Here is a 72,089-nt window from a genome sequence, read left to right as displayed (position 1 = left end):
TTGACCTATGGCTGTGAGGATCTGACCCTTATACTTGCTAGTGAGAAATGTGCCATCAACACATATCACCGGTCGACAATGTCTGAAAGCTTCAATGCAGGCACCGAAAGAGAAGAACATCCGATGCAACACCCTAACCGTTGGGAACTCTGGCAGGTACAACTCTTGGATGTCAACATACGTGCCAGGATTCCGGTTCTGCAGTGTCTGCACGAGACAAACAACAGAGTCATATGCATCAAAATATGAACCAAATCTGGTCTCCAGTGCCTTCTGCTTAGCGCTCCAAGCCTTGCCATATGATATGTTGTACTTTAACCCGACGAAGACTTTTTTCTGGATAGCCTTCACTTCCATCGCCTTGCACTCCACAATCTCGCTGTAAAGCAAGCGAGCTATCACAGTGGAAGTAAGGTTGGGATGATCTTGAGGGATGCATGGAATAACACAATTATGACTAACTAAGTCACTTATGACCCAGCTTGTGTCGTACTTAGGGAGATATCCATGCACCCTTGCGGGACAACCCTGATTTCTACAAACCATTGTCAACTTATCCGGACAAGAAACTTGAGCTACAAATAACCTTTGAGTGGACATTGCCCAATTAAGGATGGCATCCTTCTGAGCTTGTTTGTTCGGGTAGAGGGCACCTGTCGCAATGTTGTTCTGGTGATACTGCCAGGCAGAATCACGACCGTCGTTCACCAACATTGCAGATGAGAAGTCCTGATTCCATGATGCAGGAATAGGCACTTCATGTGCGTGCTCTTCTCCATCTGATTCGGCGGATTCATCGGAAATATCACCCGCTATATCTTCTTCATGCATCTCGTTTTGCATGTGCCCATCTATCTCGTCGGCATCCGCCTCACCACTGAGATAATCATCTGCATCTTCCCCTTCGGCCTGACTACTCTGGCTTGCTTCGTACAAATCATCCCCAACATGGGACGCATGAATTGACTGTAAATCATGCATCCCTACACTGCTCTCACCATATTCAGAGCTACGTTCCACTTCAGGTTCAGTAACTGGCTTTAGCACGGGGAGAAGTAAGGCCACAGGATGACATCCCCTAGGCTCGCAAGATTGTAACGAGCGCACCCACTGGTCGTCTCGCTCTATATGCTTCAAATACCAGAAAATATTACGAGTGGACCGGGTCCATAATGCATGAACACCGACAGTGTGTGTTTCAGTATTGAACCCTAAACATCGCGCAAGCCATTCTGTCAACTGACTAACAGACCATGTTTTAGGGGAGGACACCTACACCTCTGTGTACTGAAATTCACTAAGATCAGCTCCCATCTTATTTGTTTGAATGGTACCACGACCATAGTGCAAACATAACGTCACTAAATCAGACATCTGTGCTGACCTAACATATTATTCAACAAGGAAAAAAATTAGAAGAACGACAAACCGAAATATATTTTCCAAATCTATCGGAGAACCTAAAAATATATAAACTACTTCATTTACTAAACTAAATTTATACTAATCTACCTGAGCACCTAAAACTAGTTAAACAACTAAATTTATACTAATCTACCGGAGCACCTAAAACTAGTTAAAGAACTAAATTTATACTAATCTACCGGAGCACCTACAACCAGTTAAACAACTAAATTTATACTAATCTACCGGAGCACCTAAAACTATTTAAACAACAAAAATATTTTACCCTTGAAGCGTGTGCAGAAATGATGAACGACGAACGACTCTTGACGAACACCGAGATTAATCCCACACCACCACCTCCAACTCCACCAAACAACCAACTTCACCCGTTAGCGAGCATCCTTGCAGCACCAGATGCTTCCGATGAGCGGCCTCGTAGCATCCGGGAGTCTCTGGTGCTCCTGCCGGCGAGCGTCCTTGCAGGACTAGATGCTTCCGGTGAGTGGCCTCGCAACGGCGTTGAACCCCTTTCAGTGAGCGCCTCGTGCCTTGCAAACAACGGTAACCGCCGCAAAGATGGGTTGCACATAACATCGACGGTGACGATGTAGAGCCTTGTAGTGTGGTGGTGGGAAGTGGATTTGGCCGCGCGGGACGACTGTGAAAAGGGAGATGGGGAAAAGAAAATTTGTTAGGGAAGAAAGAAAGCCTAGCGAACGAACCAAAAGGATAAGGATCAGGAGGCGCCGTGCGACGTGGGTGGTCCATGGGGACGCGTGGCAATCAGTTAAGGCGGCGGGCGAGCGGAGCTTCTACATCCACCTATTTTAAACCAATTCCCTATATATAGTAAAGAAAGATGGTTGCAGCCATTTCGCTCTATATTCGTTTCTTCATAGCAACTTGATTTCTGAAATAAAAAACTTATTTAATTACAGTTTTATCCCTTGGCAACCGCAATCAACTAGGGGTAAAACAAGGGTTGCCACGGGATATTCCGTAAAATTAGGTAGAGAAATTAATTAAGAAGAAAGAGCCTGGTCCCATCAAATTCTATCCGAACGTTTGGGGGGATAACCCGATCACTGTCTAGGAAATAAAGAGAACGAAAAAAGGTAAATTCTGGACAGAAAAACGGTCACTTCCTAGACAAGAGAGAGGGGGGAAAGAGGTAACCTGACCCGACCCTCAATAGAAAAAAGAACGGGAAAAAATGGGGAGCATGGTTGCGTCCACGGGAAATAGGGGTTCAAGGTGGATTCACCCGTGCACTGATCGGACGCGTCCGTGAACATTTTGGGAGCCAAATTTGCCCATTGTGTGGTCGTAGATGCCCTAAGCAAATGTATTATTTGGGCTTTTGATTATTTTATATTTTTGGTTTACTTCTTACAATTGTCGATGCAATTTTTTCGGCCCACTCCATTTTAGTAGTGAGTTGTTTTATGGTAGCCTCAAATGAATATAAACCCTTCATTTGCTCTATTTTGATGGATAGGATTATTTGATACTCCAGTATAGATGTCTTGAAGTACTACCACTAAAAGGTGCGGAGTATCACCACTTCGGAGGTAATTTGGTAATATAGGATTAGATCATTAATTCTATATTAATTAAGGGTTATGATCAACATGCAACCGCCAATTAAGCTGCGGGTGAAGCCAAGAATAACGTGATCCCCTCGGCGGCTAAGTTGTTGATTCCTCTCGAAGGATGCAACAACCGTCATTGTGCATGATCAGAGGAGGCGACGTGCACTTGATCGGATGATATTTTTAGTTTATGAAATTAGATCAAGGGAAAAATCTTAACATTATACCTGAATTAAGGAGACAAAAAGTCTAAAGTACCCTCTAAAGTCAACGATGAGATTTTGTTGGCACTCCCACGTCTATGTAAGGAGTACGAGGGTACAGTAAAAAACCTCGTAGTATTTTGTTTTACCCGTTGCAACGCACGGGCTCTTTTGCTAGTGACTTATTTAATGACTAAATAACCATAGCTCCGACTTAAATAAACTTTATACGAAACATGTTCTACCCATCGTGCTCTACATGATTATGGCATTTGCATGCATAATAGCTTGTATCTACATGCTCAAGTATGTGTTGCAAGTGCTTCATGAATACGTTTAAACTGTTATTTTGTTGAATATTGCATGGATGATTGCATCTAGTCCGTAGGTCTTTTGTATATGGTTCCTTCGTAAGAATTGCTCTAGGATATGCCTACTTTGATGATATGGCTCTCATTGCCATGTAGATTGTCATTAACATGTTCATTTGTTGCTCCCATTGTGCTATCATGATAAAAACTGTAATCTGTTTTCATAAAGTTCCATTTTGTGAAGCTCGAATTAAGCAAACCATGCCTCTTTTCATTATGCGGAGTGGAATGTTTTGTAGTAGGCTATGACTAGTTGTTGTTAGTATATTTCTCATGCCATGTATGTCATGCTTAGCTGTAGTTTTCATCATGTGAATATCCTAAGATTATGTTGTTGTTTGGTAGGCCAAATATTTCTAAGTATGAGAATCTGATATTTCAGCATGCCATGTTGTGCTAATGCTAGCTATGAGAGTGTGCATATTTACACCTTTTCTATTGATGAATGAAATGAAGTGCACCATGCCTACTACCTCACGGTAAATTTTCATGCCACTATATGACCTGTAGCATGTGTTTTTCTTGCTGTCAATATGCCTTCATGATAAAAACTGCACTGTAAAAACTGATATTTCACTAAGTCTCAAACTGTGTTCAACTTGCCATTTTGTGAGCTGTTTTCCTAGTGATCCATGCTTCTTTTAATTTGGCCGTTAGGAGATGATTGTTGTGCATCTTGTCAATTACTGCCTCATGTCTTGTTTGAGCATTTCAGATTTTTTGTAGCTTGTTGAGATTTCAGATTTTTTTGTAGCCTTTTGTTTTGATGTGTGCAAAATGCCATGTTGCTGTTTTTTGGCAGATTATGTCTATTTCTTGTATTGGTTGTATTTGTTGAACCGTTGCCCTGTTTTGAACATGCCATATATGAAACTTGCTTAGAATCTCATGTAGTTTCACAATACCTTGTTGCATCCATGATTTAACACCCTTGTGGCTATCATTTGCATACATTTTTGCATTCATGGCATATAATCTTATGATGGTTATATCTTTTAGACCGTAACTTCGTTTTATAAGATCAATATATGTAAATCAACTAGCATGACGTTTAGAATCACATGGTGCAATTTATTTCTTGTTTAATAAATATGAAATATGTTTCCTCCAGATCTGGACCAATTCCGAAATTAACATATGGGGTCGCCTTGGAAATACTATAAGTTCTTTCTGACCTCATTTAAAATGCCTAGATAGTGTAGTTTAATTATGCTTCACCTCGTGTCATGTTTAATAAAATTTAACGTTGTCGTGTACCTAAATGGAGTGAACTTTATAATTCAAATATACAGTTTCATCAATATTCAACTCATTGCATATTAAGCTTCACTAAATGTGTAGTGTTTGATTGTTGTGATTGTCATGCCCCGCATACTTAAACCAGACATGCATAATATTTGTTTGCGCATCATGCCATGTATAGGTCTTGGTGTTTATCGTGTGTTGATTGTTTGTTTCCGGATTGTTTCTTCTCGATAGAGTTCTGAAACCGCTTCGGAGTGTGAGTATTTGTTCGACTACATTGGTTCGTCTACTTCACGGATTCGCTCTTCTTCCAAGCAGGATCGCGGGCAAGATGATCACTTCCCTAGATACCACTATTATCATTGTTATGATAATTACCTCGTTTCTATCGCTATGTCATGCTGCCCACCACCTGTTATGTCAAGCCTCCCGACATTTCCATGAAAAGCCTCTAACCCTCCACATCCCAACAAACCATTGTTTGGCTATGTTACCACTTGCTCAGCCCTTCTTATAGTGTTGCTAGTTGCAGGTGCGAGTTGTTTCCATCTAAAAGAATGGGTTCCTTGTTATATCACCATATTATTGCTATTTAATTTAATGCACCTATATACTTGGTAAGAATGCACCTATATACTTGGTAAGAGGTGGAAGGCTTGGTCTTTTGGCTCGGTGTTTTTTTCATCTTTGCCACCCTAGTTACTTGTGTACCAATGTTATGTTCCATATTGAGAACTCCTAACATGCTTGGGGTTGTTATGGGGACCCCCTTGATTTTTATTTTGGGATAAAACTATTCTGGCAAGGCCCAACATTGGTACTACATTTGCCTAATAACCAATAAAAATCATAGGGACCCGCGAGCACGCGCGGATAATTAATCAACAACCCGGGCCAGTGCTCCTCCTTAGTCTCGATGATGCATTGGTTTCCCTCCAAGCTTTTAGCGTGATGTAGCACAGCGACGTCAAGTATTTACCTCAATTAAGAAACAAAGGTATCAATCCAGTAGGAAGATCCACAAGACTACTTAAGCAGCACGTGCACACAAATAGCAAATCCTCGCAACCCAACGCGTGGAGGGGTTGTCAATACCTCATGGGTAAAGTAAGGATAGATTGATAGATGCAAAAAAGGGTGATAGCAAATAGAACACATCAAGGTATTTTTGGTTTTTTTGATAATATAGATCGAAAAACAAAAGGGCAAATAAAGTAGAAAAGGAAATAGCAAAGTAGAGATTGCAAATAGATGATGTGAAGTAGACCCGGGGGCCGTAGGTTTCACTAGTGGCTTCTCTCGAGAAATAGCAAACGGTGGGTAGACAAATTACTGTTGGGAAATTGGTAGAAAAGAAAATAATTATGAGGATATTCAAGACAATGATCATGTATATAGGCATCACGTCCAAGATAAGTAGACTGACTTCTGTCTGCATCTACTTCTATTACTCCACACATCGGACGCTATCCAACATGCATCTAGTGTATTAAGTTCATGGAGAAACAAAGTAATGTCGACATGATGTAGACAAGATCTGTTCATGTAGGAATCGACCCCATCATTTTATCCTTGATAGCAATGATACATGCGTGTCATGTCTCTTTCCGTCACTGAGATTGAGCACCGCAAGATTGAACCCATTAGAAAGCACCTCTTCCCATTGCAAGATAAAAGATCAAGTTGGAGAGAAAAACCAAATATCATAGAAGAAACACGAGGCTATAATAATCAAGCATGAATATGTTTTCATAGATCTTGTCATAAACTCATAATTCATTGGATCCCAACAAACACACCGCAAAAGAAAGAGTTGCATCATATGGATCTCCAAGATACCATTGTATTGAGAAACAAAACGAGAGATAAAGTCATCTAGCTCCAGCCTACGGACCCGTAGGTCTGATATGAACTACTCACGCATTATCGAAGGAGCACCGATGAGGATGGTGAACCCCTCCATGATCGTGTTCCTCTCCGGAAGAGGCTCTAGATTGGAATTCAAGGCTCTCAAACTTGCTGCGGCTAAAATGATTTTTCATCGACTCCTCTAGGGTTTTCTGAATATCGGGATATTTATAGATCTCACAGGCGGTGGAGGAGGTGCCCGAGGGCCCCACTAGACACCAGGTCGCGCCACGGGCCTCTGGCGCTCCCTGATGTCTAATGCCCCCCTGGGCCTCGTCTACTGCTCATTCTTGGTTCCGAAGTTTCCTTCTCATCCAAAAAATCTCCGTCAAATTTCATGGCAATTGGACCTCATCTGATATGGATTTTCTGCGAAGGAAAAAATAGCATAAAGCAGCAACTCGCATTAGGCACTATGTCAATAGGTTAGTCCCAAAAAAGATATAAATTGCTATAAAATGATTATAGAACATCCAAGAATGATAATATAATAACATGGAACAATAAAAAATAATAGATACGTTGGAGACATCACCATCCCTAAGCTTAATTCCAGCTCGTCCTCGAGTAGGTAAATGATAAAAACAGAATTTTTGATGTGGAATGCTGCCTCACATGTTCATCATATTATTTTTCTTTTAGCATGGACATATGGACTTATAGATGATGCAAATCAATAGTCTATAATTTTACATGAAAATTTGAACACTCAAGCATATCAACAAGCAACCAAGTCTTTCAAAATATCAACGTTAAAGAACGTTATCCCTAGCCCATCATGCTCTATCATTGATCCATTCATGCAACACACACAAATATTAACTACATCCAATGCTCAAGTATGATAATGGTGTTCCCTAGTTGGTGCTTTATAAGAGAAGATGGAGACTCAAATTCAAAATAAAATTGCATAAAGTAAATAGATAGGCCCTTCGCATAGGGAAGCAGGGATTTGTAGAGGTGCCAGTGCTCAAAGTGAAAAACTTAGAGATAGTTTTCTTAGAGTGGCATGCTTTTCCTATCAATGAGAACGACTAAGAGTTTCCAGTATCCTCCATGCTAAACAAATTATAGGCACTTACCAAACTTGAAATAAAGTTTATTTCTTTTTCCACCATTCTTTCACATTCCACGACTAGCCGTATCCATGGGTGCCGTCCATACCAACACTTCCCAAGGAATTTATTATTTGACAACATTTTTTTTCTTTTTGGGACTAGGCATCCCTATTACCGCCATACTCTCGAGCAATGACAAGTGAATAAACACTCTTGAGAATAACCTATTTAACATGGAAGATACCGGCCACCCCTCGCTGCTTCACGAGCGGTACAGGCACACAAAATAGAGTTTTATTTTGAACATTAGAGTTGGCACTTGCAAATTTACTTGGAACTACGTTGAAATACCGCATATAGGTAGGTATGGTGGAATCATTTGGCACTACTTTGGGTTTAGGATTTGGATGCTCAAGCAGTATTCCCGCTTAGTACATGTGAAGGCTAGAAAATAAATTGAGAAGCGCCAAACCAAGGAACAAAAATCATCATAAGTGAACATTAAACATAACTAACACCGAATAATGCAACACAAGTAGGATGTAATTTCATAGCATAACTATTGACTTCATGTGCATGCATAGGGAATCACAAACCTTAACACCAATATTCTTACTAGAGCATAATTACTTATCAACATAACTCACATATTACTATCTTCATATCGCAAAACTATTGCAAAGAATCAAGCTTGATATCCAATGATCTTCATGAGAGTTTTTATTATATCATTCCCGAACATCATCACTTTGGGACTAATTTTCATTTAAAGAAAATTGCCAATGCAAATAACAAGCTCTTAAACAAATATAAGTGATGATCGAGAGCACAAGTTTCTTTAAAAAACTTCAACTCTCAAAATTACATAAGTGAAGCAAGAGAGAATTTATTCAAAATTTCAGCAACTCTGAAAACAATCTAAGTGAATCATGAGAGAAAAATTCTTCAAAATAACAACACCACCGTGCTCAAAAAGATATAAGTGACGCACTTGAGCAATTCCATGGCTCAAAAAATTTAAGTGAAGCATAAAGAGCGATTCTTACAAATCATAAAATAACTTAGCTCTCTCAAATGGGTGTTTCCAGCAAGGTTTATTATGGCAAACTAAATAGGAAAGAAAGCAAAGACACAAATGATACAATACGCTCCATGCAACACTCATGATATGTGACGAATAAAAATATAGCTCCAAGTAAAATTACCGATGGTTTTTAGAAGAAAGAGGGGATGCCTTCTGGGGCATCCCCAAGCTTAGTTGCTTGGTAGTCCTTAGATATTGCCTTGGGGTGCCATGGGGCATCCCCAAGATTAGGATTTTACCACTCCTTACTCCTCCATCTATCGTGATCTCACTCAAAACTTGAAAACTTCAATCACACAAAACTCAACAAAATTTTCGTGAGATCCATTAGTATAAGAAAACCAAACTTTACTATAGGTACTATTGAAAACCTATTCCAATTTTGTTTTTGCATTATACCTATTGTATTATAACTTTACCATGGCTTATGCCCCCCATATAAACCATAGAATCATTAATATAAGCACATAACACAAAAAACAGAATTTGTTAAAAACAGGACAATGTGTAAAGATTCGAAATTTACTTATACTTCTGTAACTCCAAAAATTCTGAAAAAATAGAAAAACGTACCGAATTTGTATATTAATCTTTTGTAAAACAATTCAGACAGTTTGGACATTTCTTTGTTTTTTAGGATGTTTTCTACTATAAGCAAAAGTTTCTATTTTTCAGTAGTAGTAAAGCAACTAACACCCCACATGATCCTGAAGGCTTTACTTGGCACAAACACTAAATAAAACACAAAAAATACAATCATAACAGTAGCATAATTGTGAAAGCACTCAATAGGAGAAAGCAAAAGTGAAAATAAATTGTATTCATTGGGTTGCCTCCCAACAAGCGTTATCGTTTTACGCCCCTAGCTAGGCATATAACATAGATTTAGGTATGGTCATCCTTGGTTTTTGCTATCTTGCTAAGGGCTTTCTCAAACCCAGGTGGCTCCTTATGTTTCCCAATATTCTTAGGAAAAGAGGCTATCTTAAGATCCAAAATATCCAAACGCTTATTACATAAGGTAATTAAAGTATTCATGCGATTAATGTTTCCACTAATATGTCTGAGGGGCTCATAATATTTTTGCAATTCAACAAAATTTTCATGTAGATCTCCCAATTTATCTAATATTTGAGCTCCTTCTTGTGTAAAATGGCAGAACCCCCAATATTCCCTCTATTATTTCATAAGAAGCATTAGCATCAATCTCAACAAAATTTCCTTTAGCGGCAATATCTAGAAGTGTTGTGTGATGCATGTTCAATCCTATATAAAAATTACAGAGCAAAATCTTTGCACCTCCTTTTAAATTGCAAACACGATAAGATTCCATCAACCTATACCAAGCATCTTTTAAATTTTCTCCTTGTTTCTGTTTGAAGCACAAGACTTCAAAATCTGGTGACAAAGGAGGAGTAGTAATGCAAGACATAATGATCATGCAAAGAAGAGATCCGGCAAGAAAACGGCAAAGGAAATATGGCAAATAAAAAGGAAGAAAATTGTGAAGTGGGGGAGAGGAAAATGAGAGGCGAAGGGAAAATAATGTAATTGCAAGGAGATGAGACTTGTGTGTAGGAACCTGATAGATCTTGACTTGATCTTCCCCCGCAATGGTGCCAGAAATCTTGCTTAGTCTCACTGATGCGTTAGTTTCCCTCCAAGCTTACAGGGTGATGTAGCATAGCGACGACAAGTATTTCCCTCGGTTAAGAAACCAAGGTATCAATCCAGTAGGAAGATCCACAAGACTATGTAAGCCGCACTTGCACACAAATAGCAAATCCTCACAACCCAACGTGTGCACGGGTTGTCAATCCCTCATGGGTAAAGTAAGGATAGATTGATAGATGCAAATAAGAGTGATTGCAAGTAATAATTCAAAAAAAATCCTACGACACACCAAGATCTAACTAGGAGAAACCAGCAACGAGAGAGGTAGAGCATATTCATACCATTGAAGACGCAAAGCGGAAGCGTTACTATGAACGCAGTCGATGGAGTCGTACTCGCGGTGATCCGATCCAAACATCGAACATTCGGTGTCTCCGCGTTCAACACACCTACAGCCTAGGGACGTCTCCTCCTTCTTGATCCAGCAAGGAGGGAGGAGAAGTTGAGGGATAATTCCGGCATCACAACGGCGTGGTGGGAATGGAGTTTGTGGCTCTCCGGCACGGCTTCGCCAAGCACCGCGGAGGAGGAGAGGTGGAGAGGTAGGGCTGTGTCAAGGGAGAGAGAGACGTGTGTTTGCCGCCCTCCCAATACCTCCACTATATATTGGAGGGAGGGAGAGGGGGTGCAGCCACCCCTAGGGATACCCTAGGTGGTGCGGCATCCCTAGATAGAGGAGGGACAGCGCCCTAGGGGGTGGCTTGCCACCTAAGGCAGCCCCCACGCCTAGGGTTTGGCCCCTCATGCACCTTGGGCCTCCTCCTAGCCTCGCACAAGCCCACCAGGGCTGGCTCCCTTCCCCTTTCAGCCCATGTATCCCTCTGGGATAGATGGATCCTCCCGGTGGACCCCTGGTACCCTTTCACTGGTCTCGGTACAATACCAATAAACCCCGAAACTTTTCCGTTGGCCGAAAACGGACTTCCCATATATAAATCTTTACCTCCGGACCATTCCGGAACTTCTCGTGACATCTGGGATCTCAGCCAGGACTCCGAACAACCTTAGGTAACCACATATACAATTCCCATAACAACTCTAGCGTCACTGAACCAAGTGTGTAGACCCTACGGGTTCAGGAACTATGCACACATGACCGAGACATCTCTCCGGCCAATAACCAACTGCAGGATCTCGATACCCATGTTGGCTCCCACATATTCCACGATGATCTCATTGGATGAACCACGATGTCGAGGATTCACTCAATCCCGTATGCACTTCCCTTTGTCTACCGGTATGATACTTGCCCGAGATTCGATCGTCGGTATTCCTGTACCTTGTTCAATCTCGTTACCGGCAAGTCTCTTTATTCGTTCTGTAACCCATCATCCCATGGCTAAATCCTTAGTCACATCGAGCTCATTATGATGATGGATTACCGAGTGGGCCCAGAGATACCTCTCCGCCACACGGAGCGACAAATCCCAGTCTTAATTCGTACCAACCTAACAGACACTTTCGGAGATACCCGTAGTGCACCTTTATAATCACCCAGTTATGTTGTGACGTTTGATACACCCAAAGCACTCCTATGGTATCCGGGAGTTGCACAATCTCATGGTCTAAGGAAATGATACTTGACATTTTTAAAGCTCTAGCACACGAACTACACGATCTTGTTCTATGCTTAGTATTGGGTCTTAACCATCACATCATTCTCCTAATGATGTGATCATGTTATCAATGACATCCAATGTCCATGATCAGGAAACCATGACCATCTATTGATCATCGAGCTAGTCAACTAGAGGCCCACTAGGGACATGTTGTGGTCTATGTATTCACACATGTATTACGGTTTCCGGTTAATACAATTATAGCATGAATAATAGACAATTATCATGAACAAGGAAATATAATAGTAACCACTTTATTATTACCTCTAGGGCATATTTCCAACTGTCTTCCACTTGCACTAGAGTCAATAATCTAGTTACATTGTGATGAATCGAATACCCATAGAGTTTTGGTGCTGATCATGTTTCGCTCGTGGAAGAGGTTTAGTCAACGGATCTGCGACATTCAGATCCGTATGTACTTTACAAATATCTATATCTCCATCCTGGATGTATACACGAATGGAGTTGAAGCGGCGCTTGATGTGCTTGGTCTTCTTGTGAAACCTGGGCTCCTTGGCAATGGGAATAGCTCCAGTGTTGTCACAGAAGAGAGTCATCGGGCCCGACGCACTGGGAAATACTCCTAGGTCAGTGATGAACTCCTTCATCCAGACTCCTTCTGGTGCTGCTTCCGAAGCAGCTATGTACTCCGCTTCACATGTAGATGCTGCCACGATGCTTTGCTTGCAACTGCACCAGTTGACTGTCCCACCATTCAAAATGTACACATATCCGATTTGTGACTTGGAGTCATCCGGATCTGTATCAAAGCTAGCATCGACGTAACCATTTAGGACGAGCTCTTCGGCACCTCCATAAACGAGAAACATATCTTTAGTCCTTTTCAGGTACTTAAGGATATTCTTGACAGCTGTCCAGCGATCCACTCCTGGATCACTTTGGTACCTCCCTACCAAACTTATGGCAAGGTTCACATCAGGTCTGGTACACAACATGGCATACATAATAGAGCCTATGGCTGAAGCATAGGGGACAGTACTAATCTTTTCTCTATCACTCCTTGTAATACAGACAAGGACCGCTTCTTGGCCTTATCCATATTGAACTTCTTCAATATCTTGTCAAGGTATGTGCTTTGTGAAAGACCAATGAGGCGTCTTGATCTATCTTTATAGGTCTTGATGCCTAATATGTAAGCTTCTTCTCCAAGGTCCTTCATTGAAAGAACACTTATTCAAATAGGCCTTTATGCTTTCCAAAAGTTCTATATCATTTCCCATCAACAATATGTCATTCACATATAATATGAGAAATGCTACAGAGCTCCCACTCACTTTCTTGTAAATACAGGCTTCTCCATAAGTCCGTACAAACCCAAACGCTTTGATCACCTCATCAAAGCGAATGTTCCAACTCCGAGATGCTTGCACCAGCCCATAGATGGAGCGCTCGAGCTTGCATACCTTGACAGCATTATTAGGATTGACAAAACCTTTCGGCTGTATCATATACAATTCTTCCTTAAGAAAGCCGTTAAGGAATGTCGTTTTGACATCCATTTGCCAGATCTCATAATCATAAAATGCAACAACTGCTAACATGATTCGAACGGACTTCAGCATCGCTACGAGTGAGAAAGTCTCATCGTAGTCAATTCCTTAAACTTGTCGATAACCCTTAGCGACAAGTCGAGCCTTATAGATGGTCACATTACCATCCGTGTCAGTCTTCTCCTTAAAGATCCATTTATTTTCTATTGCTCGCCGATCATCGGGAAGTCCACCAAAGTACATACTTTGTTCTCATACATGGATCCTATCTCGGATTTCATGGCTTCAAGCCATTTGTTGGAATCCGGGCCCACCATTACTTCTTCATAGTTCGAAGGTTCACTGTTGTCCAACAACATGATTTCCATGACAGGGTTGTCATACCACTCTAGTGTGGAACGTGTCCTCGTGGACCTACAAAGTTCAGTAGCAACTTGATCCGAAGTTTCATGATCATCGTCATTAACTTCCTCCCTAGCCATTGCAGGCACCCCAGAAACATTTTCCTGTGCTACACTGCTCTGATGTTCGAGAGAGGGTACAATTACCTCATCAAGTTCTACTTTCCTCCCACTCACTTCTTTCGAGAGAAACTCTTTCTCCAGAAAGGATCCATTCTTGGAAACAAAGACCTTGCCTTCGGATCTGAGATAGAAGGTATACCCAATAGTTTCCTTAGGGTATCCTATGAAAACGCACTTTTCCGATTTGGGTTCGAGCTTTTCAGGTTGAAGTTTCTTGACATAAGCATCGCATCCCCAAACTTTCAGAAATGACAGCTTAGATTTCTTGCCAAACCATAATTCATACGGTGTCGTCTCAACGGATTTAGACGGTGCCCTATTTAAAGTGAATGCGGCAGTCTCCAATGCATATCCCCAAAATGATAGTGGTAGATTAGTAAGAGACATCATCGATCGCACCATATCTAGTAGAGTGCGATTATGACGTTTAGACACACCGTTACGCTGAGGTGTGCCAGGCGGTGTGAGTTGTGAAACAATTCCACATTCTCTTAAGTGCATGCCAAACTCGTGACTCATATATTCTCCTCCACGATCAAATCGCAAGAACTTTATTTTCTTGCCACGTTGATTCTCTACCTCACTCTAAAATTCCTTGAACTTTTCAAAGGTTTCAGAATTGTTTTTCATTAAGTAGACATACCCATATCTGCTTAAGTCATCAGTGAGTGTGAGAACATAATGATACCCACCGCAAGCCTCAACGCTCATTAGACCGCAAACATCGGTATTATTTCCAACAAGTTGGTTGCTCGCTCCATTGTTCCAGAGAACGAAGTCTTGGTCATCTTGCCCATGACGCACGATTCGCATGTGTCAAATGATTCAAAATCAAGAGACTCCAAAAGTCCACATGTATGGAGTTTTTTCATGCGTTTGACACCGATATGACCAAGGCGGCAGTGCCACAAGTATGTGGGGCTATCATTATCAACCTTACATCTTTTGGTACTCTCACTATGAATATGTGTAACATCATGTTCGATATTCATTAAGTATAAACCATTGACCAGCAGGCCATGACCATAAAACATATCTCTCATATAAATCAAACAACCATTATTCTCATATTTAAATGAGTAGCCATCTCGCATCAAAGGAGATCCCGATACAATGTTCATGCTCAAAGTTGGTACTAAATAACAATTATTAAGGTTTAAGACTAATCCCGAAGGTAGATGCAGAAGCAGCGTGTCGACGACAATCACATCGAACTTGGAACCATTCCCGACGCGCATCGTCACCTCGTCCTTTGCCAGCCTCCGCTTATCCCGCAACTCCTGTTTTGAGTTACAAATGTGAGCAACTACACCGGTATCAAATACCCAAGAGCTACTACGAGCGCAGGTAAGGTACACATCAATCACATGTATATCACACATACCTTTGACGTTGTCGGCCTTCTTATCAGGTAAGTACTTGGGCAGTTCCTCTTCAGTGGTCGTTTCCCTTGCAATGATAGCACCCAGTCTCAGGCTTGGGTCCATTCTTTGGCTTCTTCCCGCCAGCTGGTTTACCAGGCGCGCCAACAGCTTTGCCGTCTTTCTTGAAGTTCTTTTTACCCCTGCCTTTCTTGAAATTGGTGGTCTTATTCGCATCCAACACTTGATGATCTTTCTTGATGTCCACCTCTGCTGATTTCAGCATCGAATACAACTCGGGAATGGTCTCCTCCATCCCTTGCATGTTGTAGTTCATCACAAATCTCTTATAGCTAGGTAGAAGCGACTGGAGAATTCTGTGAATAACTGAGTCATCCAGAAGGTTAACTCCGAGCTGAGACAACCGGTTGTGCAACCCAGACATTCTGAATATGTGCTCGCTGACAGACCCATTCTCCTCCATCTTACAACTGAAGAACTTGTCGGAGACTTCATATCTCTCGACCCGGGCATGACATTGGAATACCAGTTTCAGATCTTGCAACATCTCATATGCTCCATGTTGCTCAAAACACTTTTGAAGCCCCAGTTCTAAACTATAAAGCATGCCGCACTGAACCAGGGAGTAACCATCAATACGCGACTAACAGGCGTTCATAACGTCTTGAGCTGTTGGGAAAACGGGTTCTTCACCTAGCGGTAAATCAAGGACATACATTTTCTTGGAAACTATGAGGATAAGCCTCATGTTATGGACCCATTCCGCATAGTTTCTTCCATCGTCTTTTAGCTTGGTTTTCTCTAGGAACGCATTGAAGTTCAGTTGGACATGTGTGTTGGCCATTGGATCTACAATATAGATTCTAAAGACAATTTTAGACTAAGTTCATGATAATTAAGTTCATCTAATCAAATTAATTAATGAACTCCCACTCAGATAGACATCCCTCTAGTCATCCAAGTGATACCTGATCCACATCGACTAGGCCGTGTCCGATCATCACGTGAGACGGACTAGTCATCAATGGTGAACATCTTCATGTTGATCGTATCTCCATACGACTCATGTTCAACCTTTTGGCCTCTCGTGTTCCTAGGCCATGTATGTACCTGTTAGGCTCGTCAAGTCAACCTAAGTGTTTTGCGTGTGTAAATTTGGCTTACACCCGTTGTATGCGAACATTAGGATCTATCACACCCGATCATCATGTGGTGCTTCGAAACAACGATACTTCGCAACGGTGCACACTTAGGGGGAACACATTTCTTGAAGTTTGAGTAAGGGATCATCTTATTTACTACCGTCGTTCTAAGCAAATAAGATATAGAAACATGATAAACATCACATGCAATCATATAGTGACATGATATGGCCATTATCATCTTGCGCCTTTGATCTCCATCTTCGGGGCACGACATGATCATCATTGTCACCGGCATGACACCATGATCTCCATCATCATGATCTCCATCATTGTGTCTTCATGAAGTACTTCTACTACTATGGCTAACGGGGCACGACATCACATGGCGTTGCATCTCATACAATAAATTAAGACAACTCCTATGGCTCCTGTTGTGTAATGCCCCAGATGTAACATTACATATTTGGAAACCTTGCCATGTTTGGATCCATGATGTCATGTATATGGAGTTATCATTTCATGTCTCCCCCTTTGCATCATGCCATCCATAGCATTCATGCCATTCTTGTGTTGTTGTTGTGTTGATCCATATGTGTGGTGTGATGATCATGTGGTGTGTGAAGTGGTGTGTAAAGCTTGGGTTTCAACTTTTCTTATTCTTCCAAAAACTAGGTTTCAACAAAACCCGTTCTTCTCTATTTTTTCTTGAGCTCAAGATTTACTTGATCTAAACCTGATTTCAAATTGTAGATCATTTAAAGCTTTTTCTTGTGGTTGTGGTGCTATGACTAGGGTGTTTTAAAACTTTGCTTAAGTGGGGTTATATTCACAAAATAGATATTTTGTTTTGTAAATATTTTAGTGCTCCAAAAATCATCTTGCTATTTTATTTATTTGGGTCATAATTCCCTTATGACTAGGGACATTTTATTTTTATTTTTGCAAACCTAGATTTCCCTAGGAGTTTATTTCTTGTTGTGTTTGGTTTAAATGGAAAAACCTAAAGGGTTTTTTCCTTTCTTTCTTTCTCCGGCACCAGCAGAGGGCCTTCTCCCTCCAGCAGGCCCATCTCTCTCTTTTCCTCGTGCGGCAGCCCAACTTCCCCCGTCCCTCTTCTTTCTGACGCCGTCTCCTTCCACTCTCCACTTTCTGTCAGGTTTAGAGAGAGAGAGAGAGATCGAGCGCGCCGTCATCTCACGGACGTCGAGGCCATCCCATCCGCCTATTTAATCCCCACCTCGACGTCTGGACCCTCTAGGGTTCCTCCTAGCCGCCGCCACCTCTCTTCCGATCTCTCTCCCTCTTCCCCCGTGAGGTAAGATCTAGTGTCAGTGAGGTTCAGAGTGCCGTCGCCGTCGATCCGCGTCCCTCCCGTCGTCGACAGCCTCTCCCCGCAGCGTCCGAAGCCTCCGCGAGCATGGGGTACCTCCCGCCGTCCCATTCCCATCGCTAGAGGGGTGGATCCCCCTCTCTCTAGCTCCCTCCACGGCGACTCCATCGGGCCGGAGCAGAACGCCGTCGAGCCACGCCTCTGCTTCCTCTTCTTCCTCTATGTCGTAGCAGGTCGTCCTCGAGCACTCCAGGGTGAGCAGCTCGTCATCTCCTTCCTCTCCCCCTCACGCGTAGAGTACCACGGCCGTAGCGTCGCCGTGTGTGTCACCGTCACTGCCGTGATGCTGTGCATTGGTGCGCCGCCGTAGCGGGCCTCCTCCTGTTGTGGTCGGCATGGGAATGGATCTCAGTGAGGTCCATCTTCCTCCCAGCGAGAGCCCGATGCCCAATTTGAGCTGTAGCCTCGCCGGCAACCTTCCCATGTTCCGTCCTCCGTCGATTGCTAGGAATAGCAGAGGGGGATACCTAAGAGGGTTACGTCCCCCTCTCTGTTAAGAAACGTTCGACTAGCAGAGTGGTAATAGTGTGTTTTGGCGCAGAGGTGCTCGAGGGTTTGAGTCCCAGAGGCGCCCCCTTTTTATTGTTTTGTGTTTTGTGGGAAGTAGCTTGACAAGAGCAGCTTAGCCTGCTTGTGATCCCTTCTCTGTCGAAGTAGTAGTGCTAGCCCAGTGGATGTGCAGTGTAGCTGCATATCAGGAGGTCTTGGGTTCGATCCCAATAACCCCCCCACTTTTATTTTTATTTTCCCATTTGTTGTTTTCAGTTATGTTTGATTTGTGCATTGCTTGGGCAGCAAGCTAGTGCCCCCTTTGGCTAGTTGTGTGTGTGTGTAAACATGCATGTGTGCATGTGTGGGCAAGTTCTTGTTGGTGTGTGTGTAGTTGCAGCATGTGTAGGTGGGTTCTAGTGTGTGCATGTGTGTGTGTGTGACACACACACATGATCTAGGTGTCATGGTTGCCTTAGTACGAGGGGTGTATCTTTAAACACCTAGGTATGTGTAGGTGTGTGTAGTTGATCTAGCATGTGTAGGTGCATAGTGAGTGCTTGCATGTATGTAGGTGTGTGGTTGGTGCTTAGGCACATGAGCATGAGGGCTAACCCCTCATGGTCACTACTAGGATTGTGTGATGTGGATGCAAGTGTAGGTGATGAGATAGTGAACATCACATGTGATAATGCACTATTTGGCCTTATGGATTTCTATGTAGTTTTTCGATTTAGCTTTGTGCCCACATGTTATATGCAAGTACCCAAGTATTATATATGTTTTGGGCGTAGAAACTTCCTAGGAATCCATTGGTGGAAGCAGATTTCACTTTGGAGAAACTTCATAAACTATCATTTTTCTGTCTTGATGCTATGTTTAGAGCTTGGTGCCATGTGGTGTGTTGGGCCTATCAGGATGAATCCTTGATGTGGCAGTAGTGGGTGAACCCCTCTACAACGTGGAGTCTTTGTTTTATACATAGGAGTTTATATGAACTTGTTGTGCCTTGTCAAAGTTGACACTTGACTGAAATTTTCAGCTTAGTGAAAATCTTTGATTTTCACTAAGTCTGAGAAACTGTTGTTATTTTCTTCCGTTGTTGTTTTGGTTGCACAAGCTCATGTGTTGGGAATCAGCCCATGCAACAAACTAAGGTTTGCGAGCTTTTGGGTTTGTCTAGCTCTCTGTTAAATTTCATGCACTTTCACTTCCTGTAGACATCATTTTGGAGGCTGTCAAAATGCTTCAGAGCATAAGCAGCTAGTGAAAATCTGAGATTTTAACTAAGTCCTAGAAATCTGTTATGTTTGTCCAAGTTTGTGTCCATAGATCTTCTTGTGTGTGATGCCTTTGCAGTAGCTTCTTGCTCAGGCTTGTAGAGCTTTTGAATGGCTTTTGCCACATATCTTGTTTGGCTCATTTGGGTGGTTGTAGGTACTTTGAATGTTGTAGGCAAACTGCTATGATGTTGTTTAGGACAGATTGCATGTTTTAGTTGTTTTGAAACTTGTGTGAGTATTGTTGGTGGTGTGGTGAGTTTCTTTGCACCACCCCACCTATATTTGTTTGTTTGATCATGTGGCAACCTAGGAACACCAGAAGAGTGTCATTGGAGTGTGCTCGTGGATGATTTGACCCGTAGGACTCCATATCTTGTTTCATAGTTTCCGTTGATCCGTAGCTTCGTTCTCAACGTTCTTTATATGTTTTTGCATCATTTCCTCGTGATGCACCTGTTCATTCCATCCTCATGCATGTCAAGATAGCTTAGTGTGAAGTTATGTCCAGAAGTTTATCTTCTCATCTCATGCATATGCAAGTGACTAGAATAGTGATGCATGCTTCCTTCTCATCTCTTGCATCATATTGCTTGTTGCATCATGTTGTGTTGGTGTTCATTGGCTGTTATTTTGATCTTGGGTAGCACCAGGATCGGAGAGCGAGTACGTGGATTCTGGAGAGTACGTGCAGGACGATCAAGAGCAGTTCCAAGCTGAAGAAATGACACGCAAGATGACCGTGACCTTGATACCGTATCTAGCTTTGTTATGCTTAGAATCACGTTTCCTTTGATAAATGCTCGCCGCCTACCACTTGATATAATTGCCTCCTAATATTGCCATGAAAACCCAAACAGCTTCCCCTCCTAGTTAATGTTGTTTGGCTAAGTAGGCTTGCTCAGCTTCTAATGATTAGCTTTGCTAGTTGCAGGTGCCAGCTGTCTCATGTCAACTTGAGTATTTTGATATCATTATGTTTAAACTGCTATCAAATTAATGCACCTATATACTTGGTAAATGACGGAAGGCCTAGCCTTTTGCCAGGTGATTTGTTCCGTTATTTTCGCCTTAGTTTCGGCTACCGGTGTTTGATTCCATAACTGATCGCTTCTAACACGTTCGGGGTTGTTATGGGCACCCCCTTGATAAATCGTGTAGTGTTAAGGCTTGTCCGGCACGACCCAACACTGGTTTTAATCTGCTAATCACTTAATAATAATTTGCATAGGATATAGCTACCCCGAGGATTTAATCAACAAGCCGGGCCAGTGCTCCTCATGAGTGTTGGTCCAACCTAGAGCAGCTTATTACGCTCACCGGGGCAACTCGGTGTTTTGGCGTGGTAACCATCGCTCATCCATCGTGTCGTGAGACTGAGATACGCGGCTCTTATCGGGGTCATCGACACGACGAGAGGTCCTGCTAGATTTGTCTTACCTTAGCGATATATCTTGCGTATAGGAATCCCGGTGACACTTTGGGTCTCTTCAAAGTTGGAGCACCCCTGCAGGGTTTAATCTTTCGGAAAGCCCTGTCGGCGGTTATGTGGCAACATGGATAATTTGTTAACATCCGGTTCTAGATAACTTGAACTAACTCTGATAAAACTGCGAACTGTATGCATAACCGTGACTGTCTATTTCGAAGACCTCTCTTCGATCGGGAACATGGTGGGGTTATGTTTGACGTAAGTAGGTGTTCAGGATCACTTAGTAATCACCCAGTCTTCGACCGCTCGTGTAGACCACCATATCGATAACTCTGATATTCGTAAATTAGCCACCATAAATGCTTAGGATGCTGCAACCTAAACACTGAACCTTCCTCACCCAATAACTTGACTAGTTTCGGTACCAAGGTCATCCGATTGTTGAGTCCCCGTGGCTCACAGTTTACTACAACACCCCAACAGGTAAAGGTACACCCGACGCAGGGGATCCAGATGGCACGCAGCTGGCATGGCAGTACGATGAGGAGAACGACCGTCTGTACGTGAACTACCGAGAAGACTGAGGTCGTGGTCGTGATCGTGGGCGAGCATTCGGGATATCATAGTCTTTTCCTTGTTTTATGTAGCCCGTAGCGGGACTATCTTGTCTGAATAATTGTGTGGATGTAACTCTGATATATTACTATGTGAGATGGCAAATGTATGCCCTATTTGTCAATCTTAATTTAAGTTTTTGCTATGATTATCTCGTTTGCGAAACGCTTCGATGCGCCCCTTTCCCTTTTGGGGCATCGTCCCCTAAATAGGAAAGGGTCGCATCTTAGTCATTACAAGTTGGTATCAGAGCAGTACCGACCTAGGATCCCCCTTGATTGATCGAACTTGGCCGAGTCGAGTCTAGTAAAACTAGTTTGAGTCTAGTTATATATCGGAGAGTAGGATTCCTTTTTCTCCACTTCTTTGCTCTAGTGAGGAATCTTGACGTAATAGTTTATTCTACTCATCTTCTCACTCAAAAAAAAAAATTAGGATCACGCGGAAATTCTTGGAATCTATATGATGTCAATGTGATGGAGTTCTTTCTTGGTGCCTCCTGTCTGACTTGATTTCTTTCGGGGAGTTGAGCTCCAGGGGATTTTTGAGCACATCGCTATCATTCAGATTTCTTAGTATCTCAGGACGAAGGATGTTCGAAATTGCTTCAATACTAGTAGTGGCGAGAGGAGTCCGCCTTCCCCAGTACTGGTGCAGAGAGTTCCGGATGTATCGCCATACTTTGTATTGTTGTGATTACGAGTGTGTCAGATAGATGAGTTTCCGAGATTCTGGTTATGTGTTGACGGATGTGATACACTGGACGGGTTAGTATAGGACTGAGTGATATATTACTCGTTGTATCCGTGGACCAGATTGCATGACCAGAAATTTCGGGAGTTCTTAGATGGGAATTCAAGTAGTTGCTTGTAGGACAATCTTCCAACAAATGCATCATGTTAGGTTGGGGTTCGACATCTAGTGGATTCGTTTGTTCACGGTCAACTTACAGCGGTTCTCGTTGTGTCTTAAAGAGTCCTTGTAGCTTGCTACGACTCGGGGACGCTTCGTATGTCGTGTGCACTGCCTTGCACAGGATGTCTACTGTAAGGATCGAGCCCGTGCGATCCTGTCCACGTAAATATCGGACCAAATCTCTCTCATGAGTTTGTTCTGGCTTGTTTCATAAGCATCATCCCGTTGTTTTGTTGGAATATGGTAATTCGAGTTGCTTCGATGTCAAATGGTGATTTCATATCTTTTTTCTAAGACATGTTCTCATATTCTTATGAGAATGCAAATTATTTTCCTCAGTCAAGTTGTCTTATCAAATCTTGTCAACCGGAGTCGTCATATCAATTCTTTTTCAACCGGTGTGCTTCTCTTCAAGTAAATTATATCCTCCCCAATTTGTCAAGATCAATCTCTCTTTTCTGTCAGGAGTTGTCTCATCTGTCCCAAGTGTTCTTTTGTTTTCCCCGCCCTCCCGCCCTTTTTCTTCAGTGATTGGATTTCATCCTGCTGCATGTCATTTCGTTGTTGCTTTTGTTATCTTTTCTTTTCTCTCTTATACGGTGATTCCTTGTGAAGATTCTCAGGAGTTCTAGTTCATCATTTCTTCAATCTTGTTATCTTTTCCAGTGAATTCAATTCAGTTATCCGTGGTTGTCATATCCTTTTCTTCCTTTAAATTATTTCCTGTGTTGGAAATTCTTATCAACCTATCTTGTTATTCATTCCTCTCTTTTATATCCGGGGTGCTGAAGTTATCTCAGAAGTTTCTTGTTTTCAGTTCTTTTAATTATTTCGAGGTTCTCAACCTCATCAAGTTTTCTTTTTACCAGTGTAACATCTCTCTTTCTGAGCAATATTTTCAATGGTGGTTTCTTTGAGTGGGCCCATAACCCACAGGTTCTTTCCCAGGATCTCATCTGGCTCTTGTAATCTTTCCGGAGTTCTCTAATTATTTTCAACTATGACGTAAGTATGAATTTCATCAGTCATATTCCTTCTTCAAGATCGCTTCAAATTTATTTTCGTCATTGGCTCAACTATTCCTTGTTCTTATTCCGGAGTGTCTCGGTAATTCTTGGTGGTGTTCTCCTCCTCATTTTCAGCTTGGAAAACCGAAGGAGTGTTCATCTCATATCTTGGTCCGTTCGCGTGAAGATTCATAATTTTAGCTTTCTCGCATCTTCTTCAATTGTTTACAATCATGAATAATCCCTTTCTTGCTATCCGGTGCATTATTGAGTTGTTTTCATTCTTGACCCTCTGAAGGCCACCATTTCAGAAGATTTCTTCGTTCTCAGCTTTTAGCTTTCATCCTCAAATTCTTCTCAATTGTTGTCTCTTCGTTCGTGTCTCAATTATTCCGGTGCCTTGTTCAAGTTTTTCTCTCAGGTGGCTCATGATCTATTCATTCATTCATGTTCGTCTCATTCGTTTCAATTCTTACCGGTGTCTCCTTCAAGACTTCTTTAAGTTTGTGCTCATGTCTCTCCTCAATCATTTCTAGAAGAATAAGTGGTATGCTAAATCCGTTGCTTGTCATCAATTAAACTTGATGAAGGATAAGCTTAACATAATTCTTATTCTTGTTCATAGTGATCTGAATTCTTCTTTTGGAGTGGCTCATGATATCAATTCTTTTCTCAAGTGCTTATCTTTCTTTTCCGAAGTTCCAAGTTCTATCAAGTATCTCCTTGAGAAACTTCATCAAAATCATTGCAAGGACTTTTATCTTATTCTTTCATCATTTCATTCCGGTGTTCTCCAAGAGGTTCGTCATGGTGGTGCATCAAGGTTTCAATTCTTCTCAAGGTGTTCTTCAAGATTTTGTGATAGTAGTTCTCAATTTCTTCTTCGTTTGTTTCTTCCAAGATCTAGTTTATATTCTCTTGTTCCAGAATTGTGGTGATGTTGCTCATTTGGGTCAATCATGTTGTTCTATCAAGATCATGGTGTTCCCTTGTTCTATTTAGTTGTTTGTTATGAATCTTGTCTAATTCTTCCATCTTATCGAATTTTTGTCCCCTTTTCCTACCGAAGTGCTGCTAAAATTTTCCGTGAATTCTTGCTTGTTTCTCATATCATTCCTCATCTCTTTGCAACCTTCAACGATCGTTGGTTTCACTCGTTTGTCAAAGAAGCAATTAAGTTTTACCTCTTGCTCTTTCTCTTCCCCCATTTTCATTCTTGGATCTCGATCTTGTAGTGTAGGAGAGTTGTGACAGCCCGAGACCGACGTTCCAAAAGATTCCCCTTTTATTCCGTTTTCGTCATGTGATTATTTTTATTTGTCGCATCATCATCACATCATGTGCATCATCCACATTGCATCGGCATCCCGTTGCCGCCAGTTTTCAAAAGTTGCATCCGTTATTAGTTGTCGGTTCTCTTCGTGTTCGTCGTTGCCCGTCCTGAGCCCGACCACACTCGCACGCGCCCGCGGCATCGTCAAATCTTGTTTTTAAAAGTGCGCGTAAAACTTTCTCTAATTGGGGTGAAACTAGACGTGCGGTCTTATTTAGTTATAGGTAGGCCGCCTACCAATTTTCGTCGCAATTGGAGTCCGCCTCGTACCCGAACAGTCGATCGTAGCGGCACCGTATTCGGTCTATCGTCGGACGTTTTATCGGTGTTTCAAAATACGTTGCCGGGTGCCCGTTTTCCCTCTCATCTCCGGCTAACCTACTCTACACAGCCACTTACCCGTCTCCGCGTGCGAAACCGCCCGATTTAGATCGCGCGGTTGAAACCGGGGCGAAAAACTGCTAAACCTAGCCCCCTTTCCCTATTTAAACAGCCCCCCTTCCTAATCTGGACCCTAACCCTCTCTCTCCCTCGATTTCCGCGCCCTCCTAATCCTAGCCGCCACCTGGTCGCCTCCCACCTCCCACCAGCGCCCCAGCCGCCGCCAGGGCCCGCCGAACCCAGATATGGCCTGCCCGGGCCTGATCCAGGCCAGCACCGCCGCCGCCAAACGGCAGCTCAAGGGGAGGAGCCCCCGAGCCTGCTCGTGCCGAGCACCAGTAGTCGTCCCGCTGCCACCGGCCAGCCTGCACGCCGTCGCTCGTCGCGCTGCCTCGCCTGCCTGCACCGCCGGTCGCCGGAGTGCTACCGCGCCGCCCCGCACCTCTTCTCCAGTCGATCTGGAGCCTCGAGATCGTCAGGAACGGCCGGATCTGGGCAGCCCCGCCCGAGATCGGGTCAGCCTCGCTCCATCCCGGCCGGCGCCATCCGTGCTTCGCCTCGCCGCCTCGTGGAGACCCCGTGCTCCCCGCCGCCGCCTCCTGTCCAGCCGGGCGAGGAGCACGACGAGGACGACCCCAGCGAGATCGCCAGCGCCTGGGCCGGCCAGCGCGAGCAGTGCCCCAGGGCCCAGCGACCTCCCGCCTTGCCCCTGGGCCGACCTCCCTCCCTCGGCCCTGCAGCAGTCCAGGCCTGCCAGCCACCCCGTGCCAGTCTCTCGTGGCCCTCGGTCTCCCTGGGCCGAGCCCACTTCAGTGAGTCCTCCCCCCCCCCCCCGAGCCTCTAATTTCCGCTCTTGGCGCAGTTTAGTAAAGTGTCGCCCGCTGAGCACTATTGGGCCAGCCAGTTTTGGCCCAATTACATTTTAGGTTTTCCTGCGATTTATTATTTTCAGGAAATACTAGATAGTTTTGAACGCCCGTATTTAATTAACTGAGCGTCGGATTGAGATGATCTATATATGAAACTTGTGTAGTTTTCCGCGTGGATTCATATTTTCCAACTTGCATGCATGTTTGAGTTAGTTTGGCCCACCGAATGCCTAGAAACGTGTGCTGTCCTATTATGTTTTTATTCCGTAGTTATTTTTCGTGCGTGTCCGGATTGCTCAAACCCCGTAGATAAAATGCTCATGTTTTAGGAACCCTTTTGCCATGTATTTTAGAGTAGTTGTTTGTATTTTTGCACGTAGGATTCCGTCGCTAGTTTATTGTACCGTGTTTAGGACATAATCTCGCATATACGTGTGGCCATATTATTGTTGTGCAACCCTACATGTTATATATGTTTTCGGGGTAGAAAAATCCATAGAATATAACTGTGCAATTAGTTTTAGCTTTTTAGCAAGTTAGTGCTATTGATATTTTGCCGTGATGCCCTTTGGTTTATTTTGTGGGATTTCATACGTGCATGATACGAAGGAGTTGTCAACTAGAGTTATGCTCTTGGATGTTTAGTCTAGCCTCTGGTAATTTTGGTTGCCATAGAAATCCATGTTTAGGTGTGGTTTGCTTGCTCTCAACTTGTTAGGAAATAGTGTTGTTTTGGAGATGCTGAAATATTTCTAAGTCTGAAATCTGTTATATTTTGTTGTTGTCTTGTCATGATTTTATCTGATGTTCTATAACTCTTTTGAGGTTGGTGCAATGGAGTTATTTGTAGACTTTAGGATTCTCTAGCATGTTGTGGATTTTCATGCCATTTGGAGTCATGTAGCTTATGGTTTTTCTGTTGTCAATATGCCTTCAGATCGAAAACTGCACTTTTATAAACTGTGTTTTTCACTAAGTCTGAAACTGTGTGTGAGAAGCCATTTTGTGACTTCTTTTCCTAGTATCCATGCTTCCTTGCTAGGTGTTATAAGTTGCATGTGGTAGTGCATCTTGCCCTCTATCGTCTCATGCCTTGGTTGAGTATATTGGTTTTGTGTAGCTCGTACTTGTGGGGTGTAGAAAATGCTATGTGCCTGATTTTGGCAGATTGTAGTGATTTCTTGTTTAGCTCGTAGTTGTTGAACGTTGCTCCGTTTTGATCGTGTTCTACATGAAACTTGCTTAGAATCTCATGTAGTTTCATATTATCTTGATGGTTGTGTGTTTTGAAATGTTGTGGATGGCATTTGCACACATATTGTATTCATGCCATCATATCTTGCGGTGTTCGTATCTTTTGTTTCGTAGCTCCATTGGAGATGTTCTCTATCTGTAAATTGCTTGTAACGACGCGTAGAATCACGTGAACCTATTTTTTTGCTATTTAACGAATATTGAAAAGTGTTAGTTCAGATCTGGACAGAATTGTAAATTAACATGTGAGGTCGTTTCGGAGGTGCTATATGTCATTTCCGACCTCATTTAAAATGCCTAGATAGGTAGTTTAATTACGCTTCACCTCTTGCCATGTTTAACCACATTTCATATTGACGAGTACCTAATCGGTATAGAACTAAATAACCCGTACGTGGAGTTGTTGTCATACTCATCGACATGCAAGTTGTGAATCCTATTACAAGAACATGATCAATCTCATACATCACATATATATCATCACATCCTTTTGGCCATATCACATCACATAGCATACCTTGCAAAAACATATTAGACATCCTCTAATTGTTGTTACAAGTTTTACATGGATGCTATGGGTTTCTCGCAAGAATGTTTCTTACCTACGTCACAGCCACAACGGTGATATGTCAATTTCTATTTACCCTTCATATGGACCCCCTTCATCGAATCCGATCCGACTAAAGTGGGAGAGATAGACACCGCTAGCCACCTTATGCAACAAGTGCATGTCGGGCGATGGAACCAGTCTCACGTAAGAGTACGTGTAAAGTCGGTCCGGGCCGCTTCATCCCATGATGTCGTCGAATCAAGATAAGACTAGTAGCGGTAAGAAAATTGACCAAATCACCGCCCACAACTACTTGCGTTCTACTCATGCATAGAATCTACGCATGATCTAGCTCGGATGCCACTGTTGGGGATCGTAGTAATAATTCAAAAAAAATCCCTACATCACACCAAGATCTAACTAGGAGAAACCAACAACTAGAGAGATAGAGCATCTTCATACCGTTGAAGATCGCAAAGCGGAAGCGCTACTATGAAAGCAGTCGATGGAGTCGTACTCGCGACGATCTGATCCAAACAACGAATGTTCGGTGTCTCCGCGTTCAATACACCTACAGCCCGGGGACGTCTCCTCCTTCTTGATCCAACAAGGAGGGAGGAGAAGTTGAGAGAGAACTCCAGCAGCACGACGGCGTGGTGGCGATGGAGTTTGTGCTCTCCTGCCGGGATTCCCAAGCACCGCGGAGGAGGAGAGGTGGAGAGGTAGGGCTGCGCCGAGGGATAGAGAGACGTGTGTTTGCAGCCCTCCAATACCTCCACTATATATAGGAGGGAGGAAGAGGGGGGTGCGGACAGCCATAGGGAAACCCTAGGTGGTGCGGCATCCCTAGATGGAGGAGGGGTCGCGCCCTAGGGGGTGGCTTGCCACCCAAGGAAGCCCCCACGCCTAGGGTTTGGCCCCCCATGCACCTTGAGCCTCCTCCTAGCCTCGCACCAGCTCACCAGCGACTGGTTTCCTTCCCTGTTCATCCCATGTAGCCCTCCGGGACAGATGGACCCTCCGGTGGACCCCCTGTACCCTTTCAGTGCTCCCGGTACAATACCGATAAACCCCGAAACTTTTTCGGTGGCCAAAAACAGACTTCCCATATATAAATATTTACCTCCGGACCATTCCGGAACTCCTCGTGATGTCCGGGATCTCATCTGGGACTCCGAACAACCTTCGATAACCACATATACAATTCAAATAACAACTCCAGCATCACCGAACCTTAAGTGTGTAGACCCTACGTGTTCGGGAACCATGCAGACATGACCGAGACATCTCTCTGGCCCATAACTAACAGCGGGATCTGGATACCCATGTTGGCTCCCACATATTCCACGACGATCTCATCGTATGAACAACGATGTCGAGGATTCATTCAATCTCGTATGCAATTCCCTTTGTCTACAGGTATGATACTTGCCCGAGATTCGATCATCGGTATTCCTATACCTTGTTCAATCTCGTTACCGGTAGGTCTCTTTACTCGTTTCGTAACCCATCATCCCGTGGCTAACTCCTTAGTCACATTGAGCTCATTATGATGATGGATTACCGAGTGGGCCCAGAGATACCTCTCTCTCACATGGAGCGACAAATCCCAGTCTTGATTCGTACCAACCCAACAGACACTTTCAGAGATACCTATAGTGCACTTTTATAATCACCCATTTACATTGTGACGTTTGATACACCCAAAGCACTCCAACGGTATCCGGGAGTTGCACAATCTCATGGTCTAAGGAAATGATACTTGACATTATAAAAGCTCTAGCAAACGAACTACACGATCTTGTGCTATGCTTAGGATTGGGTCTTGTCCATCACATCATTCTCCTAATGATGTGACCCTGTTATCAACGACATCCAATGTCCATGATCAGGAAACCATGATCATCTATTGATCAATGAGCTAGTCAACTAGAGGCTCACTAGGGAAATGTTGTGGTCTATGTATTCACACATGTATTACGGTTTCCAGTTAATACAATTATAGCATGAATAGTAGACAATTATCATGAACAAGGAAATATAATAATAACCACTTTATTATTGCCTCTAGGGCATATTTCCAACATTCTATCCGGCCACCGTACGTACTGCTCATCCAGTAGTGCCGTGAGAAAGAGATATGTGTGGCTTCTATTGGGATCTGGCCTGCGGTGCGGCCTTGCCAGATTTTTTTAACCTTTCTCAAACATCTTGTGCGTGGGATTCCGAGGATACTTTGGGCTATCCCGAGGTTGAGGTTTCCTATCATAATTGTCGAGGAGACTAAGGTTTTTTGTGGTTGAGGTTATTCCACGCAGCTTGTGGTAGTTTGTGATGGACTAGTTGGAGCATCCGTGCAGGGTTAAATGTTTCCAAGAGCCGTGCACGCGGTTATGTGGCAACTTGGAAACTTTGTTTAACACCCGGTCATAGCAAACTTGAAGTTAACTTAATTAAAATATGCCAGCTGTGTACGTAACTGTGACTGTCTTTTCTCGTGAGCTCTGTATCCGAGAGAGGACATAGTGGGGTTATGAATGACTCGTAAGTAGGTGTTCAGGATCATTTCTTGATCATTATTAGTTCACATTCGTTTATGTGTAGATCACCCCCTCTTATTCTTGTACTCGTAAGTTAGCCACTCAAAGAAATGTGTAGTGCTTGCTATAGCCTCACCACTTAACCATACCTCACCCATTAAGCTTTGATAGTCTTGATGCCTTTGTAAATGAGATTGTTCAGTCTATGTGGCTCATAGATTACTACAACAACAGTTGCAGGTACAGTTAAAGCGGTACTGTGATGTGAGAGCGATGCTTGTTTGATTTGGAGTTCTCTTCTTCTTCATCATCCATCTAGGATGAGTTCCAAGCCGGCAGCCTGGGATAGTAAGTATAGGCGTCATTTTATCATTTGATTTCGTTTGTAGTCGGACCCTGCTCTTCTACATGATGATTGAATGTATTGTTGTATTGATATGTTCATGTTGTAGCGTGTGGCGAGTGTAAGCCAATTCCATGTACTCATCTCTTCTTTACATGTACTTCTAACGATATCCATTTTTGCGAAACGACGAGATGCGCTTCTATCCACGTCGAGACCCTCATGCCAAAATAAGGATAGGATCACATCTTGGACGTTACACTCACGTACCATTGCAAGATATTGATTTTTGTAACTATTTCTTCTGCCCTTAGTTTCTTTAGTTTGTTGCATCATTAGGAAATCACATGCAACCATATTAAATGAGAACTCGCTGTTTGTCACATGTCCACTCGATAAACTTTGGTTTACCTCCGACTTATTTGAGAGTTCCGTATTGTAGGCATCTACTTTAATGTGTATGTTTCTTGAAAACCCGAGCATTTGATAGTACCTAGTAACATCTTGGTGTGGCGTTTAAGTCAAATTCATGACTTTTTGGACTATGGAAAAATCCCATCAGTCTTTGTAATTAAATAAACATCGACATAACTATAACTATAGTGCATGTAAAATGGAGAAGTTCATGGGATAACACTTGTTATTTTCTTGCTTGATCTCTATGATTAGTGGTAGGCATGTGTTTAACTCCACTAATGACATGATTCATAGGTGCTTATCCGTTCTTTATTTGTTCCTTCTTGTGTTTTAGTCTGAAAACCAACGTTCATTGGGTAGTTCCATATAACCTGGAGGCCTTTTACCTATTTCAGATGTATGATTTCATAAAAGTGGACATGTTGGATCACCCTAAAGATGGAACGAATATCACATTGCTAGATATAATTATCTTCTCATTCTAGGCACACGTAAAGCAACCAGAAGAATAAAACGAGTATTATTGCTCCAAAGTGTTTTATAGGACTGGAGAAATGGAATGAGCTTTTCTGATGCATGTCAAACTTGTTTTCTTTTCTTGGAGTATGATGAATAGGAAAGGGGAAAAGGGAGAGGAGCTCAAGAAAGCAAAGAGGGGGAAATTAGGCAAGCCAGCGGCAAGGTAAGGTATCACTTTCAATTTGTAATTCAGTTAAATAATGGTCTTATGTTTTAAGTGTAGCTTGACTGAAACCAGTAAATCTATTTTACTCCATATTGTTGTAGCTTCCTTACAAATCCATCTCATATTTAGAAACCAAGATTAGTTGAGACTACAAGATTTAAAACATCTTACTATTGATACAAAATATATTGAAATTCAGGTAGAGGTAAGCAGACATTTTAGGAGTCATGCTTGCTTCAACAAATATGTTCTGGACAGCGTCGAACAAATCTTTACATCACCACTAAATCATGCTCTTCGCCATGACCCAGGACCACCTCTACACCACCCACGCCCACCTCGACCACATCGTGATCATTTGAGGGTTAGCAATATTTTCTTAATTATGCCATTTTATACTCTCGATTAGACTGCAAAGTAAGGTGAGATGCACTATTCTTCGCTATTTCAGTGTTCCCATATGCTCTAGTACTGACTTACTATTGTTTCTACGATGTGATAACACCACATCTTTCTGATGAGAATTAGTGACACATTCTTATATTTCCACATTCACATCAACTTGCACTATAGAAAGAACATTAGTAGATCTCTTATTACATGGTATACTCATAACTTTTCAGGGTGGTCTTTCAGTGTATATAGCAACCTGTACCTACATGCATAAGGAATGGTGTTGAGGAGATGCTCACAAATCCATCGTAGAGTAGTCGAATTGAGCTGGAAGTTGTATTAGCTGTTCTTGATTTGGATATGTAGTTCATTTCACCATTGACCCTTTTCTTTTTTCCTTTTATACTTTTTTTAGTGCAGCGTTTATTTTCCAAGAGAAACATATGAAGTACACAATGACCTTGTTGCCACACCATTTTAGATTCACCATACTGTACCCAGCCAGGTAGTGTTCCTTGACTCAATTGAATAATATAGTTACTCAACATGTAGTTATTGAACAAATGTTACTGCTTATTGCCCAACTTTTTCCTTGTGAATACCATTAAGCGCTAAATTATATACTCTCTTAAAAGTAAGATGGAAAAATAATATGCTCACAAATAATAAAACAAGAGCAATCAGGCTCTAAGGTGAACTTTTGTTGCACTCTCCATAAGAAATGTTTCTTATGTTGTAAGTCGTAACTCATATCATGTTGTACCCAAAATTTGCCTTTACCGGGGACACAATATCTGATTTTATTCTTGACCCACGGAATGTGGATACCTTGAGAGCGAAGTTCTTATAACTCAGGAATTGACTTTAATGTTGCTGTGTTAAAAGTTTTCTTTTCTTAAAACATTTTTAGAGTGTCAAGTTCTTTTCATTCACTCTACAAACAGCCAAACCTAGCCAAATTGTTTGTCCCCGATGTACTTACATTATTAGATAGGGTGAAAAAATGCGTAATTGATAGAGACGAGGGTGTCATGATCTTTCGATGATATGGTGGTTATCGATTTGGTGGAGATGAATTTGATGATCTCACTACAAACGTGCATGACGTTGCGCCTTAGCAATCGTTAAACCAACTCCAAGAGGTTATTGACCACGTCGGAGCACAATCAGCGTGACCACGAAGGTATCTTCCTACAAGCAATCGAAGAACAAGCAAAAAATATGATAAAAGCAATCTGAATATTGCGAATATATATGAAGTATTGTTAAGGGTGGGGATCCGAAAGTGGTCTTGTATGGTCAATGGACACAAACGAAGTACACGGAGTTGCAATGGCTAACTTTTAACTAAACAAATCCCAAGCAAAAAGCTACTAGGTTGATCTACTTATATAGGAGCAAGGGGTGGCGGCCAAGGATGTGGGAGGACCTCCCAAGGCAGCCTAAAACTAACCCTAGGTCGTACAAGGCCTATGGGCCCATGTGGAGGTGATGCAATACCTTTGGACTTGTAGTTTGACTCGGATTCTGGTGCAACGTTAGATTGTTTCGTCAATATCTCCATGCTCCAAACGGATTTTAAGGTGATTCCAATTGGGCTGGAATGTACATAAGATCTACTTTACAACAAAACATGAATCACCCAACTCGAAGTCCATATGAAAAGGTTGTTGACGTTTTGAGATAGTTATGTCTATGCAGTCCGAATCTGAGTCCAGAACGTGAGAGACTTGGACTTTATCTTCTCTTGGGCTAAAAGTGACATGAGAGAACTTATTGAACAACACATAATAATTTCCTTTGTTGTGAGAGGACTTCTTGAACAACACCTAATCATTTCTTATTCATTTATCTTCACACGTGGTTTGTGCAAGCGTTCGACAATTCTGCATTTAGGCATGGAATAAAAATAGGTGAAGTATTTTTGTATAACATAAATTAATTATCGCATATTATTATAAGTAATCAGCTCACAAAATGCAAATATGAAATATCTTTGGTCATATCCAAGGTATCCATGTCCTCATCAGTAATGCTATGAAATTGACCACATTTAGCGATTTGATATTGTGATGGAGCATGAAACTCACCGTTATTTTGGTTTTTGGATTACAATTTTGTAAGGTGTGTCGCCTTCTTGGCTGACTACTAATACAAAATGCATGTTTCAAATTACCCATAATTTTTTTATGTAAAAAAATCAGCCAGTTTGTTCTGAATCATTTGTACATAACTGAATTCTATGCTTATTAGTTAGCAGTGATAAAAACTAATTCAGTTCTGCTACAATCTTAATTCATGCATGTGCGCCATTTTCATTGGTTGTATGTAGATATAAGAAGACAATGTTAAATTTATGGCAAAATCAATATTTCTATTAAATCTTGCTTCTTACTGGATCAACAACTATAATTTAGTCACCTTAAATTCTTACACAACAGTGATGTTTTCTAGAAAATACGTGTCATGCTTGATTGTTTTACTTTTATGTGCTAGATAAAGACATGGCGACTTGCATATGATATGTTGGAATAGCAATAACAAGCGCATCAATTTGCTTTAAGTGCTTTCATCCAAGAGTATGTGTATGGTGAATGCTTTTCAAATTTGATCCATGTTCAGTTAGGCGCATATTTTACGACATAATCCCGTCCTAACATATATGTCGTTTTGATTTCAATTTTTCTTGGAGATTTCTGGATAGTTGTGGAATACCCGGATTATGCTAAAGTGATCATTGTAATTAAGCTACAGTGATGACCATGATCAATGCCTAATCACTTTGCTAAACAGTGGTTGATCACTTTAAACTTCATATCTCATTTCAAATTCCACCTTTAAAGGCAATTAAAATTTATTGTGGTAATTAAGATCCCCAAACTACAAAGGAAAGAATGTTGCACCTTTTACAAAAATTTCAAAACAAATAATGTTAAGGAAAACAACATCACCTATTCGCTGGTGTGGACCCCACCATACAAAACACAAGCTTAAAGCATTTAAAAGTGCTCCTAAATTCAAATGGAAAATTAAAACAGATTCCAAAAATGCCCAAACTTGGTGTGGCCATGCAAAATATTGCAAGATATTTATTGGACCTTGTTACACATTTTTTTCTATAGAGAATTAATGCAAAAAGTAAAAAAAAGGGAAAAACATAAATAGAAAGAAAAAAGTAAAAAACCTCCACTCCCCTCGGCCTCGGCTCACCTCGCCGGCTCAACCGGCCAGCTCCCACAAACCCTAACGCCCACCTAACCCACCCCCACTCCCCCCTCACATCGTGATCCTCTCCCCCGTGGCGGTGCCTGCCCCTCCCCATCGCACTGTCGCCCGCATAGAGAGAGTGCGCTCGCTCGCCCGCCCTGCTACTGCGACAACAGACCTTCCCTCGCAACGGTGCCAGGAATCCTGCTGCTACGGGCTATGCCTATAGGTACTTCCTTGGCAAATATGCAAAGGACTTCCCCGCGGCCTTGGAGCCTTGCGTTGGTGTTCCCTTGAAGAGGAAAGGGTGATGTAGCACAGCGCCGGTAAGTATTTCCCTCAGTTTGAGAACCAAGGTATCGATCCAGTGGGAGGATCGCGTCAAGTCACAAGTACCTGCACAAACACAAAGAGCTTGCACCCAACGCTATGAAGGGGTTGTCAATCCCTTATAGATTGTTTGCAAAGTGAGAACTGAAAGCAAAAAGTTAACAAAGCAAAGTAAAAGTGAAAGTGGAGACGATAGTTGTGAATAGACCCGGGGGCCGTAGTGTTCACTAGTGGCTTCTCTCGTGAAAGCAAGTAGACGGTGGGTGAACGAATTACTGTCGAGCAATTGATAGAACCGCGCAAAGTCGTGACGTTATCTATGGCAATGATTATATCTATAGGCATCACGTCCAAAACAAGTAGACTGATACTTTCTGCATCTACTACTATTACTCCACACATCGACCGCTATCTAGCATGCATCTATTGTACTAAGTTCAAAAGAACATAGTAACGCCTTAAGCAAGATGACATGATGTAGATGGACAATCTCAAATCTATGATGAAAGCCCCTCTTGTTACCCTTGAGGGCAACAACACGATGCGTGCCTTGCTGCCCCTTCTGTCACTGGGAAAGATCACCGCACGGTATGAACCCAAAACCAAGCACTTCTCCCATTGCAAGAATCATAGATCTAGTTGGCCAAACAAAACCCAAGACTCGGAGAGACTTACAAGGATATCAAATCATGCATATAAGAAATCAGCAAAGACTCAAATATAATTCATAGATAATCTGATCACAAATCCACAATTCATCGGATCTCGACAAACACACCGCCAAAGAGGATTACATCGGATAGATCTCCATTAAGATCATGGAGAACTTTGTATTGAAGATCCAAGCGAGAGAAGAAGCCATCTAGCTACTAACTACGGACCCGTAGGTCTGAAGTGGACTACTCACGAGTCATTGGAGAGGCGATGATGTTGATGTAGAAGCCCTCCAACTCCAAAGTCCCCTCCGGCACGGCACGGGGAAGGGTCTCCAGATGAGATCTCGCGGAAACGGAAGGTTGCGGCGACGGAAAAGTGTTTTCGTGGATGCCCTGATTTTTTCTGCGATTTTAGGGAATTTATAGGCCAAAGAGCTAGGGCTGGGGAGCGCCAGGGAGGCCACAAGCCTGGTTGTCGCGGGGCCCCCTGGCTGCGGCAACAGGGCTTGTGGGCTCCCTGTGGGCCCCCTGCCTTGGCCCTCAAGTCCCCCGATCTTCTTCTGTTCTAGAAAATTTTATTTCGGGGATTTTATTCCGTTTGGACTCCGTTCCAAAATCAGATCTGAAAAGAGTCAAAAACACAGAAAAAACAGGAACTCGCACTTCCCACTGAATTAATAAGTTAGTCCCAAAAAAGATATAAATGGTATATAAAACATCCAAAGTTGTCAAGATAACAGCATGAAACCATCAAAAATTATAGATACGTTTGAGACGTATCAAGCATCCCCAAGCTTAACTCTTGCTCGTCCTCGAGTAGGGAAGTGATAAAGAATGAATTTTTGATGCTTTCATGCTACCTAGCATAGATGTCCTTTGTAACTCCTCGTACGTGACGTGAATGTTCAGATCCATTAGATTCAAAACAATGGTTTGCTATTGACGTGGAGACAATAATACTTCAAGCAAACTAGCATGGTAATCATGAACTTTCAAAATAACTAGGCCAAAAGAAAGTTATCCCTACAAAATCATATAGTCTGGCTATGCTCTATCATCCTTACACAACGAATTTAAATCATGCACAACCTCGGTATTGGCCATGTAATTGTTTTCACACCTTTACTTTCTCAAACTTTTTCGACTCTCACGCCATACATGAGCGTGAGCCAAGGTTTTAGCACTATAAGTGGAATGGAGTGTGGTGGAGGTTGCAAGGCAAACAAGGAGAAGATGGTCACATTGACTATGCATATCAATGAGCTATGGAGATGCTCATCAATAGATATCAACGTGAATGAGTAGGGATTTCCATATAAATGATGCACTAGAGCTAAGAGTATGTGAAAGCTCTTAAACCAAACTAGTGGGTGTGCATCCAACTTGCTTGCTCACGAAGACCTAAGGCAATTTTGAAGAAGCCTATCATTGGAATATACAAGCCAAGTTATATAATGAAAATTTCCCACTAGCTATATGGTGGTGACAAAATGAGAGACTCTCAATCATGAAGATCATGGTGCTTAATATGCACAAGTGTGGAAAGATAGTAGCATTGTCCCTTCTCTCTTTTTCTCTCATCTTTTTGGTGGGCTCTTTGGCCTTTTTTATTATTATTATTATTTGGTGGGCATCTTTGGCCTCTTTTATTTCCTCACATGGGACAATGCTCCATCAATGATGACCATCACACTTACAACTCAAAACTTAGAGCAATGATGACTCTATATGGAATGCCTTCGCTAGTGTACCGTGACAATGATCTAGCATGGCAAAGACATCAATGGAAACATCATGCTAGCTATCTTATGATCATGCAATGGCAATGTAGAAGTGGTGGCACATGTCATGGTGGTAGTTGTATGGCAATATTTCTCGGAATAGCTTTTGAAAAAGCCATAGTAGGTAGGTATGGTGGTTGTTTTGAGCGAGGCTATATGGTGGGTTTTGTGCACCGGCGAAAGTTGCGCGGCACTAAAGAAGATAGTGATGGTGGAAGGTGAAAGTGCATCTAAACCATGGACTCAACATTAGTCATGAAGAACACATATACTTGTTGCAAAAGTTTTAGTAGTAATCGAAACAAAGCATTCAACGCATACTCCTAGGGGAAGGGTTGGTAGGTATAAACCATCGCGCGATCCCGACCGCCACACAAAGGATGACAATCAATAGACTAATCATGCTCAGACTTCATCACATACGGTTCACCATACGTGCATGCTACGGGAATCACTAACTTCAACACAAGTATTTCTAGATCCACAACACCTTACTAGTATAACTTCAATATTACCACAACCACAACTCAAAACTAATTGAGATGAATCAAACTTCTCCAACTACTCAATGCACATGAAGGTGGAAGTTTTCATATCCCTTTGGATAACTACCCCTTTTGAGACTACTATCATAGCATAGATCAACTACGAATCCACGCACCGCTGTGCTCTCAAAGATAGAAGTGAAGCACATAGAGAAAAATCAACTAGCTCAAAAGATATAAGTGAAGCACATGTGAGCTGAATTGTCTAACCAAAGAATATAAGTGAAGCTCGAAAAAATGACGGTGAGTGCATGTCTCTCTCTATCTAGGTGTGCAGCAAGGAAGATTGTGACACAACAAAAATAAAAGAATCCTACGATACAAGACGCTCCAAGCAAAACACATAACATGTGGTGAATAAAAATATAGCCCCAAGTAATGTTACCGATGGATTGAAGACGAAAGAGGGGATGCCTTCCCGGGGCATCCCCAAGCTTAGGCTTTTACGACATCCTTGAATCAACTTGGGGTGCCTTGGGCATCCCCAAGCTTGAGCTCTTGCCACTCTTTATCTTTTTGTCCATAAGAACTTCACCCAAAACTTGAAAACTTCACAACACGAAACTTAAACAGAAACTCGTGATAACATTAGTATAAGAAAGCAAACCACCACTTCCTTACGTACATTAGCAAACTTAAATTCTACTTATGTTGATGTTGGCTTACTGTATTTTCAATCTTCCATGGCTAATACCCCCCGATACTATCCATAGTTTCATCAAAATAAGCAACCAACTCAACAAAAACAGAATTTGTTAACAGCAGACCAGTCTGTAGCAATCTGTATACTTTGTATACTTATGGTACTTCAAAAATTCTGAAACTTACGACAGTCTGAAGAATTTGCGTAGAAATCAGCAGCAAAAATAATCAACTCAAAAGCTCTTACATAAAAAAACGAAAATTCTGTTCGTGAGCAGAAAGTTTCTGTCTTTTCCAGCATGACCAAACGATCATCCCCAAGACTAATCATAACGGTTTTACTTGGCACAAACGCAAAAGAAACACAAAAAACAAAATCATAACAGAATTATGAAAGTGTGGAAAACACAAAACGGAAAGAAAAAGGATAGATTCGTTGGGTTGCCTCCCAACAAGCGCTATTATTTAACGCCCTTAGCTAGGCAAAAGGTGATGGAATCACGTATAGTCATCTTTGGTGCTCAAACCATAAGTAGTGTGATCATTTATCATCTTAAGATCTTCATCTTTATTTGATGACTCACCACTAGCTTTAGGAACAAAAACAGACTTGACGGTCTTTTTGAGAGTGAGATTTGGAGTATTTTGCACATTGGCAAAAGCGGAACCCAAGTTGGTTATGACATCTTCTAGTTTGCGAATTCTAGAGGAATCATTAACTATAGGTTCCTTCTCCCTTCAATTTTTCAAAACCATTCCCACTTTGGATCCGTACTGAGTAATTTGATTGTGGATCTTTCTATCCAAACCCTCAATAAGTTCAATTGTGGCAATTTTGTTTTCAATAGCGTCAAGCCTTTGCATCACGTGTTCCAAGGTCAAGGAAGTTCCATTAACCATGAGCGGGGGTGAGCCTACCAAATTCATGATAGCTCCATAGGATTCAATAGTATGACACCCCAAAAAATTACCGCCTATGATGGTATCAAGAATACACCTATTCCAAGGAGAGATTCCAACATAAAAACTGCGAAGAAGAACGGTAGTGGATTGCTTACGAGTAGATCTACTTTGAGTATTGCAAATCCTGTACCAAACGTCCTTTAAATTTTCTTCCTCAATCTGCTTGAAATTGAGAACTTCGTTCTCAGGGGTATCGTTTGGAGTGGTGGGTCTAGCCATTGATGGACTATCCCACACACAAACGAGCAGGAAGTAAGCGAGTGAAATGGGCAAAAGAGAACGGCAAAAAGGCAAAAGAAAACGGCAAAGGAGAAAGGCAAAAAGGCAAAAGAAAACATAAAAGAAGAAAGGCAAATGAAAACGGCAAGCGTGAAGTGGGGGAGAGGAAAACGAGAGGCAAATGGCAAAAAAGGTAAATGCAAGAGATGAGTTTGTGACACCTACTTGGATAAATCTTGACTTGATCTCTCCTCCCCGGCAACGGCGCCAGGAATCCTTCTTCTACTCCGACAACAGACCTTCCCTGGCAACGGCGCCAGGAATCCTGCTGCTATGGGCTACGCCTATAGGGACTTCCTTGGAAAATATGCAAAGTATTTCCCCGCGGCCTTGGAGCCTTGCGTTGTTGTTCCCTTGAAGAGGAAAGGGTGATGTAGCACAGCGGCGGTAAGTATTTCCCTCAGTTTGAGAACCAAGGTATCGATCCAGTGGGAGGATCACGTCAAGTCACAAGTACCTGCACAAACACAAAGAGCTTGCACCCAACCCTATGAAAGGGTTGTCAATCCCTTATAGATTGTTTGCAAAGTGAGAACTGAAAGCAAAAAGTAAACAAAGCAAAGTAAAAGTGAAAGTGGAGACGATAGTTGTGAATAGACCCGGGGGACGTAGTGTTCACTAGTGGCTTCTCTCATGAAAGCAAGTAGACGGTGGGTGAACGAATTACTGTCGAGCAATTGATAGAACCGCGCAAAGTCGTGACGTTATCTATGGCAATGATTATATCTATAGGCATCACGTCCAAAACAAGTAGACCGATACTTTCTGCATCTACTACTATTACTCCACACGTCGACCGCTATCCAGCATGCATCTAGTGTATTAAGTTCAAAAGAACAGAGTAACGCCTTAAGCAAGATGACATGATGTAGATGGACAATCTCAAATCTATGATGAAATCCCCTCTTGTTACCCTTGAGGGCAACAACACGATGCGTGCCTTGCTGCCCCTTCTGTCACTGGGAAAGGTCACCGCACGGTATGAACCCAAAACCAAGCACTTCTCCCATTGCAAGAATCATAGATATAGTTGGCCAAACTAAACCCAAGACTCGGAGAGACTTACAAGGATATCAAATCATGCATATAAGAAATCAGCAAAGACTCAAATATAATTCACAGATAATCTGATCACAAATCCACAATTCATCGGATCTCGACAAACACACCACCAAAGAGGATTACATCGGATAGATCTCCATGAAGATCATGGAGAACTTTGTATTGAAGATCCAAGAGAGAGAAGAAGCCATCTAGCTACTAACTATGGACCCGTAGGTCTGAAGTGGACTACTCACGAGTCATTGGAGAGGCGGTGATGTTGATGTAGAAGCCCTCCAACTCCATAGTCCCCTCCGGCAGGGCACCGGGAAGGGTCTCCAGATGAGATCTCACGGAAACGGAAGCTTGCCGCGGCGGAGAAGTGTTTTCGTGGATGCCCTGATTTTTTTGCGATTTTAGGGAATTTATAGGCCAAAGAGCTAGGGCAGGGGAGCACTGGGGAGGCCACAAGCCTGGTTGCCACGGGCCCCCTGGTCAGGGAACAGAGCTTGTGGGCTCCCTATGGGCCCCCTGCCTTGGCCCTCAAGTCCCCCGATCTTCTTCTGTTCTGGAAAAATTTATTTCGGGATTTTATTCCGTTTGGACTCCGTTCCAAAATCAGATCTGAAAAGAGTCAAAAACACAGAAAAAACAGGAACTGGCACTTGGCACTAAATTAATAAGTTAGTCCCAAAAAAGATATAAAAGGTATATAAAACATCCAAAGTTGTCAAGATAACAGCATGAAACCATCAAAAATTATAGATACGTTTGCGATGTATCACGCCCCCCTCGCGATATTTCCTCTCCCTGTTGGTGTGGATGGAGAAGGAGTTCACCCCGCGACCCTTGGACCCGTCTGTTCCTCCCCTCTCCCTCTCCCACGCTCTCCTCTTCCTTCCCGAGCGCGGCCATCACCATGGCTGGCTCGTAGGCGCGGCCACCGTGCTCCATTTGCCACACCACCACACCAAGAAGCATCATCGGCCCTTCCTCCCTCGACTACACCCGCTCATTCAAGCTCATCGTCGTTGCATCGCCCTAGAGCCGTCATCTTCTTCCTTGGATCACGGCCCCGCTCCGGCGACGAATCCGGCTACTTCGGGCCTTCCCCGAGCCCACTAAGCTCACCTACAGGGCCTTTGTAAGTCTCCGCGTCATTCCCCTCCTTTCCCTCGATGGATTCAAGCTCGTGGCACATGTTTTCACCATAGCCTGGTGCTCCTTGCTACTTCTTGAGCTTGCGTTGGTTTACCCTTAGCTAGGCATAACGACCTCAATAATGCTCACATAAAGGTAAAGAATTGAAACATAAAGAGAGCACCATGAATCACATGGCAAGCATATTTAAGTCTAACCCACTTCCTATGCATATGGATTTTGTGATCAAACAAATTAAGGGAACAAGAATCAATTAGCATAGGAAGGCAAAAGAAGTATAACTTCATAATTTCCAACACATAGAGAAGAAATTTGATATTATTGCAATACGTAAAAGCATATATTCCTCTCTCATAGTAATTTTCAGTAGCATCATGAATAAATTCAACAGTATAGCTATCACATAAAGAATTATTTTCATGATCCACATGCATAAAAGTCTTACAATATGCCAAGGTAGTGGGATTAACATTAACTAAAGTCATGACCTCTCCAAGCCCACCTTTATCAAAAAAATCATAAGATTGAACACTCTCCAAATATGTGGGATTCCTTTTACCTAAAGTTGACACTCTTCCAAACCCACTTTCGATATCATATTCATCAAGAGTATTAAATAAATTATCAAGATCATAAGAAGCATTATCACCCCAATCATGATCATTGCAATAAGTAGTGGTCATGGCAAACTCATCAAATATAGCATCCCCGAGCTTGTGGGTTTGCATATCATTAGCACAATTGATATTAATAGAATTTATAACAATATCTTTACAATCATACTTTTCATTCAAGGAAACATCTTGAATCACTTCATCACAATTTTGAGATTCACGAATCCCAAGCAAAACTTCATGGAGATAATCAAGTACACTCAACTCACTAGCAGTTGGTTCATCATAATTGTATCTCTTGAAAAGATTAGCAAGTGGATGAGGATCCATATCAATAGATTTTTAGCAAGTAAAGATGCAAGCAAATAGAAGGCACATGGTAACATAAGTAGACAAAAAGAGATCCGGCGAGAAAAAGGCCAATAAAATGGCAAATTGGTGAAGTGGGGGAGAGGAAAACGAGAGGCAAATAATGTAAATGCAAGAGATGAGTTTGTGATGGGTACTTGGTAGGCTTGATCTTGCTATGTATCCTCCCCGGCAATGGCACCAGAAATCCTTCTTGCTACTTCTTGAGCTTGTGTTGGTTTTCCCTTTAAGAGGAAACGGTGATTTAGGAAAGCAGATAAGTATTTCCCTCAGTTTGTTGAGAACCAAGGTATGAATCCAGTAGGAGGAACAAGCAAGGTCCCAATCGTAGCACCTACACAAACAATCAAACACTTGCACCCAACGCTAAAAAGGGGTTGTCAATCCCTTCAGAGTTATTTGCAAGGACGAGATCTGATAGAGATAAATATAAAAGATTGCGGAAACAAAAATAAATAAATTGCACTAAGATATTTTTGGTATTTTTGGTTTATAGATCTGAAAGTATCATATGGAAAATAGACCCGGGGGCCATAGGTTTCACTAGAGGCTTCTCTGATAAAGGAAAATAATACGGTGGGTGAACAAATTACTGTCGAGCAATTGATAGAAAAGCGAACAATTATGAAGATATACAAGACAATGATTATGCATATAGGCATCACGTCCGTGTCAAGTAGACCGAAACGATTCTGCATCTACTACTATTACTCCACACATCAACCGACTCCTGTCTGCATATAGAGTATTAAGTTCATGAAGAACAGGGTAACACATTAAGTAAGATGACATGATGTAGAGGGATAAACTCAAGCAATATGATGAAAACCCCATCTTTTTATCTTCGATGGCAACAATACAATACGTGCCTCGCTACCCCTACTATGTCAATGGGTGAGGACACCACAAGATTGAACCCAAAACTAAGCACTTCTCCCATTGCAAGAATTACCAATCTAGTTGGCCAAACCAAACCAATAACTCAAAGAGACTTGCTAAGATATGAAATCATGCATATAAGAATTCAGAAGAGATTCAAATAATATTCATAGATAATATGAACATAAACTCACAATTCATCGGATCTCGACAAACACACCACAAAAGAGTATTACATCGGATAGATTTCCATGAAGATCATGAAGAACATGGTATTGAAGATAAAAGAGAGAGAATAAGCCATCTAGCTACTAGCTATGGACCGGTAGGTCTGTGGTGAACTACTCACGCATCATCGTAGGGGCAATGGAGTTGATGTAGATGCCCTCCGTGATCAATTCCCTCTCCGGCAGATTACCAAAAAAGGCTCCCAAATTGGATCTCACGGGAATAGAGGCCCTTGGCATCGGAAAAGTATTTTTGTGGCTCTTTTTAGCAATGGGGGAATATTTGGGAATTTATAGGCCGAAGAATAGGGTTAGGAGACCTGTAGGGGACCCACAAGCCAGGGGCACGGCCCCCTAGGGCGCGCCCTGCAGGCTTGTTGTAACGACTAAGATGCGTCCTTTCCTATTTAGGGAACGAGGCCCCAAAATGGAAAGAAACGCATCTAAGCGTTTCGCAAGCAAGATAAACATAGCACATACATACATAAAAAATGAAAAATAGGGAATCGTTTGCCATCTCACATAGATAATATCAGAGTTACATCCACACATTTATTCAGACAAGGTAGTTCCGCTACGGACTACATAATACGAGAAAAAGGCTATGCAATCCCGCATGCTTGCCCACGATCACGACCATGCCTCAATCTTCGGGATAGTTCACGTACAGGCGGTCGTTCTCCTCATCGTACTGCCACGCCAGTTGCGTGCCATCGGGATCACCTGCGTCGGGCGTACCTGTACCTGTTGGGCTGTTGAAGTAATTTGTGAGCCACAGGGGCTCAGCAATCTATGACCTCGGTACCGAAACTAGTCAAGTTATTAGGTGAGGAAGGTTCAGTGTTTAGGTTGCAGCATCCTAAGCATTTATGGTGGCTAACTTACGAGATTATAGTATAGATGAGGTGGTCTACGCGAGCGTTCGAAGACCAGATGATCACTAAGTGATCCTGAACACCTACTTACGTCAAACATAACCCCACCGTGTTCCCGATCGAAGAGAGGTCTTTGAAGGGGACAGTCACGGTTACGCACACGGTTGGCAGTTTTATTAGATTAAGTTCAAGTTATCTATAACCGGATGTTAACAAATATTCCAAGTTGCCACATAACCGCGGGCATGGCTTTCCAAAAGATTAAACCCTGTAGGGGTGCCCCAACTAGTCCATCACAAACGGTCACGCGCCGCAAAGTAATCCTCTATCACGAATCTCGTGATCTCGTCAGATTCCTTAGAGGAAAACCTCAACTCTGGGGAGAACCAAAGCTTCACCGGGATTCCTATACGCAAGATATATCGCTAAGGTAAGACAAGACTAGAAGGACCTCCCATCGTGTCGACGACCCCGATAAGAGTCGCGTATCTCAGTCTCGGGACACGACGGATGAGCGATGGTTACCACGCCAAAACACTGAGTTGCCCCGGGGAGCGTAATAAGCTGCTCTGGGTTGGACCAACACTCATGAGGAGCACTGGCCCAGGTTGTTGATTAGTTCCTCGGGGTAGCTATTCCCTATGCAAATTATTATTAAGTGATTAGCCAATTAGAACCAATGTTGGATCATGTCGGACAAGTCTTAACACTACACGATTTATCAAGGGGGGCCCCATAACAACCCCGAACGTGTTAGGAGCGATAAGTTATGGAATCAAACACCGGTAGACGGAAACTAAGGCGGCAATAACGGAACAAAACACTCGACAAATGCTAGGCCTTCCGTCATCTACCAAGGATATAGGTGCATTAATTAAATAACAGATTTAAACATAATTATATCAAACTCATGTTATCACATGAGACAAATGCACCTGCAACTAGCAACGCTAACATTAGAAGCTAAGCAAGTCTACTTAGCCATTCAATATTTGCTAGGAGGGGAAGTGTTAGTGTTTTCATGGCAATATCAGGAGGCAATTATTTCAGTGGTAGGCAGCGAGCATATGACGAAGGATACGTGAATCTAGGCATAACAAAGCTAGAGACGGTATCAAGGTCATGGTCATCTTGCATGTGATGTCTTCAGATGTCTTCAGCTTGGAACTACTCTTGTTCGTCCTGCACGTACTCTCCCGAATCCACATGCTCGCTCTCTGATACCGGTGCTACCCAACATAAACAACATCCAATGAACAACAACACAACATAATGCCACAAACACATGACGCATGAGATGAGAATGTAGCATGCATCTCTATTCTACTCACTTGCATATGCATGAGAAGAAAAGACAACTTCTGGACAGAACTTCTCTCTAAGCTATCTTGACATGCATGAAGATGACATGAACAGGTGCATCACGCTAAAATGATGCAAAAAACATATAAAGAACGTCGAGAACGGAGCTACGGATCAACCGGAAACTACGAAACAACATATGGAGTTCTACTGGTCAAATCTACCACAAGCACACTCCAATGGCATACTTCTGGTATTCCCAGGTTACCACATGATCAAACCACCAAATATAGATGGGGTGGTTCAAAGAAACTCACCACACCATCAACTATGCAATCACAAGCATCAAAACAACAAAACTATACAATCTGTCCTAAACAGCAACATAGCAGTTTGAGAGCAACATGCAAAGCACCTACAGCCACCCAAATGTGCCAAACAAGATATGTGGCAGAAGCTATTCAAAATATCTACAAGCATGAGCAAAAAGATAATTAAAATGAGTTACACACAGAAAGATCTACAGGTGCTAACTTGGCCAAAATAACAGATTTCAGGGGCTTGGTGAAAATCTTAGACTCTCACCAGCTGTTTATGCTCTAAAGCATTTTGACAGCCCCCAAAACAATATCTATAGGAAGTGAAATGGAATGAAAATTAACAGAGAGCTAGAAAAACACAAAAGCTAAAACTCTCTAGTTGATTGCAAGAGCTGATTACCAAAACATGAACTTGTGCAACCACAACTACAAGGGAAGAAAATAACAACAGTTTCTCAAACTTAGTGAAAATCACAGATTTTCACTAAACTGACAATTTCAGCCACATGCCTACTTTGACAAGGCACAACTTGCACATATAAACTCCTAAGCATAAAACAAAACCACCATGTTGTAGAGGGGTTCGCCCACTACTGCCACATCAAGGAAACATCCTCTTAGGCTCATCACACCTCATGGTACCAAGCTCTAAACATAGAACAAAACAGAAAAATGACATCTCCAGAAAGTGTCCAAAAGGGAAATCTGTTTTCGCCAATGGATTCCTGGGATGATTCTACCCCAAAAACATATATAATACCTAGGTACTTGCATAGAACAAATAGGCACAAACTTGAAAGGAAAAACTACATGGAATCACATAGATGTAAATAGTGCATATCACATGTGTAGCTCACTAGATAATCACCTACACATGCACTTGCACACACTCACCACTCCAATGGTGCACATGAGGGGTAGACCTCATGTTCATGTGCCTTAGCACACCACCACACACACACATACATCAAGCATACATAAACTAGCACCTACACATGCTATTCTAAAACACACACACTTACTTACACTCACATCAACTACCACTAGCACACTCATATATGCTTGCACCCAAGAGCTCAATAATGCAATACCATGCCTTGGGCATGTGGGTGTCTCACACACACAAGCACCACATGGTTACATACACACTCACATACACATGGGTGCTTGCTCACTCACAAGCACACCTCTCATGCACATGCACTAGTGCACATATGCACAAGCACACACACACACACACATGGTGACATACATCTACACAATTACTTGGGTGCTTGCACCACACAAGCACACACTCTCATACATAACCTACACAAACATGCTAGCAAATAACAAAGATGCGAACCCACACATGATTGCATCTACACATCAACACATGGAGATACACCTACACATGCAAACTAACTAAGCAAGGGAAAAACCTACTGATTTGGGTCCTTAGGCAAAAAATATAGAGATGCCCAAGCAAGCTACAGCAACTATACTAACAATCAGAAAAAAATAGCAAAAGAAAACAACAAGAAAAATAAAAGGGGGCTTGCGGGAATCGAAACCCAAACCTGCTGGTTAAACACACAGAACCACCACCACTGCGCTACTGCTCATTCACTCGACATAACAGAGGAAGCATACAGGGTAAGCCTTCTACTTATGCTACTGTACCACAAAATAAAACACAAAAAGGGGCGTTGCGGGTTTCAAACCCATGACCACCAGGCGCCAATACCACCTACTTACCACTACGCTAAGAATTGAAACTTAACACAGTAGAGGAGGATACTCTTTTGGGTAACCCTTCGCTGCTCCTACAACAGATCGGCGGCGGCCGGAACAGGGGAGGACCACCGATGAAGCTACGCCCCAAATTGATCTGCGGCTGCTTGCAGGGAGGAAGAGGGATCCACCAGGGACCCATTCTCATGCCTACCGCAGCAGGAGGAAGCCTGCCACGGTGGCGCAACTAAGCTCAGCTAAGTGGCGGCTACGGCGACACAGCGGCGACGCTACGGCCTTGGGATGCTACGCGCGAGGGGGAAAAGGAAGAGGAGGACGAGCAGCTCACCCTGGAGTGCTCGGGGACGATCGGCTTCGACGGAGAGGAAGAAGAGGAAGCAGCCCTCGCGCGACCCGCAACTTGCTCCGGCAACGACGATGCGGAGGAGACACCAGGAAGGAGGATCGGCCTCGCTAGCATCGGGAATGGAACGGGGGATGATCCCCCATCCTCGTGGACGACTCGGGCTCAACGGAGACGCGCCAGCGACAAGGGGAGGGACGACGGAACGCCAGCGGCAATCACTGAACCTCTGAACCTCTCCTACAGATCTTACCTGACGGGGAGAGGGAGATAGATCGAAGGGAGGTGGCGGCGCTAGGAGGGAGGACGCAGAACCCTAGGTACTAGGACACGCACGCTGAGGTTATATAGGGCCTCGACATCCATGAAATTACGGCGACGACGTCTCTGCCTCTCTCTCTCTCTCTCTGACGAAACTGACGGAAGGAGGGAGGAGGGAGACGCCGTCTACAGGAGCAGGCTGCTGCATGCGGGATTAGTTGGGCCAACCAGGGGGAGGAAGCCCACTCGGATGCCTAGGTAAGAAAAAGAAAACCCACTGGGTTTTTCTATTTAAAACAAAACAAAGATAAAATAAATACACAGGCAACACTGTTGACCCTAAAATAAAACAAAAATGCCCTTGGTCATAAGGTAATTATGACCTATTTAAATAAATTGAAAAGGGAATTTTTGGAGCATTTAAATATTTACAAAACAGAATTAAATAACATGTTTTGTGAATATTTACCCCACTCAATCATAGATTCAAATCACAAAACACCTAGCACCACATCCACCACAATTCACTCTAAAATATAAACATTTTTGAATCAGGGATAGGGCAAGTAAAACTTGAGCTTTGAGAAATAGAGGAGGGGGGTTTTGAAACCTATTTGAATACTTGCATAGTTGCACCCCACTTTCAAACACCACTCCACATCACATCACATCACATAACCATCATATCACATACCACATCCAAGGACCCACAAGAACAACAAACACAAAGAAGGCAAAAGATATGGATGCATGCATGCATGCAAAGGGAAACAAGACATGCACATGAAATACCACATGAAATATACTCTCATATCAATGACAAGATGGGCCCACATACAAGAAGGTTCCAAATATGTCAAGTTACACTCTGGGGCATTACAAACTCTCCCACACTACAAAAAGATCTCGCCCCGAGATCTAGGACTGAAAGAACTCTGGGAATTCAGAATGGAGGTGATCCTCGCGTTCCCAAGTGGCCTCTTTATCGGAATGATGTGGCCACTGCACCTTGAGAAATTTGGTAGACTTGTTGCGGGTCTTGCGCTCAGTCACCTTGAGAACCGCAACTGGATGCTCATGATAGGATAGGTCGGGTTGAAGGTCGATGTCTTGAAGGTGAACTGTCCGCTCGGGAGTCTTGAAGCATCTCCGGAGCTAAGAGACATGGAACACATCATGCACATCTGCAAAGTTTGAAGGGAGCTCGAGCTGATACGCAAGGTCGCCTCTCTTGCCAACAACTCTGAAAGGACCAACGAAACGAGGCACAAGCTTGCCTTTGATGCCAAAACGTTGTGTGCCCTTCATAGGAGACACCTTGAGATAGACGAAGTCATGGAGCTCATAAGACATGTCACGATGCTTGCTATCATAATGGCTCTTTTGACGGGACTGCGCTGCTCTGAGATTATGCCGAATGACCCGACACATATCTTCAGCTTCTTCTATCAAGTCATTCCCAAGAATCTGACGCTCGCCGATCTCGGACCAGTTAAGCGGCGTACGGCACTTCCTGCCATAGAGAATCTCAAACGGAGCTTTGCCTGAACTAGCTTGATAACTGTTGTTATACGAGAACTCAGCGAAAGGCAGGCAGTCTTCCCACTTCATGCCAAAAGAGATAACATGGGCTCTCAGCATATCCTCAAGGACCTTATTGACTCTCTCCACTTACCCGCTAGTCTGAGGATGAAAAGATGTGTTGAATCGTATCTTCGTTCCCATCGCAGACTGGAAGGAGTCCCAGAACTTGGAAGTGAAGATACTTCCGCGATCCGAAGAAATCAACATAGGCATGCCTTGCAAAGATACTATCCTGGAAGTGTACAACTCTGCAAGCTGAGCTGCCGAGATGGATTCCTTGACTGGAAGAAAGTGAGCCACTTTACTCAACTTGTCGATGATGACGAAGATGGCATCGTTACCCTTCTTGGACTTCGGAAACCCGATGACAAAATCCATCTCAATATGGTCGAACTTCCACTCGGGAATGGGCAAAGGATGCAAAAGACCTGTTGGACATTGATGCTCTGCTTTCACCCTTTGACATACATCACATTCATTTACGAACTCAGCAATCTCACGCTTCATGCGAGTCCACCAGAAGGTCTGTTTCAAGTCCTGATACATCTTGGAGCTTCCTGGATGTATTGAGAGCAGAGAGTTATGAGCTTCTTCCATGATTACCTTTCGGAACGACAAGACGTTCCTCAAATAACAATGTATCTCTGGCATCAACACTGAAGCACTTATATTTGGGAACTCCCTTTGCGAAGCCAATCTTAACTTTCTTCACCATTGCATCAAGAAGTTGTGCTGCTCGGACCTGATCTTCCAAGGTAGGAGAGATCTGAAGATTTGCAAGAAATCCCTGAGGTACTAACTAAAGGTTGAGCTTTCTGAAAGATTCACAAAGGTTAGGCTGGAGAGGCTTCAGAATAAGACTGTTGCAGTAAGCCTTCCTACTCAAAGCATATGCCACGACATTAGCTTTGCTTGGAGTATACTCAACGCTCGAATTAAAATCTTGGAGCATTTCCACCCAACGAGTCTGCCGGAGATTCAGGTTAGGCTGGGTGAAGATGTACTTGAGACTCTTGTGATCGGTGAACACTTCAACCTTTCGTTCCAACAAGAGGTGTCTCCAAGTCATCAGAGCATGTACCACTGCTGCCAGCTCAAGATCATGCACATGATAATTCTTCTCACTTGGCTTCAACTGCCTCGAGGTATAAGCTACCACTTTCTTCTCTTGCATCAAAACTGCACCAAGACCTTGAAGAGAGGCGTCGCAGAACACTTGGTAAGGTTTGGAGTCATCAGGAGGAACCAAGACTAGAGTAGAGGTGAGCTTCTCTTTGAGTGTGTCGAAGGCCAACTGACACTCTGGAGACCAGACATACTTCACACCCTTCTGAAGAAGACTTGAGAGAGGCTTAGCAATCTTGGAGAAGTTCTCAACGAACCTTCTACAATAACTTGCAAGCCCGAGAAAGCTTCGAAGTTGCTTCACATTTTGCCGAGGCTCCCACTCAACAACGACCTGCACCTTTGACGGGTCAACTTTTATGCCCTCGACAGAGATGATGTGCCCAAGATAGACGACTTCTTTCAACCAGAACTCACATTTGGAAAACTTGGTATAGAACTTATGCTCTCTCAACTTATCAAGCACCAGCCTGAGATGTTCTTCATGCTCTTCCTTACTTTCCAAAAAGACCAGAATATCATCTAGATACAGCAAGACGAACTCATTGTTGAACGAGAGAATATGTAGTTCATCATTCGACAAAATGTCGGTGGAGCATTTGCCAGACGAAAAGACATGACCGTATACTCATACGAGCCAAAACTTGTCCTGAAAGCAGTCTTTGGAATATCCTCTTCGCGAATGCGAATTTGATGATAGCCCATCCTGAGATCGAGCTTGGAGAAGATCTTAGCCCCTTTCAACTGCTCGAACAACTCTCTAATGTTAGGCAATGGATACTTGTTTCTGATTGTCTTCTTGTTCAATGGACGGTAATCGACACACAATCAGTCTGTGCCATCCTTCTTCTTGACAAACAAAACTCCACAGCCCCAAGGAGACGAGCTTGGTCTGATCAGACCCAAACGCTCCTGCTCATCGAGTTGCCTCTTAAGTTCCTTCAGCTCTTCTGGACCCTATTTGTACAGCCGTTTGCACACGGGCTCAGTACCTGGTTCAAGCACAATAACAAATTCAACTTCCCAGTGCGGAGGCATTCCTGGCACTTCTTCTGGAAACACATCTTCATATTCGCAGACCACTCGGACTTGTGAAATTGGATTAATCTCACCCTTCTCATTCAAAGAGAACAGATAGATAGTGTCATCGCGCGCCGTGAAGATAATCACGTCCTCCGAAGAGTGAGTTAGCTTCACTTCTTTAGCTTCACATTTAATCAATGCCTTGTTCATGGCCAACCAGTCCATACCAAGGATCAAATCAATGTTGGAATTCCCCAAGACAATAGGAGATGCCAGAAAAGAATAACTACCCATCTTGACAGAAACATCCGGAACCAACATGTGAGAACTCATACGCATTCTCGGAGAAACCACGCGGAAGGGACTATCCAAGTGAATAGCGGGAATGTCATGCTTAGCAATGAAAGGCTTGGATATGAAGCAGTGCGATGCACCAGAATCAAATAAAACCTTAGTAGGAATATCATTAACGAGGAGGTTACCCATAATCACATCTGACGAGTTCTCTGCTTCAGCTGCATTCACCATGTTGACTCTAGCAGACCTGGGGTTGAACTTCACTATAGCATTGCTTGGAGGTTTGCCTGGAGGAGGAGGCGGAAGACGGAGCTGAGAAGTGCACTTGTTGGCATAGTGACCCTTCTGCCCACACTTGTGACAAGTAACATCTGCCGGCTGACGGTACTGTGTCTGAGGAGGTCCTTGCTTCTACTGCTGAAACCTCTGCTGAAAAGCTGGGTTGGGTGGGTGGGAAGAACCACGGCCACCTGAATGCTTGAACTGCTGCGTGTGCCGAGTAGGAGGAGGAGAGACCCAATACTTCTGTTGCTTATGAACCACCTGAGTTGAGGAAGACAAGCTGGAATCTCTGAAGTGCTTCTTTGAATTCTCCACCCTGAGAAAAGCTGCCTCAGCCCTGAGAGCCAAGTTGTAGAACTTATCGAACTCCTCAGGATCGTGCAAAGCGAGAGCTAGCTGCAAATCTTCTTTCAAACCACCTCTAAACTGATAAATCTTGCTCTTCTGATAAGGAATGTCCTGCAAGGCGTATCCGGCTAGGTCGTGGAACTCGACGTTGTACTTGTACACGGAGTTACCACCTTGCTTCAAGCGCCTGAACTTCTCACGCATTTCCTCCACAAAGCTGGACGGGATGTATTGGGATCTGAAGTCTCTGCACAACTCATCCCAAGAGATCACTCTGGCACCCCTGGAATCCTTCAACTGCTGCCACTAGATCGAAACTTGGCCCTTCAGCTGGAATGTTGCAAACTTGACGAAATCCTCTGGACGAACATTGTTGCATTCAAAGTGCTTGTTCATGTCGCGGATCCAATCCTCAGCATCAAACGGCTGGTCACACGACGTGAAGGTCTTCGGCTGATTTGACAGGAACTGACTCAGATTAGCAAACTGATTGCCCCCATGATGGAACTTGCCTTGCTGTTGATTAGTCCTTTCTTGCAACAACTGTATCAGCATCTGAGTGTTTGCATTTGTAGCAGCCATCCCCTCTTGCCAAGCCTCTGCAGGAGGAGGCGACGGGGGGGGGGGGGGGGGTTCCGGAGGAGGTGGTGGTGGCGTTATCTCAACACCCTCACGACCTGGATTCTGACGAGTTGGTGGAGCCATCCTGAAGACGGACAACACATTAGCCCACAGAATAAATTGAAGGTAAAGCTGAATCAAAAAGGCAGGAATAACTGAGCAGGAATATTAGCAATTGCACTCGAACAAAATAGTAAGAATGCTTCTGAAAGGATCGATATGGTTGGCTAGAGGGGGGGGTGAATAGACAACGACCACTTTTTAATTAATCTTAGCAAGTTAAGGTAAACACTATACGGGTTCACAAATAATATGACAATGAGGTGAACCCTATAGAAGCTAACAACGAGAGCTATTAAGACTACTAAGATATAGTCACACGCAAAAGAAAATACAAAGTAAAGGATAGAGATAACCACAAGTGGAACCGATGGAGACGAGGATGTGTTACCGAAGTTCCTTCCCTTTGACAGGAAGTACGTCTTCGTTGGAGCGGTGTGGAGGCACAATGCTCCCCAAAAAGCCACTAAGGCCACCGTATTCTCCTCACGCCCTCGCACGATGCAAGGTACCGTGATTCCACTATAGGTGCCCTTGAAGGCGGCGACCGAACCTTTACAAACAAGGTTGGGGCAACTCCACACAAAGCTTGGAGGCTCCCAACAAGACCATGAAGCTTCACCACAATGGAATATGGCTTCGAGGTGACCTCAACCATCTAGGATGCTCAAACACCCAAGAGTAACAAGATCCGCAAGGGATAGGTGGGGGAATCAACTTTTCTCTCGGTGGAAGTGTGGATCTAGGCCTTCTCAACCAATCCCTAAAGAATCAACAAGTTTGATTGGCTAGCGAGAGAGATCGGGCACTTTTAAGCTTGTGGAGCAACAATGGAGCTTAGAGAGGTAAGAAGTCGAGTTCCTCAGCTAGAAGAACCCTTTATATAGTGGGGGGAAAATTCAGACCGTTTTCCCACTCTCTGCCCGAGATCGAGCGGTACTACCGCTGGGAAGGAGCGGTACTACCGCTGTCTGGCGGTACTACCGCTGCATGCAGCGGTACTACCGTTGGGGCCTCCAGCGGTACTACCGCTGGAACCGGCGGTACTACCGCTGGGGCTTCCAGCGGTACTACCGCTGGAGCAGCGGTACTACCGCTGGCCCTTGGTAGTGTATAAACACTACTACCGCCGAGAAAGTCTTCGCAAAAGGTCCGTCCACGAACTACCGCTAGGCAGGTGGAACAGGGCACCTGGAGCGGTACTACCGCTGACCAGGGGCGGTACTACCGCTGGCCAGCGGTACTACCGCTGAACAGGGGCGGTACTACCGCCAGCCAGCGGTACTACCGCTGGATACAGCGGTACTACCGCTGGTAGTCCAGCGGTACTACCGCTGGGGACCATTTTGCCGAGACGCAAAGAACAAACAGGCGAGGGCCGCTCCGAGGATAAAGGAAAGGGAGAAAATAGAGGTGTGCGTGTGCAAAGATAGATTCCACCCAAACCTTTCCACTACGGATCCCCTCTTAATAGTACGGCTTTCCTATGACTCAAATGAAGAGAATCTAGGATAGCGCCGTGCTTCCGTTCCCGAAGAGAGGAGTCGTGTCGTCTTGTGCCGTTGACTAATGTTGCCTGAAACCTTGACACACACGATTAGTCCTGTATGGTACTGTCATCAATCACCAAAATTACTTACGCATAAATTATGCCTCAACAATCTCCCCCTTTTTGGTGGATTGATGACAATACCGGATTTGCATGGATAATAATATGAGAATAAAAAGGATGGAGATATATGACATATGACTCACAGCATATGATGGAAATAAATCTAAACTCACATAGGGTAGATCATGTCTCACACACGATAGCAAACAAAGCAAACCAAGTTCAAAGCAAATCAGCAAAGCAATGCAAAGTTCGAAAGAAATCAAATCCCTAGACTCTCTCCCCCTTTGGCACAAGACACCAAAAAGGGGCACACCTAATGTCACAGGTAGCTACTCCTCGTCCTCCGGATCACCAGACTCGTCGGTCCCCTCCTGGTCAGTCTCCTCCTCATCTTCCGCCTCATCACCCGACCACTGGTACCCCTGAGTCTGCATCCAGGTGGCCTCTGGCGTGATGTCGTCCTCTGAGCCACTGGAGATGTCCACATCCAAGGTCCTGAGAACACGCTTATGCCTCTGGCGGCTCTGCTTCTCAGCCACGTGTGACTGATACTGACCCTTGGCCTGCATACAGAAGAGAGTCTTCATCTTGTCCTGCAACTTGATAGCCCAAGATGGCATGGCAGACGAGCGAGGCTGAGAGGCAGGTCCTCTACCAGCAGCGGTCTCTGTATCTGTGTCCATTTGCTGAGAGGAGGAAGATGGGTTGGTCCACTTATCCTTGATGCGCAGCTTGATTGGGCCATGCACAATATAGTCAGACTGTGCGTAGAGCACCTCTCCCGGAAATGCCTGTTGCCACTTGTGGCAGATGTAAGCAAACAGGTAAGGCCCGTAGATAGGGACCTTACGGTTGATAATGCAGTTCCATAGTTCTGTGAACATCACATCTGCAATATCCAATTGAGCAGACACCACAGACATAGCCTCCTCACATAGTAACAACATCTCAGCCAAGACGCCATGGACCTCATCGAAGTTACCACTCCGAGGGAAGAGGGTGTTCCGAAAGATGCGGTGCATAATGTCCAGGTGCTTGGGAAGCACCCCCTTCCTCAGATATAGTTGCTGCAGTCTGTCCTTTGCAAGGCCCTTATCAGCGGGGACTGGAGCGTGAGGACGCAGCCCAAGAGGGGTGTCAGCACCCTGAAAATCAATGTGCAAGAACTGCATGAACTCTGACCAGGAACCAGTCATCTTCTGTGACCCAGTCATCCAAATCATGGAGCGCTGTTCATCATGGGAGAAATGAACAGTGACGTAGAACTGAGCAACTGCCGTGGGATCAAAATCTGTCTTGAAGGTGATGATGTTTTTGAGCCCCATCTTGTCAATCAAAGCAAGAGCGTCACCAAAGTAATCTGTATGCCGCTGAAGATGTGCCAAATCAATCCACTGGACAGAGATGTAGTTCTTCTTGAAGTTTCCAATGACATCTCGATATATCCTGCAATGGTCCTTAACCCAGACATTTTCAACTCCCTCGATCGTCTCCCTCTCCTGGAGATAGTGGTTCTTGGTGCGAAACTGCAGAAACTCTTTAGGAGACATTGCTCGGATGTTCACCCTCTTGTCCTTGTGGGCAACCTTCTTGAAGGACTTCTTCTTAGGGGGGAGACCAGACGTGGCAGACCCCTCGGGCGCCTCTGTGTTGCGAAACTGTTTGGATGCCGTGTCCCGTGGGGGGTTCGAACGGCGAGCAGAGCCACCTGTGACACAGACCACAAAGCGAAAAAGAGGCAACACGAAAAGTCAAGGCAATGGATCTTGAAAGTGCAGAGAAAAGAAACAAAAGAAAAACATGCATTGCTAAGCCCAAGAAGAAAACACCGTGAATGCTCCTGGCGGTAGTACCGCCACACCTGGCGGTAGTACCGTCAGTCCTGGCGGTAGTACCGCCAGCTCTGGCGGTAGTACCGCTGGAAGTCCTGGCGGTAGTACCGCCAAACCTGGCGGTAGTACCGCTGGGGTCACAGCGGTAGTACCGCTACCCCCGGCGGTAGTACCGCTGGGGGTTTGACTGTCAGATCTTGACATATAAAACTCGTATTCTAGGGCATGGACTGAATATATAATCATTAATACGTATACATCAGCCCTATTGTCAAACGGAACACATGGTAACACGAGGTACAAACATGCATAGGCAAGAGAGAGCACGTTTTAGATCTAATCAAAAAGGTTCAAATATCCAATCTAAGACGATGAAGCCCTAAATCACGGCAGCAATCTTAGCAACAAGCCATTGGATCAACAAGATGAATGCAATCCCCAATGCTCCTAACCCTAGAACATGAAAAACAACCAAATAAAAGAGGGGAGGAGCTTTTGTTACCGGGATTCATGGCTTTGGAGGAGGAAGAAGAAGTAAATCAGCCCTTCCACACCAACGGGAAGAGAGGGCTCCTCCAAGAAAGATCCAAACAGCGGGTTTTCGGGGTAGGGGAGGGAGGAGCCGCGAGGAAGAAGAAACAGATTGAAAATCGGGCTCCCCCTCCCTTTATATAGCCCAAGGGGTATGGGCAGCGGTAGTACCGCTGGGTCCAGCGGTAGTACCGCTGACCTGGCGGTAGTACCGCTGGAGTGCAGCGGTAGTACCGCTACATAGCGGTAGTACCGCTGGAGTGCAGCGGTAGTACCGCTTGAGGTCCTGGCGGTAGTACCGCTCCCCCTGGCGGTAGTACCGCTCACCTCGAAACCCTAGAAATATTCCGGCCGGCCGAGTTAGATTTTGAACTCTGGCGGTAGTACCGCTAACCATGGCGGTAGTACCGCTGGGGTCCTGGCGGTAGTACCGCTACCCCTGGCGGTAGTACCGCTGGGGTCCTGGCGGTAGTACCGCTGTACATGTTTCAACACGGCTAGGGAAGGCGGGAAAACTTGGGCATATGACAAGTGAGAAAAAGGGATGACTTCTAAGAAGAGGTATCGACTTGTCATAGTATATCCTCTCCTTTATACGTAAGAGAGGATGGAGGGGCGGTGGCCGAGGCCACCTATGTTTGAGACAATGGTATGACACCGCGAAGAATTATCCTTGGGTTCATGACCAATGCTCGTCCTTGAGGCACAAGTGCCATTTGAAAATGGCTAAAGTGAAAGACTAGATTGATTTACGCATAATGGGGGGAGGGAGAGTTCATTGAGAGAACAACACTCCCCCTATGTCCATGCCTACATCTAGACCAAGATGAAATGTGAAGTGAGGTGCAATATGCCTAGTTTCAATCCACATTACTCGAATCAATGATATTTAGCTCGTGCCTTAACTCCCGGAACCTTGCTTCATCAAGTGGCTTGGTGAAAATATCTGCAAGTTGCTCTTCAGTGTGAATGAAGTGAACCTCAATATCACCTAGCTTGATATGTTCACGGATGAAGTGATGACGAATATCAATATGTTTGGTTTTGCTATGTTGCACTGGGTTGAGGGAGATCTTGATGGCGCTTTGATTGTCACATAGAAGAGGCACTTTGTCACAAGTGACACCATAATCCTTTAAAGTTTGCCTCATCCATAGCAATTGTGCACAACAACTTGCAGCTGCCACATACTCAGCTTCGGTGGATGATAAGGAGACACAGTTCTGCTTCTTTGACGACCAACTTACCAAAGAGCGACCAAGGAATTGGCACCCTCCAGATGTTGACTTCCTCTCCACACAATCTCCAGCCCAGTCTGAGTCGGAATAGCCAACTAGATTGAAGTTTGCTCCTTTGGGATACCAGAGGCCAAAGTTTGGGGTATGAGCCAAATATCGAAAGATTCGTTTGACAGCCATGTAATGACTTTCTTTTGGTGCGGATTGAAACCGTGCACATATCCCTACACTCAACATAATATCCAGTCTAGATGCACAAAGGTAAAGGAGGGATCCAATCATGGAGCGGTATACCTTTTGATCCACTGCTTTACCATTGGGATCACTGTCAAGCTTGCATCTGGTTGGCATGGGAAACTTGACTGGTTTGACATCTTCGAGCTCGAACCGTTTGAGCATGTCTTGAGTGTACTTGGCTTGTTTGATGAATGTCCCTTCTAGACCTTGCTTAATCTCGAATCCGAGGAAAAACTTCAACTCTCCCATCATGGACATCTCAAACTTCTCAGTCATTAGCGCGGCAAATTCTTCATTGAATGAAATGTTAGGAGAGCCAAAGATAATATCATCAACATATAGTTGGCATATGAATAAATCCCCTTTAACCCTCTTAGTAAAAAGAGTGGGATCAATCTTCCGAATTTCAAACCCACGATCTTGTAACAACTCAGTAAGGTACTCATACCACGCGCGTGGGGCTTGTTTAAGACCATAGAGTGCCTTATTGAGTTTGTACACATGATTTGGGAGCTTGGGATGTTCGAATCCCGGGGGTTGTTTGACATATACCAACTCATTTAAAGGACCATTAATAAATGCACTTTTCACATCCATTTGCTGTAATTTGAAGTTATGATGAGAGGCAAAAGCAAGTAGCATGCGAATAGATTCTAGCCGAGCGACAGGGGCAAAGGTTTCACCGTAGTCGATACCCTCGACTTGGGAGTAGCCTTGAGCCACCAATCTTGCCTTGTTTCGAATCACAATTCCATTTGCATCTTGCTTGTTCTTGAATATCCATTTGGTCCCGATGACATTATGTTCCTTCGTTGGTCTTGGCACTAGATCCCATACTTGGTTGCGCTCGAAGTTGTTAAGTTCTTCGTGCATGGCCATAAGCCAATCCTCATCATCGAGCGCTTCCTGTACCTGTTGAGGTTCACAATATGAGACAAACGCGTGATGCTCACAATAATTCCAAAGTTGTTGACGGGTAGATACTCCCCTTTTTAAACTACCAAGAACATTCTTCATAAGATGTGACTTGACTTTCAGCTTGTTCGCATTCTTGGCTGCTCGACGCTCCAAGAGTTCTTCATTAGATAACAGAGGAGCATCGACTTGTATCTTTTGTTTGCCCTTGCGTCTTGAGCCGGTTGTTTGAGCTCCAGAAGGGAATTGTGAGACAGTCTCCTGATCACTTTGTCCTTCGACTTGAGCAGGTTCACTAGTTTGATCTTGTATTAGTGGTTGCTCTTGATCTTGATCTCGTGTTGGTTCAAGGTCTTGGGGCAGTGCTTGAGTGGGCATATCACCATTGTTAGACAATTGATCTTGACCGAGAGCTTGATCAACTTGTTGAGAGTCTTCTCTTTGTTCATCGGAAGCGTGTGGGGCTTGTGGGGGTGATGGCTCCACTTGAGTAGAGCATTGTCCTTCTCCTTCGGCCATAAGGGGTTCCTCAATGGGGAGTATTTGACCAATCCCCATTCTTCTTATGGCTTCGGGAGGAATTTCATCACCTATATCACAAAGACCACTTTGCTCCACTTGGGAGCCATTATTTTCGTCAAACTCCACGTTACACGTCTCCTCAATTAGTCCGGTGGACTTGTTGAGGACACGGTAAGCATGAGAGTTTGTAGCATAACCAACAAAGATACCCTCATGTGCTCTAGAGTCAAATTTAGCTAACCGAGCTCCCTTTTTAAGAATGAAACACTTACAACCGAATACCCGGAAGTACTTGAGATTGGGTTTGTTTCCAGTTAGAATCTCATACGGAGTCTTGTTCAAGCCTTTGCGTATGTAGAGCCGATTGGACGCATGACATGCTGTGTTGATGGCCTCTGCCCAGAAGTTGTATGGAGATTTGAATTCTGCCATCATTGTTCTTGCAGCGTCTATCAAGGTCCGGTTCTTTCTTTCTGCCACGCCGTTTTGCTGAGGGGTATATGGTGCAGAATATTGGTGCTTTATTCCCTCATCACCTAGAAACTCATCTAGGGTATAGTTCTTGAACTCGGTGCCGTTGTCACTCCTAATCATCAAAATCTTTGCTTCATATTGACGTTGCGCTTCATTGGCAAAGTTGATGACCGTTTGTTGCGTTTCACTCTTCCTTTTGAAGAAATATACCCAGGTATATCTTGAGTAGTCGTCAACAATTACTAAGCAATACTTTCTGCCTCCAAGACTATCGAATGTTGGAGGACCAAACAGATCCATGTGAAGAAGTTCCAATGGCCTCTTAGTGTAGATAAGAGTTGATGGACGATGAGCAGTTTCATGAATCTTTCCTTCAATGCAAGCACTGCAAACACGATCTTTAGCAAAGCTCACATTTGTTAGTCCACGAACATGGTCCCCTGTCAGAAGACTTTGCAAAGACCTCATATTGACATGAGCTAAACGGCGATGCCAAAGCCAGCCCACGTCAACTTTAGCCATTAGACATGTCGCAGTCTTAGTGGGTCGCTTTGAAAAGTTTACCACATAGAGACCATTTTCGACATGTCCAACATAGGCTACTTTGAGAGTCTTGCTCCTTAGGAGGACCACAGTGTCAATATTAAAGAATGTGGAAAAACCCATGATTGCAAGTTGACGAACGGAAAGTAAATTGTAGGCAAGAGACTCAACAAGCATGACCTTCTCAATAGACAAATCTTGAGAGACGACCACCTTACCAAATCCCAATACCTTTGACGAGGATGCATCAGCGAATTGGACATGGGTAGGCATAGATGGAGAAGGGTGCACATCCACCACTAAGTCCTTGCTTCCGGTCATATGATTTGTTGCTCCACTATCGAGCAACCATGACACCCCACCGGAAGCAAACTCCTGCAATAGATCAAGGCTTGGTTTTAGGTACCCATTTTTTAATGGGTCCTTTCATGTTAGAGACAAGGGTCTTAGGAACCCAGATAGCCCATTCAATATCTTCATCGTAGGAACCAATAAATCTGGCATAAACATGCCCATCACTAGCACAACATAACACATAAGAGGAATTGAGTTTGTCGGCTGTGTTAGTAGGAGCGGCTTTGCCCTTCTTGAGGTTCCCATAGTCCACCTTGTTCCTGTTCACCTTCTGAGTACCCTCACCCTCCTTGACAAAGATGTCCATGAGGGTGAGAGATCGTTTGCTCTTGTTCTTCCTTTTACCTTTTGACTTGGAGGTAAGTCCAATTCCTTCCTTTCCTACGACACCCTTTTGAGTGCTCAAGAGATCGTTCAGACTCTTCTCACCTTGTCTGCATGACACAAGGCCCTTCTCAAGTTTCTCCTTTAACTTGGCATTTTCTTCCACAAGGTGAACATGCTCACAACAAGGGTTAGTTGCACAAGTATTATCAATTAGCACAAAGGGAGGACAAGTAGAGATCTCCTTGGTAAGCTTTGCTTGGAGTTGATCATGAGACTCTTTCAGAGCGAAATGAACACCTTTCAAGGCTTTGTGGGCCTTGTCAAGTATGTCAAACTCTTCTTTGAGTCTGTCACGGCCAACCTCAAGAGCATACTTTTCAGATTTAAGCATGCGAGTAAGAACAACATCATGATCCAGTTTCTTTTGCATTTTAGTGCAGTCATCGTTATATGACTCCTCAAGAGCCAGACGAAGAGTGCGCTCTTCTTCAAGAGTACTAGATAATTCAGCAATTTCATCGGCATAGTCACGACTATGTCCATGAAGCTCGGAGATGGTCTCGTCATGAGACTCAATAAGGTCAGTGGCCTCACCCAATTGTTCCAAGAGAGCAACAAAATGTTTCTTGGTTTCTCCCTTAATAGTGCATAGAAACTTATCAAGATCATGTTCATTAAGTTCTCCAACATCACTATCTTCTACACAATTTAACAATGAAGGAGTAGAAGTAATGTTGGTCTTAATGAAAGAAGTTACCTGATTGGTACCTTTTGCCATGAGGCACTTGGTGATGTGGTTCTCGTTGAGGGCGTTGAAAAGAGACACCTTCTGGGAAGGGGTAGTGGCTATAGCAACAGTTGCCGTTGCCACTGTATCATCATCATCATCATCATCAGAAGGATACTCCTCCAGGGCCACCATTCCTTTTGGGTGAGGTTTCTTCACAAAGTTGTTCTTGATTGGAAATGATTTGGTTTTGTCTTTGCGAATGAGCTTGCCTCCATTGTCTTCTCTCTTCTCATATGGACATTCTGCCACGAAGTGACTCACGTTGCCACAGTTATAGCATGTCCTTACTCGTTGTTTGGGTTTGAACCCACTTGAGTTGTTCTTGTTGAAGGTTGGTCTTGAGTTCCTTTTATTTCCCCAGAATTGCCTTGATGCAAGAGCCATGTGCTCATGATAGGCATACTTTGTGTCTTCCGGGCAGCTCTCCTCTTCCTCATCTTCTTCTTCTTCTTCAAGCATTACTCTTGCTTTCAACGCAAGTTTGGGTGAAGAGATTTTTGATCGGACACGAGCAAGTGCATTGTCGGCAGTTTCGTTCATGATTGACATTGCAATGAACTCATCCAACACTTCACTGGAAGACAAAGAGTGAAAGTCTGGCCGCTGACGAATGACAGATGACATGGCTTTGTTGAAAGGCATGATGGCTTTGAGAAACTTGCGTTTGACCCAAGTGTCATCCACATCCTTACTTCCATGATCCTTTAGTGCCACGGCAATAGCAGTCACCCTCCGATAGAGATCACGAGGGTCCTCTTCTTCCTTCATCACAAACTCATCGGCCTGATCAAGTATCACTTCATAGTTGGATCGTTGAATACTTGAGCTTCCCTTATACAACACCATAATATGCTCCCAACAATCCTTGGCCAATGTAAAGGGACGTAAGTGGGGAAGATCTTCAGGTGGCACAGCAGACTGAAGGATAAACAGCGCAGAGTGATTATATTGATTGTCTGCATCTTCTCTTGGAGTGAGGTTGCTTGGGTCATGGGGGTAATATCCTTGCTCGATAATTCTCCACAAGTTTGTTGAGCTGTGATTCAAATGAGACTTAATAGAAAATACCCAGTTAGCAAAGTCACCTTTCACAAGTTTAGGAGGAGGACCAACCGGATTAAGACGAGGTGCGAGAACGGGTCCTCCATAAGTCATGGGAGGTGGAACAGAGGCATGTGTTCCAGTCCCATCCTTTTCGTGAGGTGAAGCAGGTTGCATACCTTTAGCCGCTTCCTTAGAGGAGTTGGCCTCCGAATCGGAAATGGTGGGTTTAACCACTAAAGCCGGTTCGGGTGAACTTCTAAGACCGTCAATTAATTCCTTAAGCATGGTTTTGACTTCGCTCGTCAAGGACGTCTTGAGGGCTGCCATAGCCGTATTCAAGTCGTCCCTTGTGACCGAAGTCAAGTCCATGCCCTCGGGTTGCCCATGGTTCACTTCCTCTTCGCCTTCCATACTCTTCGGGTGGTTAAACCCTTAATAAAGAGACGTGGCTCTGATACCAATTGAAAGGATCGATATGGTTGGCTAGAGGGGGGGTGAATAGACAACGACCACTTTTTAATTAATCTTAGCAAGTTAAGGTAAACACTATACGGGTTCACAAATAATATGACAATGAGGTGAACCCTATAGAAGCTAACAACGAGAGCTATTAAGACTACTAAGATATAGTCACACGCAAAAGCAAATACAAAGTAAAGGATAGAGATAACCACAAGTGGAACCGATGGAGACGAGGATGTGTTACCGAAGTTCCTTCCCTTTGACAGGAAGTACGTCTTCGTTGGAGCGGTGTGGAGGCACAATGCTCCCCAAAAAGCCACTAAGGCCACCGTATTCTCCTCACGCCCTCGCACGATGCAAGGTACCGTGATTCCACTATAGGTGCCCTTGAAGGCGGCGACCGAACCTTTACAAACAAGGTTGGGGCAACTCCACACAAAGCTTGGAGGCTCCCAACAAGATCACGAAGCTTCACCACAATGGAATATGGCTTCGAGGTGACCTCAACCATCTAGGATGCTCAAACACCCAAGAGTAACAAGATCCGCAAGGGATAGGTGGGGGAATCAACTTTTCTCTCGGTGGAAGTGTGGATCTAGGCCTTCTCAACCAATCCCTAAAGAATCAACAAGTTTGATTGGCTAGGGAGAGAGATCGGGCACTTTTAAGCTTGTGGAGCAACAATGGAGCTTAGAGAGGTAAGAAGTCGAGTTCCTCAGCTAGAAGAACCCTTTATATAGTGGGGGGGAAATTCAGACCGTTTTCCCACTCTCTGCCCGAGATCCAGCGGTACTACCGCTGGGAAGGAGCGGTACTACCGCTGTCTGGCGGTACTACCGCTGCATGCAGCGGTACTACCGCTGGAACCGGCGGTACTACCGCTGGGGCCTCCAACGGTACTACCGCTGGAACCGGCGGTACTACCGCTGGGGCCTCCAGCGGTACTACCGCTGGAGCAGCGGTACTACCGCTGGCCCTTGGTAGTGTATAAACACTACTACCGCCGAGAAAGTCTTCGCAAAAGGGTCCGTCCACGAACTACCGCTAGGCAGGTGGAACAGGGCACCTGGAGCGGTACTACCGCTGACCAGGGGCGGTACTACCGCTGGCCAGCGGTACTACCGCTGAACAGGGGCGGTACTACCGCCAGCCAGCGGTACTACCGCTGGATACAGCGGTACTACCGCTGGTAGTCCAGCGGTACTACCGCTGGGACCAGCGGTACTACCGCTGGGGACCATTTTGCCGAGACGCAAAGAACAAACAGGCGAGGGCCGCTCCGAGGATAAAGGAAAGGGAGAAAATAGAGGTGTGCGTGTGCAAAGATAGATTCCACCCAAACCTTTCCACTACGGATCCCCTCTTAATAGTACGGCTTTCCTATGACTCAAATGAAGAGAATCTAGGATAGCGCCGTGCTTCCGTTCCCGAAGAGAGGAGTCGTGTCGTCTTGTGCCGTTGACGAATGTTGCCTGAAACCTTGACACACACGATTAGTCCTGTATGGTACTGTCATCAATCACCAAAATTACTTACGCATAAATTATGCCTCAACAGCTTCCTCAAAGTGACTGTCGACAAAATTCTGATTAAGACCACTTGCAAACAAGTATGAGCTAGAACTGCTCGGAACAAACATATGATCGAGATTTCATCCGATATCTTCGTGGATAAGATCGCACGAGCTCGAATTTACAGTAGCCATCCTGTGCAAGGTAGTGCACATGACTTACGAAGCATCCCCGGGTCGTAGCAAGCTACAAGGACTCTTTAAGACACAACGAGAACCGCTATAAGACGACCGTGAACAAACATACCCACTGAATGTCGAATCCCAACCTCAGATCATGCATCTATAGGAAGATTGTCCTATAAGTCACTACTTGATATCCCACCTATGAATTCCCAAAATATCTGGTCATGCAATCTGGTACACGGATACAAGGAGTAATATTCACACAACTCCTATACTAACCCGTCCAATGTATCACATCCGTCAACACATAACCAGAATCTCGGACCTTCATCTACTACAGACCCTCGTGATCACAACGATACAAAGTATAGCAGTACTCCCGAACAATTTGCACCAGTACTCGGGACATGAGGGTTATCTCGCCACTACTAGTATTGAAGAAATTACAAACATTTTTCATTCTGAGATACTCAGAAATCTGAATGATGGCGATGTGCACATGAATCCCCTGGAGCTCAACTCCCGGGAAGAAATCAAGGCAGACAAGAGGCACCAAGACAGAACTCCGTCACATCGATATCATATAGATTTCAAAAAACCCGCGTGATCCTAAAAAAATTGAGCGTGAAGAGGAGTAGAAATAAGATTTCCTAAGACGAGAACCTCACCAGAGCATGGAAGGGGAGAAAAAAGAAACCTACTCTCCGATATAACTAAGACTCAAAACATTTTACTAGACTCGACTCGGCCAAGTACGATCACACAAAGGCTCCTATGGCTGTAAGGCTCTGATTACCAACTTGTAACGACTAAGATGCGGTCCTTTCCTATTTAGGGAACGAGGCCCCAAAATGGAAAGAAGCGCATCTAAGCGTTTCGCAAGCAAGATAAACATAGCACATACATACATAAAAAAATGACAAATAGGGAATCGTTTGCCATCTCACATAGATAATATCAGAGTTACATCCACACATTTATTCAGACAAGGTAGTTCCACTACGGACTACATAATATGAGAAAAGGCTATGCTATCCCGCATGCTTGCCCACGATCACGACCATGCCTCAGTCTTCTGGATAGTTCACGTACAGGCGGTCGTTCTCCGCATCGTACTGCCACGCCAGCTGCGTGCCATCAGGATCACCTGTGTCGGGCGTACGTGTACCTGTTGGGGTGTTGAAGTAATCTGTGAGCCATAGGGACTTAGCAATCTATGACCTCGGTACCGAAACTATTCAAATTATTAGGTGAGGAAGGTTCAGTGTTTAGGTTGCAGCTACTACTTCTCAAACAACAGCACCATAAATTGACACGTTGACGGAGACTTGCTTGCGTTTGTTTTTCACTTGAAGAGGAAAGGGTGATGCAGCACAGGAGCAGTAAGTATTTCCCTCAGTTTGAGAACCAAGGTATCAATCCAGTAGGAGAATCTCGTCAAGTCCAGAGTACCTGCACAAAAACAAAAGAGCTTGCACCCAACGCTATAAAGGGGTTGGCAATCCCTTCAAGATTGATTGCAAAGTGAGATCTGAAGGCGGAAAGTGCAACGAAGTAAAAGAGTAAGGCAGAAAATATGGTGTGAAGTAGACCCCAGGGCCATAGTGTTCACTAGAGGCTTCTCCCAAAATAGCAAATATTACGGTGGGTGAACAAATTACTGTCGAGCAATTGATAGAACCGCGCAAAGTCATGACGATATCTAAGGCAATGATAATACATATAGGCATCACGTCCGAGACAATTAGACCGATACTTTATGCATCTACTACTATTACTCCACACATCGACCGCTATCCAACATCCATCTAGTGTATTGAGTTCATGACGAACAGAGTAACGCCTTAAGCAAGATGACATGATGTAGAGGGATAAACTCAAACCAATGATGAAAAGCCCATCTTTTTACCCTTGATGGCAACAACACGATGCGTGCCTCGCTACCCCTTCTGTCACTGGGTGAGGTCACCGCACGGTATGAACCCAAAACCAAGCACTTCTCCCATTGCTAGAATCATAGATCAAGTTGGCCAAACAAAACCCACAACTCGAAGAGAATTACAAGGATATGAAATCATGCATATAAGAGATCAGAAGAAACCCAAATAAGATTCATAGATAATCTGATCATAAATCCACAATTCATCGGATCTCGACAAACACACCGCAAAAGAAGATTACATCAGATAGATCTCCATGAAGATCATGGAGAACTTTGTATTGAAGATCCAAGAGAGAGAAGAAGCCATCTAGCTACTAGCTATGGACCCGTAGTTCTATGGTGAACTACTCACGCATCATCGGAGAGGTCATGGTGTTGATGAAGAAGCCCTCCGTATCCGAATCCCCTTCCGGCATGGCACCAGAACGTGCCCTAGATGGGATCTTGCGGAGACAGAAACTTGCGGCAGTGGAAAAGTTCTTTCGATGATCTCTTTATTTTTTCTAGAATTTTTGGGAATATATAGGCGAAAGACCAAGTGCAGAGGAGGCCCAGAGAGCCCACAAGCCTGAGAGGCATGGCCCCCCTGGCCGTGGCTAGGGGGCTTGTGGGGTCCCTGGTGGCCCCCTGTCTTGGTTCTCAAGTTCCCCGATCATCTTCTGTTTCGGAAAAAATATTTTTGGAAGTTTCGTTCCGTTTGGACTCCGTTTAAAATCCTCCTCTGAAAAGGGTCAAAAATACGGGAAAAAACAGGAACTAGCACTTGGCACTGAGTTAATAATTTAGTCCCAAAAAAGATATAAAAGGTATACAACACATCCAAAGTTTGACAAGATAATAGCATGGAACCATCAAAAATTATAGATAGGTTGGAGACGTATCTGTTTTAAATATGCCCTAGAGGCAATAATAAAATGGTTATTATCATATTTCCTTGCTCATGATAATTGTCTATTGTTCATGCTATAATTGTATTAACAGGAAACAGTAATACATGTGTGAATAAATAGATCACAATGTGTCCCTAGCAAGCCTCTAGTTGGCTAGCTCGTTAATCAATAGATGATCATGGTTTCCTGATCATGGGCATTAGATGTCACTCATAACGGGATCACATCATTGGGAGAATGATGTGATGGACAAGACCCAATCCTAAGCATAGCACTAGATCGTATTGTTCGTATGCTAAAGCTTTTCTAATGTCAAGTGTTGATACGTCTCCGTCGTATCTACTTTTCCGAACTCTTTTGCCCTTGTTTTGGACTCTAATTTGCATGATTTGAATGGAACTAACCCGGACTGACGTTGTTTTCAGCAGAATTGCCATAGTGTTGCTTTTGTGCAGAAATGAAAGTTCTCGGAACGTCCTGAAAATTTACGGAGATTTTTTCTGGAATAAAAGAAAAATACCTGCGCAAAGATCCACGTGAGGGGGTGTGCCAGTGGGCCACAAGCCCCTGGGCCGCGGCCACCCCCTATGGCCGCGCCATGAGGGCTTGTGGGGCCCACGTGGCACCACCGCCCCCAGTCTCAGTTCTATATCTTCTGTTTCGCCTGGAAAAAATCAAAGAGAAGGTTTCATCGCGTTTTGCGATACGGAGGCGCCGCCACATCCTGTTCTTCATCTCGACGGCAGATCTGGAGTCCGTTTCGGGCTCCGGAGAGGGGAAATCGTCGCCATCGTCATCATCAACCTTTCTCCATTGACAATTCCATGATGCTCTTCATCGTTCGTGAGTAATCTCATCGTAGGCTTGCTGGACGGTGATGAGTTGGATGAGATCTATCATGTAATCGAGTTAGTTCTTGACGGGGATTGATCCCTAGTACCCACTATGTTCTAGATTGAAGTTGCTACTACTTGGCTATGCTTAATGCTTGTCACTAGGGCCCGAGTGCCATGATTTCATATCTGAACCTATTATGTTGTCGCCAATATATGCGTGTTTTAGATCCTATCTTGCAAGTTGTAGTCACCTACTATGTGTTATGACCCGGCAACCCCGGAGTGACAATAGCCGGAACCACTCCCGGAGATGACCATAGTATGAGGAGTTCATGTATTCACCAAGTGTTAAT

Source organism: Hordeum vulgare, chromosome 1H, assembly GCF_904849725.1.
Source record: "Hordeum vulgare subsp. vulgare chromosome 1H, MorexV3_pseudomolecules_assembly, whole genome shotgun sequence".
Lineage (NCBI taxonomy): Eukaryota > Viridiplantae > Streptophyta > Magnoliopsida > Poales > Poaceae > Hordeum > Hordeum vulgare.
This window is presented reverse-complemented; position numbering follows the sequence as displayed.